This window comes from Cupressus sempervirens, chromosome 1 (genome assembly GCF_028749045.1).
Source record: "Cupressus sempervirens isolate cs-2001-9-10 chromosome 1, ASM2874904v1, whole genome shotgun sequence".
Lineage (NCBI taxonomy): Eukaryota > Viridiplantae > Streptophyta > Pinopsida > Cupressales > Cupressaceae > Cupressus > Cupressus sempervirens.
The window spans coordinates 382,375,813-382,447,901 of record NC_143118.1 but is presented as its reverse complement, the minus strand read 5'-3'; the positions used below and the strand labels follow the sequence as shown (position 1 = coordinate 382,447,901).

The 72,089-nt window shown below is 33.3% G+C and overlaps 3 protein-coding genes and 1 pseudogene across 4 annotated transcripts; 2 read left to right on the top strand and 2 right to left on the bottom strand.

Moving 5' to 3' along the window:
- Positions 1 to 8,641: 8,641 nt before the first annotated feature.
- On the bottom strand, positions 8,642 to 29,213 carry LOC149577871 (uncharacterized). Its single transcript, XM_089798488.1, has 4 exons — positions 29,108 to 29,213; positions 11,040 to 11,161; positions 10,746 to 10,953; positions 8,642 to 8,757 (listed from the first exon to the last, which is right to left on the bottom strand). Exons 1-4 carry the CDS (start codon positions 29,211 to 29,213, stop codon positions 8,642 to 8,644), a joined length of 552 nt encoding a protein of 183 aa, XP_089654614.1.
- A 4,514-nt stretch (positions 29,214 to 33,727) lies between these two features.
- Positions 33,728 to 35,334, bottom strand: LOC149577870 (chalcone synthase 7-like). The gene is made up of 2 exons (XM_089826147.1): positions 35,085 to 35,334; positions 33,728 to 34,996 (listed from the first exon to the last, which is right to left on the bottom strand). Exons 1-2 carry the CDS (start codon positions 35,260 to 35,262, stop codon positions 34,002 to 34,004), a joined length of 1,173 nt encoding a protein of 390 aa, XP_089682273.1. The 5' UTR covers positions 35,263 to 35,334; the 3' UTR covers positions 33,728 to 34,001.
- Positions 35,335 to 45,160: 9,826 nt separating this feature from the next.
- LOC149577869 (chalcone synthase-like) lies at positions 45,161 to 46,638 on the top strand (annotated as a pseudogene). The gene is made up of 2 exons (XR_016363975.1): positions 45,161 to 45,421; positions 45,510 to 46,638. The product of XR_016363975.1 is annotated as a chalcone synthase-like (transcript).
- Positions 46,639 to 58,095: 11,457 nt separating this feature from the next.
- Positions 58,096 to 59,639, top strand: LOC149577868 (chalcone synthase). The gene is made up of 2 exons (XM_089826126.1): positions 58,096 to 58,370; positions 58,459 to 59,639. Exons 1-2 carry the CDS (start codon positions 58,178 to 58,180, stop codon positions 59,451 to 59,453), a joined length of 1,188 nt encoding a protein of 395 aa, XP_089682252.1. The 5' UTR covers positions 58,096 to 58,177; the 3' UTR covers positions 59,454 to 59,639.
- Positions 59,640 to 72,089: the final 12,450 nt, after the last annotated feature.

The window sequence follows — 72,089 nt, the reverse complement described above, 5'->3', positions numbered from 1 at the left end:
TTTGCAAAGTCATTTGTAACAACTTTACTTTAGAATTGATTGTAGAAAACGCAAAAATCAATTGTCGTTCCATGTTGCAAAAACATAGTGCTAAATGGTATATCATATGTTTTAAAAATTGCAAGGTTCTTTGAAATTTGTTTAAATTGTAAAATAATAATTTGAAAGAGAACATAGTGAAAGTTCTTAGTTAATTTTGATGACACATCAATCCATAGTACATTCTCCTCTACTAGAAAAGATGACTAGAGACAAACATATATCCCAAGCGAGACATAAAACTAGATCTTACATCTTCCTTAATGTGGGAAAGTTGGCTTTGAAGAATTGAGAAAATGAAAAAATTCAACCTAATAGTCTGACTTGTGCATAATTGATAAATAAACATAGATGAATGTAATCCATTTTTCTTTGTAAAATGAAGGTACATGAAAAACTTTTGTTCAAGAGCTTCGACCCACAAATTTGTTGATCATTAAAAATAAATAGTTGTGAAAACACTCCATAGAATTTGAGCATTAGATTTTTCATATTCATTTTCTTCAAAAGCATTTTCTTCATGATCTCTCTAGTTATGATGAAGATCTTCTTTACTATTCATATTTTCAATAACCACACAAACTAATCATAACTTCACCAACACTATAAAAATAGAGACATAAATTAAATATTGTATGAAAGTTAAGTATTATACATCAATTTATAGATAAAGATCAACTTTTATTACATAATTTCAATTAGATGTCCTATTCTGTTTTTGGTAAAACATCAACTTCAATGCTTGAACTTCTAAAACAAGATATTCAAGTTCTCCTGATCTATTTTAATAACTAAATTTAAGTAATATTATAACAAAATGTAATCTTAAATTACATTAAATCTTTATGTTCTTAACAATGAACTAATATTTGCATAATAAATAAACTATTTATAAAAGAAATTTCTTTTATGAAGCATTTAATAATAAAAAATTAGTACATCAAATAAAATATCATTAGTCATTGGATGAGAAGGAATAATCAATTTATGCTAATTCTTAAAAATAATTATATTAAGCTTGAAGTTATAAAAATTTTGATAAAAGATTTGTATAAGATATTTTTTGTTTGTATTATGATACTTTTGTACTTTTAATCCCACACTTTTTACATTTTTTCACATTATTGAAGCATAGATTATATGTAGCTTCAGTGTTTAGCTTTTTTGGTGGCTATGTCAATATCAGATTTAGGATAGAAGGGATATAAAAGTTGACCAACTTTAATATATGTAAGATACATATGATGTAATATTTCCTTATTATATTAATATATATAGACTTATATTTTCTTTTGTTTAAATAATAATAATGATAAAATAATTAATACAAATATAATATATATATATATTTTTTTGATAAATTACTTTGTTTAAAAACCAAACATACTAGACCCCTGAGTTAAATTCAAACTAATATCAGTAACATAAGAAATATGTCCATAAATAAGCCTAAGCCGAGAGGTAGATGCCATGCAACAATATAATACGAACATGGAAAATCTGCGCAACGCTATGCAACGCCAGCTACAACAAAAAATCAGAAGCTACAACGACATCACAAATTTTAACGATTCAAAATCCGGTCCTTGCCAACATAAGCGAATGCGCAGTTTACGTCAAGGACAGTGAAAGAAATCAAATACTGCGCCGCATTGTTTCTGGTGATAATCTATCGGAGACCCATTATTTGGAAGATAATCCGATGGACACTCTTGAGAAATTCAAGGATCGTGTGGTTGAAAAATGCGAAGATGCAAATGGTGAGGGTTTATATATTACTAATTCGTTTAATCAATGGAGATAAAATGAAATTTTAAAATTATAAAAACATCAAATTATAAATTTTATTTTTTTTAATAGATTTAGTTAATTCAATAATGAATAATAGTAAAATATTTTGATTGGTAGACATTCATAAATTAATAGAGTAAAGTCAATACAATAAAAATAGTTTTTCCCTCACCACAAGTACTAATAGAAATCTGTGTTTCATTATTATTTGGAATAAAGTGGAAAAAAAGACAGGTTTCAATTTCTTATTTTTAGAATAGTTCATTAATTTTAAATAAACAATAAAACAAATTGCAACAAAACTCAAGAATTTAAGTTTCCAACAAAACTTAAAACATTTAGAAAAGCTTGAAATTTTTTTTTGTAAGTTTCTATTTTTCTTTATCGAAAAAAAAAATTATATATAAAGTTTTTTTATCAGTAGAGTAAAATGCAATTACATATTTAAAAAGTATTTTTTGGTGAAGCTTTGACATTTATAAGTTAGATTTATAGGGGCATGCAAAGTTATTTAAGATTTAATACTATATTTTTAAATATGGCACTTTTCTAAACATAGATAAATAATAAAATTCAATGGGAGGTGATCATTGAAGATTTCTTCCTCATTTCTTCTATGAGTAATAAAAACTAAACAGTGGAAGAACTCTCTAATAGTTATTATTGAAGGATTGGTACAAGTTTGTTCAATGAAGTGTGGCAAGTTGAAAGTCATTTGATAATATATGATTTTGTCATTAATATTAAGAGCACATACACACACATGCATATGCGGGCATGCACGCACATAGAGGAAAAATTAAAAGTTGAACAAACCCCACTGTTGACAGTTCTCTAATAGTGGAAGGATATGGGTTGAATTTTCCTCCAAGATATTAATTTACTTTGAATATTGATTTTAAGAAAATTAATCAATGATAAATATCGTTTTGGTCCTCTAGTACAATTCATTTTTGTTTTGATCTATCAAAATAGTATCTATTTTATTAAAATTGAGTTTTGTGTTCACCACATACCAAGTAAGCCTATAGATAATAAGCCACCTCCAATGATAAATAAATAATCGCTAAATAAAAATCCACTAGTAGGTTATATTAAATCAACAAAATATCTTTGATACCTCTTCCTTGTAACAATCTCCCAATTTTCCTATTATGACTAAACAATCTAAAGCTCCTTGCACCTTCTTTATGAAAGTTCCTTTTTCCCCAATCCAAATTGATAGTGAGAGATGACCTATAAATTGCTTCTATTATGACTAGATATTTAGTATAAAAACTACCATGTTTCAAACTCTAAACCCTATCTATCGACTTTGGAGTTTGTTGATATAATCTATTACTATCTCCTTTTTTGTTTGATGCTTTTGAGGTGCTATCTTTGCACTCTTGTTTCTCCACCAAATAATGAAGGGCAAGGAGCTATTTCCACCAAGTAGTTCTTTAATAGCTCTTTTGTCCAAATTATTTCCGGCATAAAGAGAAAAAATATGCACTAATTGGAAATAACCTTGGCACCTAAAAGGAATCCCTTCATAAGCCAATGGTTGCAACCAACATCTGTCAATAGATTTTAGAGAAGCACCCTCTAGGAGGTCTCTTTCATGCTCATATCCACTAAAAATGAGAATAAGTAGTAGAAAATAATTTAAAGAACCCCCATATTCTACCAAATACCTCCCTAACATCTTTCCTAGAACCTAACATAGCCATTGGATTTTACTTTTGCATGTCCAAACTATCTTCCTCGGATTTTGCAATAATATTTTTTTCAACTTCTCCACAAAATTCTCATTTTGATAACTTACCTACTAGTCCTTTTCACCCTTCCATCATTTTCTCATGAAATTTGGAGATAATACTAAGACAAGTTATAGAGAAAATACAATTGATAAATATAATATGTGTGATAATTCTAGACCCAATAACAAAAGATTGCAAAAAATAACAAAAAAGTAGAAAAAATAGAAGACGAGCCCATCAAAGAGGGTGCTAGTGAAAAAAAGTTAGAGCATGCCAAAGAGGGATGTTGCTAATTTTTACCACAAGGGATGTTGCTAAGAAAGAAGAAGAACATATCAAAGGGCCCATAAATAAACAAGGAAATGCATATTATTTGGAGGAGAAAGATATAAAAAATTGTTTCACGAGGTTTAACCTAAAAAGTTAAAAGATATTATATGTTAATATTAAAATTAAAGTAACTCATATCTTGAAAAATTCATTTATATTCCCTTGGATTTATTAGGGAGAATAAATAAATATAGGGAAAGTAAGAAATATTCACAAGAAAATTGTCACAACATCAAGGATCCAACACTTTTAGCCTTAAATATGAAAATGTGCATGGAACTAAAATTATCTATGTTTATACCAATTCCTCGATGAGAGATATGCGAAACTCTCAAAATACCCAAATAGTTTACAACCCTTTAGATTTTATGTGGACTATATAGACTATGTATTTAATAAAAGTACAATTTTTTTAATAAAGAAAACAAGGGTCAAGATAGTGCCCAAAGACAACAAAAAAAAAAGTTTATTTAGGGTGCCTTAAGGGGACCTAATTAAGATGTCTTAAGGAAATCTAAGATTGAGATGGCTTAAGCAGATGTAACAAGGATGTCTTAAGGACTCAATATAAACATAGAAAGATGAACCAAGTTGTAGAAACATGATTATAGTGTCGATAACAATTCATGGGGCTCATAAATGATAGTATTTTGGAAATCAACTATCAATAAAAGATACACAATGATTGATAAAGGTAAAAATATCATGAAATAATTTGTGCCAATGAACTTCACACTCCTTTGTATGCTTTATACCACTACAAGCTCGTTCTCTTTTTTAGGCTTTATTATATTCAATATTTATACCAATTTTATAATTTCAAGTTATTTGAGATCTAAATTCTTTCAAAGATATATTAATTAATGTCATTTATCTCTTTTTAATTTTTTCTTAAAATTTACTCATATATATTAGCTAAGTAATAGTTTCTTGTGCTAATTTTAAATTAATTTTAGATAAAATAAGCTTCAAATTTATGATTTTATATGTCAAGAGTATGCATAGAATCATTATATAAAAAAAAACACACATATGTATACATACACATAAATATCAAAGCTAACATATAGTAAACACAAAAAGTGCATAATTAAGAAATTGATAAGCCATAAAAATTCATCATCAATATGTTGGACATTAGAATCATACAAATATCCAAATTCTTTTTGATACTAATATAAAACAAAAAATAATGAACCATAGATCTTTGATGAAAGATTTCTAGACTCAACTTCAATTGTACAATTATACCAAAGATTTAGAATAGTGATTTCCAATACTTGTAAAAAAATTGTATTCTTACCAACAACTAAGGTCTTTTATCAAATTCAATTTCATTTACAAAAATTTGAAAGAGTACAAATGAAATTTACAACAATGAAACTACACAATCCATGCAAAAGCATTTTATATTGCACATACTTGTTTGCTTGGAACTTGGAGGCAAGCTACAATTCACCTTGTTCTCAAATAATTGATAACATAATTTCTTCATAACTATTGAAAAGACAAAAAGTTAAATACTATTTTAACTAATAAAAAATAAGATATTAGTTTCGTTTTAACCAACAATTCTACGTAAAATTTGTAAAATGAATCCTATAAGTTAGGAAGTTAGGAATGAAGCTTACAATTCACTTGTTATGTGACCTTCAAAATATTAAATTTGTCTCATTTAATAAGATTCATCTAGGTCTAATTTTACTATCATAAAATGTATTCAAAGATGTCACATCTAATAAGATAGATTCTACATTTACTTTTAAGACCTTCAAATGAAACAAGTCCCATCCTACCTAATAAGATCCATTATATATTCAATTTTAGATCTTTTAAAAGTATTCAAACACGTTTAATTTTAATACCTAAAATATATTAAACACGTTGTCATTTACAAGAATCCATTTCAGTTTGTTTATATAAATCTTCTATGAAATCTCTTTAGCTACCCAATACAAAAACATTACAAGTATTAATATTAACTGATTTGTTGGCATGTCATAGTCATTGTTCCTTTTCATTAAACACTATTTGATCTCTCAATGCCAATGTTGCAATACCAATAAATTGACTCGGAGTGCCAAAAGAGAAGGGGAGATAGAGACACAATGAAAGATTATTCCTTGGATGGTAGATGGTTTTGGAACTCATCTTCCTTGAACAACGTATTTCACTGACCAAACCACTGTAACTCATAGCTTCTACTCTTCTTCCATCTCAACTATTTAAATCCTTCGGCTATCTAGATTTCTTCCTCTCCTCCTACTACTTATGGAAGTTGCTCTATTGATTGGATATGGGCGTTCTATTTGGCTTTGGGCAGGGTCTGACCGGGGAGACTCATGTAGTTCTAAAGAGTGTTCTTGTTTTTTTGAATTATTATACTAAATTCTATATTGTAAATTGAGCTCTTAACAAATTATTTGATTAAATTCTAATAGTTCTGGAAAAGATGTCTTATTTACTCCTCTATTTGAGCCTTTTGACAACTTGACTCTTAAATGCACATATTTGACAAAACTTTTTCATGCATATAACTCGCATACATTTTAGCTTGACTTTCTTTTGTGTAGGTTCTTCTTGGCAGCACTGAGAATAGTCTTGGTAGTGCACTTGTATTTATAAATCTTTATTTTATTTTAACTAGGATGTCTTATCATTATAAGTTTTAAAACTACGTTAAAATTTTCTTTTAGAGGTATGATTTTTGATAGATTTTTACATAAAAATCAAAACTTAATGAAGAGCGTCTTATTTTTGCAAAGATATAGTAGGAACTTTAAGGTGCATTCAAAATAGGTTAGCAAGTGTGCAATTCATATGGTTTTTTCTTGTGTATAAAGATCCAGGTCTTTAGATCTTTGGTTAAATGTAAATGTTTAGATAGAAGTAGAAATATGATCAAAGGTTTGGTGATGACTATAATAATAGAAATGAGTGTTCTCAACAATGGTCTTTAGTCACTTATATAATTATCTTTAAGTGCATTGTGAATTTTTAATCTTTTTTTAAATGGTTGTGAATGAACACTCACTACTATAGACAAATTAGACTTCATGATCGAATATTTTGAGGCAATGTTGGGTCATGTGTGACCAAGCATGGATCGTTCATCCAAAGTATAAGTTTTGGAATTTAGTGGATTGCAAAGATAATCAACTGTCCAACCTTAGATGACATATAAAAGCAATGGTAGATGGCAAAGAATCTTTAGGCATGACAATGATTATGCATGCAGCAATGACAATTTATGTGTATTAAGTTCAATTAACATTGAACTATGAATGTAAGACTCTTTTTTTCCTATTGAATTCAATATTGATACTTGTATTTTATGTTTACTTTTTATCTTGTGTATGGAGCTTCATACTACCTTATGATCACATATACATATTAAGATCTATTGTTAATTTGGCTTTTATATAATTTTATTTAATTTAAACTTTAAAAGATCATGACTATAATTTTCAATAATCTATTAAGATTAAAAAATTAGATATAGTTATGAGTTATTGGTTTATTTATTTTATGGTACATTACAATTATATATATTTCAATATAGGAGAAATCTAATGGTGACAACATATTTTGATCCATTTTTTATTTAATTTCTCATACTTAACCTTTTGGCTATGTTTACGCATTCCTAATCTCTAAGTTTCTTTATATGATTTTTATCATTAAATATATCATAATATAAAATAATCCAATAAAATGGTTTGAGCTAAATCATATTTGTAATTATGAAATTGTCCTTATAGCTATGCTCTCAATCTAAATTTCAAATGAAAATATAACATTTTAGCTGGTCGTTTCCCTTTTATAATGTAGAACAAAGTCAAGGTTATAAACAAATCTCAAAGAAATTAAAAAACAATCATTTGAATTTTCATGCTTGACCTTTCAATCGAGTGAAATATGGTATCATTGTGCAATAATCTATTATCTAAGGTCCATTTGGTTCGTGGAATTGTAGAAATAGAGTTTTCTACAAATCTCAATTTAATCAAATCAAGGTTTTGCAAATCTTAATTCCTATTTTTGGGATTTTACTTGTACCATTTGTTTCACTCGGAAGATGAGTGAAAATATACATTTTTATGCATAAGCTTGGAGATGAAGACAAACTCCAAAAAACAGTCCAATCTAATTTTTTTACACTTCTCAAAAATCATAATCAGGTTTTGATTTTCAATTCCTAGTTGCCAGTGGGAAGTCAAATAACCAAGTTTTGAAACAAAATTAGAAGTCTGGAATTCTAATTCCATTTTGCTAATTTTGAAACAAACACAAAAATTTTCAAATCCAGATTATGAAAAAGCCAAATCCCGTAAAGAATGTCAAAGATTGATTCCATGTAAATAAATTGATTCCAGAACCATGTCTCTGATCCAAAGTCATGACATCACCCCACCGTATGATAAATAAGAACGTTTAATCTTTATCTATACGCACAATTATCTTTTTTAAGTGCATATCTCTTTTTCAATAATTGAAAAACACTATATTCCAATATAGAAAAGAACTGGTGTAATGGAGAGACTCAACCGGTATAATAATCATATAGAGTTGCCACCTACAACATTTCTAACGCATGGTATTTATGTAGAAAATGATACTAAAACAGTATAGGAGACATGTCATAAATCAAAAGTTCCCACCAATAAATTCAGGAATTAATAGATGAATACTGCAGCTGGATTGTAGGTGAGTTTTGGTAAGAAGTTCCTTTATTTCTCTTAATGTGCCGGTGACGAGTTCTCAATTGAGTTGTCAGGCGTCGCCGCAGGTGCTTCTGCAACCACTTCTCTGGTAGACAGTCTTGTCGACTTGCAAAGACGCTGCAGATCAGTTCCTGTATACGGAGATAAAAACTGAGAATAAGAAAAACAAAAAGCGGTGAAAATGTGTTAAACTAAAGCTCTAAATTAAAGTGTATTTTTTAATGAATATATGATTTCCTTGCAACAAATGGGTATGAAGTCAGGTTCCAATAGCTTATAGGAAAGGGAGGCAATCGCCAATATGAGTTCTAGACAATATGAATTTGGCCCAAGTTTGAATTCATGCATTGTAAAATGATTCAAGATAGGAAACATAGATTTCAATATTAGAGGAAGATTAGGCTTCGAAGAATGACTCTGTTGAAATGAATGTACATTAAAATAAGAGAAAAATAAAATATAATGATATTTGAATATCTATGTTTTCTTATTTTGAATTTATATCAATTCGAATATATCTAGACAATAAAGAAATTACAAATTATACATTTAATTAATGAAATTGACTCATGATATATGCTTATATCAATTTCTTTATAACTCACTCCAAATAATCAATGTTTGTTGATTATGTCTTATATTGTTGTATTTAGATATACACACTTTCATTTAAAATAATGTTAGAATCATCAAATAAAAATAATAATAATTAATGAGCATTGGCGTGTAATACTTATAGAATACATTACTCTCTAGACCTACTACACAATAGTTTCTTGTTTTTATCATTTCTTAAAAACTAATAAATTTTTACATGGTATCCAAGCAAGGCTGTTTTTGTTTACAGGTACGACAGATCAAACCTTGAAAGAATGGAGTTTTCAATATTTTCTATTCTTATGTCATGCAATTATTTTGAATGGAAGCACCAATTCTGCTTAAGCCCACAAGTAGAGGCTTGTATCAAAAAGTCATGGCAACAGAGGTTGAACCAATTCGACATCAAATATAGGCCAAGATCATGTTCTCTTTGAATGGATCTTGCCTTCTTTTCCTTTTTAGTGATGCATGTTTCAGTGGGTCTGTCATGCCTCTTGTGCAAATGCTTCCTTTGCTTCCATAGTTGATCAGATTTAATGATAATTTGTATTTTCAATCAACAATTTATTCTTGCATGGTTGAGTAATGTTGTTAGGTTCACTCGTACAGACTCCGTGTCATCTACATCCTTGAATGGTAGATGTTTTACCTTTGTTTATCGTCTATTCTTTGTTTGAGGGAGTTATGCAGATTACTGTCTACTATATCTTCGACTTGATTGACAAATGTTTTGCCTTTTTTTTCCATCTACTCATTGTTCGAGTAGTGTCATCGGGGGCACTTATGCAGATTGATCTTGATCATCATCTCGATTTCAAAGAAGGTTCTTCATTCATCACTATGTCGGTATTTTTTGATAGATGTTCAAAATTTTCTTGTCTCAAAGACTTTTCATTCTATCTATGTAGATTTTGAGGGGATCTTCTTTCCTTCTTTTTTCATTAGTTCTCTATTCTCCCTAGTTAGAATTTAGGGGGTAGGGGGTGTTAGAGTTAGAATTAATTTGCACAACTGATGGAGTCATCCTTAAATTACGATCAAAAGAGACTGAGAAGTTAGAATTAACTAACTCTAACATGACAAAGGAGAACTTGCAAAGCAATTCAATTGAATCCTAAAGCATGTTTTCTAAGATTGAAGTGAACAAATTATATTAGACCAATTTTGAACTGATAAATTCACAAATTAGAGAATTTGAGTCCACAATCTTAATACAATGACAAATTAACTTTTAAAAAATAAAATGTTAAAAAAAAAACAAATTATAAATTCAAGTTAAACATAACATCTTAACTCATTTAAATTTCATTAATAAAATCCAATATTGACTATCAAATCTCAAATCTTAATCGAAATTAATTAGTGATTTTTTAATTTTATTTTCAGCCTTCCACACAAACAATTACTTCAAAACTAAACGAAAATGTGCATATGATCCAAACAACAATACTTCGTTGATGATACCAAAACATTATCAAGGCAAATTCAATAGTTGGGGTTGATATGAAACTAAAACTACCTTCTTCATCTGCAAGGTGTGTGAAGAGATGGAAGATATTAGTGCACGTCTGTTGACAGAATGAGGAACAGAGTTTCTTGAGACTTTCCGTCTCATCAAGAGCATCAGTAGATAAACCCAGAGTCATCTTGTGCAATCCGCAAGCTTTTATACACTCATCAGATTCTATCCACGGTTTCGTGTCCGTGTCTGCAATGATTTTCGAAGTCTGCGACCCCAGAAAAGTTCCAGTTCATTTGGAGAATTCGAAATTGATATAGATGGCCAAAAATATGAAAATAAGTTTCGACTTACTTGACATGTAAGATCGATCGTTCCATCTTCATAGGCGTATTTTTCTAGAACACATCGATTTCCAGTGGAGGAAACTGCGAAAGCACAGTTAGAAATGGCAAGTTCTTCACACAGCAAATTCCCTGCAAACAAAGAAACGATGGACGGAATTAGATAAGTGGTAAGATGAGAATACATTAGATGTATTATGTTTCAAAGCCATTTACCATAGACAGAATAAAAGGGCAACAGCATGAAGACCAGCAAATAGTGAGAGAAAAAGATGCAGAGATCCATCGTGTGAAGAAAAAAAATGCTGTTGTCAATTTAGAACGTCTCTCATCTACATGATTTAAGGACGTCATAAATCGGTTATTCTGGAAAATTTTCAGTTGGCCCCGACGGTTATTTCTTTTTCTAGATTATTGAGTGAATGGAGGAGGAATTTGATACAAATTTATTTAAAGTTTTGTAAATGACAAACTAGATAGTTGGTCGACACCTGTTAATCGTTATTTTTAGTGAAGGCGTAGCTTTTGGTCTCTTCATATCGCTTCGTCGTTGTTTCAATTTATGTTTTGGTGATCCAATTTTAGAATATTGAGGATTTTGTACTTCCCAGGACAAAAGCTTAAAATGATTTTATCATGGTTTTGTTACTGTTTTTTGATTTTCATCTTAAAATTTAAGATTGATCATGTCAATCTGTATCTTTTGGTAATTTAATTTGATTAGATTTTGAAGGGAGAAATATTTTTAGTTGTATTTTGTTATAAATCAATATATGGTATGTTGTTAAATTCTTATAACTATTTCTATTTATTATAATATCTATGATATTTTTTTGTAGCAAATTGATAGATCATATTTGCGAATAACTTACAACTTCAAATAATTTGATAGAGAGATGGAGGTAAGGAAGAGATTAGTAGACCACATTTGATAGTAACTCAAAATTATTTTATTAGATTAGTTTGTGATATTGAAGCGGCTGAAAAAAATGGACAGTTAAACCTTAATTACAACATCTAGCAGCAACAAAAGTCATTAACATCCATTAACAACATTACAGACAAAATGGTTTATAGAAATCCTTAAGAGTACTTTTACAATAGATAGTCATCACATACTGCATAGTATGAAAAACACAACCTAGGGGTTGAGTGAACTAAGACAAATATACCTAAAATCAGCCCATTAATGACCCTTATAAACACACTGAAAAGTTTAAAGAAACTCTTAAACAACATGAAGGTAACATTATCTACCAAAGTCTTTAAACCATCAAAATAACTAGTAATTGTCCAATAGATGGAAGTTTCTCTACCTCTGGAGTCTTCTCTCATGTGAGGGTGAAGGCGCATTAGGCATATATATAGGAATTTTTGTAGTACCTTGATCTCGCTCATAAGCACAAGTTTATGTTTCTCGAGCTTTCTCAAGTACAAAAGGTGGTGTATCAACCATTATATGATCTGCAAATAATCTCAATGTAGACTTCATTTTCTTCTTCTTCTTCTTCTTAATATTTTATTATTATGGCAACAACTACGATTGTTCCTATATAACTGCTACTAATAGAGGAATGACTACTTGAGGTTGTTCAGGTCATGCATAAGTTATGTTTCATTTCCATTAGGCTCTTCAAGGACCTTATCCTTTTATATTTCACCTTTCTCCAAAGGCTCACTCTAGTCTTGTGCCACATTGGTAGTTGCAACATACACAAGCTCTTGATGTACTTCAATAGCCATGTCCTGCAAAAGATGCATTGGTACTTGCACCTCTTTAGTCTCTTTATGTGTTTCCTCAACACTAACTCTATCCTTACGATGTTCATATATTGGGGCCTAGAGAAAAGGGACTTAAACTTGAATCTGTACTTGCAATGACAATGGGAAATATACAAGAATTTGAGCTATATGAGGATTTTGAGTTGATGAATTAACTAGGAGAATCTCATGTATTGTAGTTTGGGTTAAAAATTTGGGCATACTCCTCTACCTCATCACCATTCTAAGACACATCAAGAAAATCTCATATACCTTAGCTAACATGCTTATGAAAATTTGTCAAAAGCTTCTAGGTTTCTGATTCTCTCAAAGAGAGAAGACCATAATCCCCTCAATTTCAAAAAGATCACCCATTATCAAGCCCCAGGTTCCTCTAGGAAGGCCTCTCTCCTAACTTGGTCTAGGTTTTTTATTCTCCTAAGAAGGAGAAGAGCATACTTCCCTACAAGTCATGAAGATAGGAAAAGAGCACAATGCTAATTACTAGATTCATACTAAATTGCTAAGAAGGCACAATATTTCAAATTTACTTCAAAGGAAACCTACAAGCCAAGCATTAGTTGTCATGAAGTTTGATTATAGGATTTTTTGACAATTGTTCTCTGTCAAGCATCCTGTAAACACATGTTAGGCTATATCAATCAATCAAACAACATCAAATCACACATTAGTCACTAAGAAAGCTTCAATTATGCAAATCAAGTTACTAGAAATGACTAAAGAAGCATTCCCATAAACTACCCTTCCAAAAATGACTTAAGAAACCTTAAAGACAATCATTTAGCACTCAAGGCAACCCATAAATCCCTTGAAATGATCCTTCATAGAAAATTCTCAAGAATCACCATAAAAGACCCTTTAAAGACAAGAAGCACAAGTTCTCCCATAAATGACACTTTAGGTTCCTAGAAATGACAATTTGACCCCAAAAATGACTATATATCTATAAAATTGAAGATTGGAACATGATAATTAGCTTTAAAAATGGTTAGAAAGATTTGAGGCTAGTCCCCATAGTGGGTGCCAGAAATGTGTGCAAAATAGTGCACTTGCACAAATAACACCACACTTAATTAAAACATGAGATTGTTAGTCCATAATGAGTAATTCATGAAAATACAGTTAAAGGAACAAACAAGTGTGTCCTATTTCTTTCTATCTATAAAAAGTGTGAAATGGACCTTTGGGCACCCTCAGATATTACAAATCCATGATCGGTGACATTATGTCGTAGAATGGGGGATTCAAACATTAAACAATGCAATCACCATGCATCTAAGATAAGATTTTTTTTGGCTAAATTAGTTGACTCCATTATGAAATTGAAGTTACCCAAATTCAAATTGTAAAATTAAACTAGATGAGCATGGAATTCTACAACATGTACTTAAGATGTGAGGGAGTGTGATCAAATGTGCTCAAAATTTATCCCTTTTATGTAAACTGCGATGAAATAAGTCTATTGTAGATTGATTCTTAAGGAATGATTACAATTTACACTTCAGTGATCTATGTGTGCAAACTTCTATTGGTCTATTAACAACCAATTCATCACTTTAAGATGAGTTGTCATTTAGGAGCTTTTATTAATTTCTAAGTTTAATTAATTACTTTATCCAAGGTAACTAATTGGATTGATTTAATTAAATAAGCCATGGAAATAAATGAGCATTTTTAATTGATTAATGATTATTGAATACTTGATTAGGAGTTTTGATGATTTTGATAAATTATGCAAGTGATCATACAATTGTACTAGCATAACTAAGGATTAAGATATGATTTAGGGAAAATAGGGCTTCTAGTTAGACTAGCCCATTTTGTTGTGGTTACATGTACAAGATCTATTTAGTTTTTGTCTTTTTTAGAATGGAAGTAAATGAAATGTATGAATATAATTAATGAGATCTCATAAAAACCAAATCAAAGGTAAAACCTATGAAGAGAGGTTAGATATCCAAGATTCATATGATGTAGAAAATAAGTAAATTTGCATACAATTTTTTGTTGTGCCTTTTTATTATTTTCTCTCAATTGTATGCCTTAAAGTGTTTTGGAGTTGAGATATCCTCCTTTCTTTTCCTTTTATTGTTTTTTATGTCTTTTATTGTGACATCTTTCATGCTTGATTGGATCTCTCATGTCACATATGGATGTTGGTGTTGATACTGCATCCATGAATGTTGTTGAGATATGCTCCAATATGTACGTCTAAGTGAAACACACTTTTGCATTAAGGCCAATTGAGTTTATCATGCTCCTTGTGGATTTTTACTTGAGAGTCTATTCATTCATCCTTTCTTGTTGATGATCATGTTGTTTTTTGTCCTTGACATAAAATAGGATGATGATGCAATATTGATATCCTCATGTAGACAAGTAGAAAACCTTTGGTTACTGTCCTTGTTTAGATGAATAGAGGAATTCTCTATTACAATCCTTGGGTAATCAATTTGATGAAGACCTCATTATTTCCTCATGTAGATCAAGTTGACAATGATATTGTTAGTGTCCATCTTGGGATGTTAAGCCCTAGATTAGGTACATTAAGTAGTCATAAGGAGTAGAGCTCCCTTAGTTGAACTTGGTCTAGAAGTGGCTACATTGGAGGCATTTAGGAGTTTAGCAAAAAGTGTATCATAATGAAATAATTGAATTAAAATATTAAACAATATTAATTAGTATTCCTTGGATGTTAGGGTTGACAGTTGTATAGGGAATAGAAATCATTCCATCTAGAATGCCAAGATTGACCCTTGAGCACGTGAGGCTGCTCCTCTCACGCACTTAAAAAAATCTTAACCTTTCAATACATGTCTTCCTATAGGATATTAGAATGGATTAGAAGAGTGAGATAGGGTGTTTAATTGGGTACATTTTATAGTTCTTTTCTATATTTAATAAAAATTGTACTCACACATGTATCTTCCTCCTTATATTAATACATTTTAAATATGCTTTTGAGGTTTCTTATATTTCATGGTAGAATTTTATATTCTTTCTGGGTTGTGTGTGAATTCGTATTCCAAATTGTTATAGCATTTCAATGACTTTTTATAATAGACCTCATAGTGGATAGCTTATGTCAATACATTATGGGGTAAAAGCACAGATCTGTGTCACCATTTAGGATACCAAAACTTGTTTTGGTTAAATCTTAGTTCTTTATCAAAATTGTTTTTTTTGCAAAAACTAAAAATAACCTTTTATAGATTTCAAATTTAATATCATTATTATATTGAGTTTTTTTATTAATCATAATATGTTATAATTTCAAAATATTATAAGTCGATATTTTAACATTTCAAAAGATACTCCCTCAAAAAAGAAAAAAAATAGTAAATCATATTAAAATAATTTAAAAAATATATTTATCTCTAGAGGAAAGAGTCCCCTTCATGAATATGTAATATTTTTTCAAGAAGGTGTAGATTTGGTAAGGAAGTTTTTACAGGAAGGAAAAACTATTGGATTTTGATAAGGTCACACTTAAGTACTTATAACAAAGAAAATATACATCAAAAATAATTATTTCTTTTTTTGTTCCCTAGCTATACATGTCATTTATAAAATATTTTCAAATTAGAACCAAAAAAGATGATTTTCATATACTTGTTTGATGGGAACTACACCCTATATTTTTTACAGTTAAAAAAGAGACTTCAAGATAAAAGAAAATGAATAAATTATAGTCAAAACAATTACAAAAATTTAGGCATAAAATTCATCCATTTCTACACGTTTCATCAGTTTACATCATCTTCAAATTCTAAACACAAATACCATTTTTTTGGTCATTAATGTTGAACTGTCACATTCTAATATCATGTTTCTTTATAAAAGGTGACATAGGTTTGTGCTTTTACCCTATATGAAAGTTATTTTTTGTTGACAATAACTTGGTATTATTGGCTATATTGATTATTGAACCAATGTTGATGTCATCGTGATGCCTCATCCTTAGTCTATGTATAATTAATTTTAAATGTTATTATGGTATTATAAGTTGGTAATTACCTTCATGGAAATTAGGGATGGAATCCTATGGATACTTAATTAGTAGCTATTAAATGTGAATTATGGTACAAGCAGTTCAAGAAGGGTATTGTGTTGAAATATGTTAATTTTTATATTATGGTAAGCATTGATCAACTATGTGGGAATGTTAATTGGAAGATAAATGTTTGATTTAGGTTACTTTCATGTACTCTACATTCTTGATATATTTAGATAGTTATCTGATGAGAAAAATTGAATTAGAGCTTAATTCTAGAATCAATAGGTGAATTATGTGTTAAAATGATGTTAGTTAGATAATATATGATGATTGGATTCTTACATACACTTTGTTAGCATGAATGTTGATGGTATTCCTTTTGGGGAGTATCGAAAGCATTGGAGAGTATTGACATGTTGCATTCATGACTGTGTTTGTCATTGATGTCAACATAGCGATAAGTTTGTGAAGATTGGTAAAATAACAGACATAGATCGTACTTGTATAGAGATAGTTTTGATGTACAAGTGAAGTGCATTTAAGGACATGTTGTACCTTGTATCATGATGACAAGGTTAAATGCACAGAGCCTAAGTCAAAGATGTACAAAAGCTATAAGTGATTTACAAAGAGCAATGCAAAAACAAAGTGCATGGAAAGTGGTTTGGGAGAAGAAACAAAAATCAAATAAATGAAGAAGTATGTGAATTATGTTTATTTTCTCAAGTTGAACCAAAGAGTGCAGATGAAACCTGTAAAGATGATCATTGGATTCAAGAAATGAAGGAAGAATTAGATCAGATTGTAAAGAATGAAACATGGGAATTAGTTCCAAGGCCTAAAGATAAAAATGTTATTGGAACCAAATGGGTATTCAAAAACAAGATGAATGAGCAAGGAAAAGTTGTAAGAAATAAGGCTAGACTTGTGTGCAAAGGATATTCACAGCAAGAAGCAATAGACAATGAGGAGACATATGCCCCTATAGCCATAATGGAAGTAGTAAGAATGTTCTTGGCATATGCAACAAACAAGGAATTCAAATTGTATCAGATGGATGTAAAATTAACCTTCCTAAATGGAGAACTTGAAGAAGATACATTGAGAAGCCTAAAGGGTTCCCTTTGAAAGAAGAAAAAGACTTGGTATGCAGACTGAAGAAAACTCTACATGGTCTAAAACAAGCACCTTGAACTTGGTGTGTAAGGTTGAACAACTATTTGGCATAGTTTGGATTTGCTAAAGGTACAACAGATAGTAACTTATATTTGAAAGAAATAGAGAATGGTTTGTTGATAATAGTATTTTTTGTTGCTGACATAATATTTGGAGGTGATGATGAAGCAAGTGATAAGTTTGCTGAAGAAATGAAGAATAATTTTGAGATGAGTATGATAGGAGAAATGAAGTTATTCCTAGGTTTGCAGATTGTGCAAAATAGTGATGACATTTTTATTTCACAAGCTAAGTATTTGAAAGAGTTGTTGAAGAGATTTGGCTTGGCAAGTTGTAAGCCTATTGGTACACCAATGAGAGTTGGTCAAAAGTTATCTAGCAAAGATGAGACACCTACAGTTGAGCAGAAGAAGTACATATCCATGATTAGAGGTTTGCAGTATCTGACTCACACCAGGCCAAATATAGATAATGTTGTTGGGATTGTAGCTAGATTTTAAGTTGATCCTAAGGAGTATCACTATGCAATAGTAAAAAGAATATTTAGATATTTGAAGGGGACATCTGATTATGAAATATGGTATGATAGATCGAGTGATTTCACTCTATGTGCATATACTGATGCCGATTAGGCAGGTAGTATGGATGACAAAAAAAACACTAGTTTTGGAGCATTCTTTCTTGAAGGGAAATTGGTTTCTTGGCTAAGCAAGAAACAAGATTGTATCTCACATAGTAAAGCCAAGGCAGAGCATGTAGGAGAAAAAAAAATTGTAATCAAGTGATGTGGATGAAGCAAATGCTGAAAGATATTAAGATATAATTTTTAGAACTTGTTATCATATATTGTGATAACACAAATGCAATAAGTATGTCTAAGAATCTTGTATTGCATTCTAAGACTAAGCATATATCTATTAAGTATCATTTTTTGAGAGAGAAGGTAACAGAAAAGGAGATTAGATTAGAGTATGTGAGTACTAAAGATCATATTGCATATATCTTTACGAAGCCCTTGCCTAAAGATACAACTGAGTGCTTAAGAGGTATGCTTGGGGTTATGCCCCTACCTACTTCAAAATAAATGATGTAGAGATTGCATTAGTCCAATGGTATAGAGCACTATTGTTTGATTGGATTGAGTGTTGATGCTTCCTATATGGGGGATTATTTGTGATGAATAGTCATTAAGGACTCTTGATATTTAGTATTGAACAATGTCTTTGGACACTTGAGCTAGTTAAAGTCTTTGAGCACCACTTGACATAATGAGGTCTTTGTCATTGATGTCAATGGGGGAGAAGAGTGCATGAAAAATATCTCCTTAGCATGTATGGGGGAGAAGAGTGTCCCAAGCATGTATAGGGGAGAAGAGTGTCCTAAGTGTGTATGTGGGAGAATAGTGCACAAAAATATCTACTTTATTAGGGAGATTTAGAAAGATTTGTGAATATCTCTATGGGGGAGATATATAGTATGAAGATACAGAACAAGAAGTGTTCCAAAGGATTTTTAGATTTGATTGATGAAGAGGATTTGAAAAGATGAGAACAACAACAATAGCAGCAATAGAGTATCATTTGATATTCTTGGAACTTAGATGTTTTTCATCTATGTTTCCATCAATACCAAATGGGGAGATTGCTAGCATGAATGTTTATGATATTCCTTTGGGGGAGTATCCTAAGCATTGGATATTATTGACATGTTGCATTCATGAGTGTGTTTGTCATTGATGTCAACATAGTAGTAAGTTTGTGAAGACTAGTAGAATAATAGGCAAATATCATACTTGTGCGAACATGGTTTGATGTACAAGTGAAGAGCATTTAAGGACATGTTGTACCATGTGAGCTAATGATGAGGTTAAATGCCCAGAGTCTAAGTCAAAGATGTACATAAACTATAAGTGATTTATAGAGAGCAGTGCAAAGACAGAGTGCATGGAAAGCAATTTCTGATGATCCTATTATATCATCTAGTCGAGATATAATCTGGTCATGCACAGTGAGCCAATGATCAAGGATAGTCTAATGGTGATGTTAGTGAATGTGCAGGTCCTAAAGTCACACGTGTGAAGTTTTGTATAAATTGTGAGCTGACAGTACTATTGTAATTGTGAATTAATTAATTATCTTATTATAATTAATTGGGAAAGCCTCAAGGCTAACTCAAGGAATTATTTTGAAGATAGGGTATAAGGGAAAGATGTTGTCCTTGTTAGTGAAGGAGTGTGATCAATAATGAATGCGAAGTAATCAAGGAAATGCGAAAAGGAGCAAAGCATTTGGTGAATGCAAGTAAGAAATCCAATGGATTATTAGATGCAGAGTTTGTGATCTGGTATCAAGATCAGAAGGAGTAGAGGTTTGGTTGACATGATAGAGAAATAGGAAGGAAGTACAATACAAATCTATTATTCTATAAGGAATAATACATAGATCATTTTGATAGTGGGTTCAAGGGTCTTGCCCTTGAAGTTGTTTGGACAATGGGTCCATATGCCTTCTACAACTCCTAACAGGGTTGGAATCTCCTAACAGAGATTCAAAGTCTCCTAATAGGGACTAATATGTACTAAATGTTGTTATAGACTCCTAACAGGGTCCATCCTCTAACAAGGACTATTTATATTAGTACATCATCTTGTGGGTACCATCCCCACCTAAATTTTCCCTTTGATCAAGGGTTTCCCTAGTTAACATATCTGGTGTTATTGTGCATGAGTATCTTTTTGTGGTTTCTGATTATATTGTTCACATGGTTAAGTTTGATTAAGGTTGATAATTGTGATAATAGTTGGATAATTGATTCAACCACCCTCCCCCCCCTTCTCAGTTATATTGGTGGACTATATGTTCTAACACACTTTAAGTTGAATTATGGTTGGATTGGAACTGGCATATGAGTTGTGTTTTATTATTTAAATTTATGTTTCAAGATGAACTATCACATGATTTTTTTAGATTTTGCAAGTACCTTATATGAGAATTGGGTTACGAATATTTATTCAAAAGTAAAAGATTATTTGAATATGGATTATACATGTTAATGTCTATTTAAACTATGTAGTATTGATTTTATATACATACAATTCTCTTGGACTACTAATGTTCACATTTAATGTCTATGAAACCATGAAATTTAAATTAGAGAACCAAGGTTAAACCTATGTGAAACAGTGAAACTAATGTTTAATCTAATGAAGAGATTAAAACCTCGTTGTATTGTATTTTATTTATAAAGGAATGTGAATTGTTGTTATTGGAATAAATTGCATTGTGTGAGTGGACATGCCATGTATGTGATGTATATTTTGTAGTGTCACTTGACCCTTGTCCTATGTTTATGTGGAAAAAACACATCCACTTAGGATTTGACAAAGAGAAACCTATCCTAGGGTACGATCTAATAGGATACCTAAGAAACCCACTTGATTAGAGAGCCTTGTGTGAGGTCCCTTCCTGTTGAACCTATAGGTTAACTTCAAGTGAACTTTAGAGGGGCTAAAAGTGACCCTACATAGTTATTTAGGTCAAAATTAACTAACCCAATGGATGTACTATCAATTGGGGGTCAAATTTTGACCATTAAAGTTTCTAGATCACATATCTAACCCTCTAAAAGTACCATTTTTCAAAAGTGGCGAAAATGGGAAGAGGTCAAATCCACTCCCTTTCTCCAAACTTTTGGTTTACCTCACATTTGTGAGGGGGGACAATTGTGTAAAAGAAAATGACTTGAAGTCATTTCCCATTAGGTGAAGTTTGTAGGTAATGGGTTTGAGGCCTTTTTAGAGGTACTTGATAAGACTTAGAGGTTGTTCACCCAGTTTTCATTCTTGGGGACACTTTTTTTTTTGGAGAAGTTTTGGAGAAGCTTAGGAAGAAAGTCTCTTCTACAACCCTCTTGCCTTATTTATTTAGGTTCATGGTTGGTTCTCTTTCCATGGAAAGGAAGTTTATTTAATTCATATCATAGTATAGAATTCTTGTATGTCAATTATTTCTTTTGTATGTTGTATGCAATTACTTTTATAAATTGGATTAGTTTTCTTGTTTTGTTCAATATATGTTCATGAAAGTTTAAGGTATCACTCACCCTTAGGAGGAAGTAGTGGCCTTGTGTGAATATTTCATAGAAAGTAGACAAGAGGTTCCATTAGTAATTGGTCATTTTGATTCAAGGGTAAAGGTGTTAGTTGGGCATTCCCTTGTAGTGTATAGCCTTTTCTCTTAGACAAGATGAACTTGGCATGGAGTATGTGCTCCATGTTGCCATTTTATTTGATATTACACTTTGGGGCTATAAGGGGAGATTCATGTGTGGGACGAGTATAATTTTATTTTAAGTCTTGTGAAGGAATGTATTCTTGGTTTTTTTATGAATAAAATATTCTCTTGGGCTTGGTCCACCTTCACACCATTAATGGGTCCTTTGGTGACCTATTTGTAAAAACTTCGAAAAAGGGTGTTTATTGCTATGTTATTTGTTATTAATACTTTTTGTCAATAATATATGGTTGTAACCCATTTAGCCTTGGTTCTCCAAGCCCAAGAGTGGTCTCATAGAGGCCTAGGATGGGATGTGAGATCTCTATGGTTAACATGTCATTTTGTATATTTATTGATTAAAGCTCAAAGTTGGAAATAAGAAAGAAAATGTGGTCTACTCCATGTTTCAAGTAGTTTATACTAGGATAAGTTGGCCAAAGCTTAAACATCACACACTAAGCATTGACCATGCTTAGGCGGATGGTGTGGGCCCCTCTAACCTCATCTTGCTCATCGTTTGATATTGTTGTTTCCATTTTCTTTAATTTGACCCAAAATTAAATATTTTCAAACTTATGTCTATGTTTTTATCCCACCCATCAGATCTCCAACTCAAACAAAAAAATTTCCTAAACCAACAATCTTCATTTATAGTGGCCAGTATCGAAATGGGATCTTCCAAATAGAGTGCATGGACATTTGTCATTTTTGTTGGAAATGCATTGGAAGACATGTGTGCAAAATGTGGAAGTGTGGGAAAGGCATGAGAAATGTTTGACATGGTGTTGTCTTTACTTCTACGATTGTAGGATATGCCCAAAATGTGTTTCTTGACAAGGATTCAAATTTTTTCTCTCTAACATAACTGACAGGTGTAAATCCAAAGGTCACAATCATAGCTAGGATCCTCTTTTCGTATACCAAAATGGAAGCTTTTGAATGTGGCATGGACTTCTACCACACGATAAAAGAAGGGATTTTCCTAGATGCTACAAACATGTAGAAAAACTATAGAAGCATAGACAAGACACTTGATCTAAATAATATAATGCCTTAAATAATTGTTTACATAATACCATTACTATAGGATATGCAAAAAATGAGCACATGAACTATTTGGCACACTATCAAAGTGGAACATTTGTTTGTAGGATATTAGCAAAAAATTGGTCTATTGAAAGGGATTAAAAATTTTACTTAGGAAAGACACATTGGGAAGCAAAGACACTTCTAGGGGTGATTATAGATGCATTTTATTAAGAAACAAATATTTATACTTTCCCTCATTTAGAAGGGATGCACACAAGAAGTTTTAGCTTTTCATTGATGTATTACATTATGGCTTGGACTTATAAATCTCCCCCAATCAAGAAAATCATCCCCATACCCTCTGCAAGTGGCAACAAAGGAAGGAAAAGCCTTTACCTCATGTGAAAAAATCCCAAAAAAAATCAGCAATAAATATTTACCTCTTGGATATGCACAAAAACACACAACAATTTTGGCCTGTACACCATCACACTCAATATTTTCTTCTTTCCAAAATATGTGTGTCATCATACTAAAAGGTCAAAAATACACAATAGTTTCAATCTGAGTGTGCATCAAATGAAAAAAACATGTTGAATGAACATAAAAGGCTTCATATGACGCCTGAACTCATTCACTGCAAACTCCTATGACACAGGAAAATGCACAATTTTTTTGACCTACTAATGTCAAATGAGCAAAAAGAACTTCCTACGACATGCCAAAATGATTTGACCAACTCCTATGATGCTCAAAAATGCACAGTAACAATTAAGTGCGGCTGGAAAGGCTTTTGCACCATCACGACAAGATTTCCCTTCCTTCACATAGGCTTGCAATCATGGGAAAAAGTCATTGTTTTAACTTTTGCATCATCGCACTAAACTATTCATCTCTTTAGATTGACCTTGCAATGTCGTGTAAGCACAAAAATATGCTGGCACAACTTCACATCAAGAAAGCTCTTCCCACACAAAAGACTTGCAATGTTATTCAGAGTGCATAAATACACTTTCATATTGCACCATCACAACAATATTTCTCTTCCTTCTCACAGGCTTGCAATCATGCAAAAAGTCATAGTTTTGATTTTCACATTGTCACATTAATTAAAATTTTCATCTCTTTAAATTGACCTTGCGATGTCGGGAAAGCACAAAAATACACTGGCATAACATTACATCATGATTTTCCATCATTTACAGTTCATTTGTTATCCCGTGAAGACACAAAAATACACTAGCAAAACTTTGCAACAAGAAAGCTCTTCCTGCATAAAAGACTTGCCATATCATGTAGAGCACAAAAACACACTTTAGTTTTAACTTGCATGCTCTTAGAATGAGTAAAACATGTCAAATGAGTAGAGAAGGCTTCCTACAATGCCCAAACTCATTCGATATCTGGTCCTACAACACCCTAAATTACACAATATTTTTGGCCTTCGTAACATCGCACCAAGATTTTCTATCTCATTGATTTGACTTGCGATGTCATGCAAGAATGAAAATACAATGGTGTTTTAGTCTGTACACATCAAATGTGCAAAAAAGGATTCCTATGAAAATCAAACTCATTCACACTAGCCCCTACAATGCGCGTAGGTCGAAAGTGCAGTGTATTTTTGTAAAAACATTCTAGACTTAGTAACAATATGCCTATCTTATCTGATTTGAAGGAGGGTTAAATTTTTCTAATTTGAGGCATTTTTCATTACAATTGCTCAGAAATCTAGTGATATCGATTACACAACTTAAACATTTCTTATTGTGTTGCCTCATATAAGAAAATACTATGTAGATAGTGGTTGTTTAACTTTTATAGTAACAATTAAATGTTGTTGGAAAGGGGAATATAACAACTAACAAAAAAGTGCACAAAACTAAAAGAGAGTGCAAGGGTAAGTAGAATTAGTCCCACTTCCACCTAAGAAGTCAAAGCTTAGTGTGTGATGTTTAAGGGTGGCCAATCAAGTGACCCTTGTAAACCAAGAAGAATATTATTGTATTTTTATCTTTTTATAGTGTATTTTGTGGAAGAAAAAGAAGATTTTCTTAAGTTATTAGTTGTTTAAAAATGTACTATGAAGGAGCTATGTGAAAGATGCATTATCTATTTTGAAACATCTTAATTTGATGTACATGTTATTGAAAGATAAAGAATAAAATAGATGTATATTTAATTATTTCAAAATTGAAATTATGTTAGATTGTATATCCATGTCAAAGATTGTTATTTCAAAGTAAAAGAGATGAGTTGTTTCATTATATGTGTTTTATTATTCTGATCCTTAAAGTGGTTAAACCTATTTGGAAAGTAAATATGTATTAAGAAATGAAACAAAACATAGATTTCATTTAAGTTCTTATGTTTACATTCTTTAGAACAACATATTCATTTTTTTTTACAAAGGTGTTTGTTTACCCTTAACTTTTGGACATAATAGTGTACATAGTAGATAGTACTTGAGCCCTATATTTTAGGATCTACCATCATGGAGGCAACCCCAGATGTCAAGATTAACCCTTGTGTAATAAGGATTCTCCCTATAGTTAGTAATCTTATGTCTATGACTAGTAGAACTGTGGACGACCTTGATGAGCTGAGATATCCATTTTTTGTGATTGAGACTAGATGTTGGTACAAATGTTGAGTGATCTCCATGTTTGTATTATTTCTCATTATGTGTATGCATTGGATAATTTTACCTCTCAAGACTTGTATCTTCTTGGTATGTGTTGGATGCTCCTTGCTTGTATGTTTGGATTATTTTTGTGGTCAAGTTGCTATTTCCATAAGCATGGTGTGATGGACTTAGTATAAAAGTGTGGACTATATCACACTTTAAGATAATAAAAAATAAATGAATTTGGCCAAAAGTGTTCCAACCAAAACCATGTGGCAACTACATGTCATCCTTGTGGCATGGGGTTTTCAACTAAAATAGTTCTGACCAAAACAATTCCCGCTAAAATCCCTAGAGTATATATAAGCCAAATATGTTTGATGAATTAAAGATTGCTAAAAATTTACTAATGGGATTTCGACCAAAACATATTCAGTTGAAACCCTCTAGGTGGAAACCACATCACAAAATTCCTTAGAAACCCTAAACTCCCAACTTTTATAGCTAATTTCTTCATAAAAAAATCAAACTTATTAAAAAATTATGAATATACTTCTGTAGAGCTTGGAATCAAGAATATGCTCATATATTTTTATAATGCTTGGATTAGATATAATATATATTATAATTGTAAAATATTTCAAAGGTATTTTAACATTCAAGAAGATGTTGATTAAAAAATAAAATAAAAGTAGATCCTTTACTGTATTTTCTGAGCAAATTGTGTTACAATTTTTTTGCATCAAAGAATTCTAATAGATTATGGAAAGTTACTATCTACAAAAGTAGATCCTATTAGATTTTTCTTTAAAGCACATGGTTCACTAGAAGAGAGACGTCTCCAATTACATGTGTAATGTTTTTTTTTATTGGGATAGATTTGATAGATGAAATATCATGGGAGATCAAAAATGTTGATTTCAAGTAATTTGGACTTTGGATTGGTATATTTGATGTATTGTTTGTCCCTAGTTTACATTTTGTTGTTATTGTCAAACTCTTTTAGGCTAGTTTTATGCTTGATTACTAGTAGTATTGTTTTGAGATTATTAGACATTGTTTTACATTCAGTTGATTTATGATGAGATTACTTGGTACTCTATATTTCATGTATGCATGATGATTATTTAGCGATTTCAGTTATTAATGATGATTAGTTAGATGGATTATCATATGTGATTTCTTATGGATACTTACCCCTTACTACATGTGTATGGTGTGTGTTTGTTTTCTTTATGTATGGCATTTCTGATGTGGTTAAGGAAGGGAGTCATAGTCACCTATTAGTCGGGATTTACACGATGCACCACTTTCTGCCATTGCCTGTTTAGCTTAGAATATTACATTTGTACATGCATGAATTTTATGCAGATTGCAGGTATTGGGTATCGACTTCTCTGAATTGCCAAGATGAGCGTACCCTATTGAATTATCTCAATGGTAAGAGAGGGGACATAAATTCTTAAGTCCAAATCCTAAACCTTTAAGCCATTTGTCCTAATTGAAAATTAGGACAAGTATTTGAGTTGAGTACCCTCCAAATGAGTTGAATGATGTTAATTCATGATTATAACCCTTTAGTTTGATTTTGTATGTGTTTTTCTATGATGGGTTTTTGTATGTTGTTTTATAAGTCTTTGGTGAATTTTTTATTAAATTAATGATTTAATTTAATGGAAAATTATTATGATATTTTTATATTTAACTATATTTAATTAATTGAGAAATTAATTAAATAAAAATAATTAAATTTAAAAATAAAAGTTATAAGTTTAAATTTTAGAATGTGATAATATTTATTTAATTTAATAATAATATATTTAGAGTTCATTTTTAAATAAATGCTAAATATCATTTTTAAATAAATGCTAAATATTATTATTATTTAAGTTAATAAGTATTTTATCAATTAAGTTTTGAAAATGGGCAAGAGCCTACAACGCATTGGTAAATTGCGAGCCTCTCATTGGGGAGGTCTTGGGTTCGAATCCACTTGTGATTAACATACAATAATAATTAATCTTAATAATAATAATAAATAAGCTAGGCTTCGGCTGTTTACCTATCCAAAAAAAAACGTTTCAAAAATAATTTAAAAAGTGAAAATATATTAATTTATTAAAAGTCGTTAGATTGCATGATGTATGCATGAGATTAAAATATAAGAAATTAATTAAAAAGATAAAACAAGTGGATTTAATAAAGATATTTTATTTGCATAAAGTGCGCATGAGATTGAAAATTAATAAATTAATTAAAAAGAAGTCAAGTAAAAATTAAATAAAGTTATTTAATAAATTTATAAACGTGCATGGTAAAGATAAAGAAAAGATTAATAAAAGTTAATAAAGAGTTAAAGTCTTGTGAGCAAGGAGTTCTCCTGGGTAAACACACAATTAGTGCCCCAATTTAAGGAGAGAACTCTTTATCATAATTGGAGGGTTCATTTTTTAGGGATGCGAATTTGGAGAATGAATTTTTGAAGAGGAAGGAATTTTTGGAAAAGAGAAATTTCTGTGAGGAGGGATTTCTCTTCGATCTTCTTGGGTGTAGCAATTACCATCAGTGTCCAGGTAGACGCTTGTGATTATTCGCATAATTTAATTACACAATTTCCTTTTCTGTCTTCTTCGTGCTTGTGGATTGTGAATTTGAATTTCTTTATGATGTATCCTTGAACATTTCAATATTGTAATTATTGTATGCATGTCGATACCTTCTGTATACATGGAGATTAGAAAATTAATCCTAAAACCCTCGCTTTTGTAGATTAAAGAATTTAGTATTTTAATCAGGGAGGGTTTGAAATGAAATTAAAATTTTGGTCTATAGGGTTAATATTAACCTTCTCCAATAGATTTAAAAGTGGAAATTATTTAGGGAAGGGTTTTGTTTTGAATTCAAAAAATTCATTTGAAAATTTTGACCAGTTAGTCGTATTTCCTCTATTAGATTAAAGCTAGAACATATTGTAATATATATATATATATAATTCGTAAAAAAGAGATTTTGTTTATTTTAAATTTTATTAAAAAAAAATTGAACAAAATTATTATTGTCATGAGGGATTCTTTTTTTTAAAAATATTATTAATATATATATATATATATATATATATATATATATATATATATATATATATATAAAATTTGGGAGGAGGCGAGTTTCACCCCACCCCCCGCCCCCCCACTTACCTTTTGGCAGCACTAAGTGCTGCACTGACCGCAGTACAGACTGTGGTAGCAACAACTGGCCTACGGTCGATAGCCTCCTTGATAGCCGTATGGGCTTAAAATGCATTTTTAATTTTTTTTTAAATATTATTTTATTTCTAATTTAATTTTAATTTAAGTTTTAAATATTAGTTATGATTAACATTTTAATATTATTTTAATAAAATTTATTAAATGTTAAATAATTAATTAAGATATAATTATTTTACGTATATATATAAGAATTAATTAATTAATTAAATTTAGTTTTATTTTATTAATTAATTTAATACTAGAAGTCATTTAATAGAAAATTAAGATTTATTTAATAATCTTGATTTTAACAAAACTGCAAATGATTTTATGAAAATTAGTTTAATAATTTAAATAAATAAGTAATTTTTCTAGGAATATTTTAGAAATTGATCGAATTGGGATAATCGTGCAAAACATTTAAAAATAAGATGGGTTAATGGTAAGGGTTACCTATGAAACTTATCGCTCGAAAATATATAGGAAAACTGGAAAACTTAAACCTTACATTTAACTCAACTTCACGTTTTCAAATCAAACCAAAACTTTGATACCTACACTCTATTTTATGTGTGTTGTTTGTGTTGGGTTTGGGTTGATCTAGCTTTGACTAGTCTTAGGTTGTTACCAGAGGCCTGAGTGCTATGTGTTTGTGATGTCATGTTGATGTTTTCATATCAATCTTTTATACCCAACCATGGTAATGTGTTTGGTATGCTCTATGAGATGTTTTGATGCATTGATTTTTTTTGCTTTCCAGTGTTCTCTTGTGAAACTGAGGTGAAATATATATGTCCTACTTGACTTAACCATTTTTGGAGTCCTCAATCAGTTATATTTGAATTTCTTTTTAGTCACTTGATAGGACTGAAGTGTTTTGCTTTGTTCTTGATGATGTCATGTTGTGGCATGTTTGACTTAACCATGTTGAGTCATTGATCAGTACTATTGGGACACTTTCTGGTTGCTCATTAAGAATTGATGGGTATTGTGATTTATCTTGTGATGCTTGCCAGTTGCTTGTAGAGAACTGATGTGAATATTGTGGATTACATTTTTTATGCTTTCTAGTCACTTGTATATGACTGAGGTGATTTTTATATGATTTTTTATTTTTAATTTTATGAGCCTAGGGTAGGTTATCTATTTGTAGTGTTGGGAAGTGGCTTGCAATGGGGGCTAGGGGCTCTAAGTGGTTCCAAGGGTAACCCATTGTAAGTTGTTTAATAAGTGAAAACATGACACTAAATGGGATTAAAATGAACCTAATAAGAGTTTTTGTATGTTCTTACCCATGCCTTGAGTGCTAGTACAGACTAGGATGGGAGTAGAGAGAATGCTTGTTTGTGACCTTGCATTCCGTAGTATGCTTTGTCAGTACGAGAGGATACTAGTGGCCACATACGGATCACTAGGGACCCTGGGGTCCTAAGGGACTGTTAGGGTAATTCCAACATGATTTGTGCGATGACACTTGCCCACTTACGTAGTAGGTTTCTTACGTGTCTTGTGTGCCTCTGGGAATTATATGACGATCTTGTTGGAACCTTTGAGTTAGAATGCTTTTAGGATTTCTTGGACTTAGAGAGTATCTTTTGATATGTGGTTTGATATCCTGTTTGGGACTTGAGACTATCTCCTTAGCACGGTGGGAGTGGGACATTTAGGTTCCATGCGGTTGGGTGGTAGTGCTTTTTCACTCTTACCATTGAGATTCGTTTGTAGTCATCGTGGTTGGAGCTTCCTTGTTTGCATATCCTTTCATTCTATCTTTGTATCATTATGATGGATAATTATATCTTATGATGGATGGTTTCATTTATGGTATTGTACTTGTATCATGGATCTGAGGAGGATGATGTATTTCTAGTTTTACACATGTATATTCTTTTAGCCTTTCATACCCTATGACATGTACAATGGATGATTGAGCACTCTGAATTTCATTTGCCAGGAGGAATTCAGAACAAATGTATAGTATGGACTTTGGACTTTTTAATTATTCTTTCATATGGCTGTGGTAGTTGTTAAACTTAGTATTAACTAAATATAAATGTGACTCAACGTCATGGGATCCTTAAGGAATGTAATCTGTTATGTATGCTTATAAATGATTGTATGTTATTGCTTCTACCACTATGTGTTTGATGTGTATGTTTTATCTTTCTTGTACAAAAAAAAAAGTTTGGCAAACTTAGTAAAACTTTAGGTTAATTCTTTTGGATCCCTTGGTAAGGCGTTACATTTGAGAAAATATATACTCAAAATAATTTTTTATGCGAAAAGATATGCGTCATCTATAACATATTTTAAAATCAGAGTAAAATTTTTAAAAAATTTTTAAAAATGGAAACTAGACCTCGTGATTTTCAACATTTATTAGCAATTAAAAATTTATCTTTAAAAAAAATTAAAATATCAATTTATGATCACAAAAAACATTAAAAATAACAAGTAGAAACTTCATCTATTTCTATACTTGTCATTAATTTTATATCATCTTCAGATTTCAAATTGGAATTTCACTTTTATAATATTGAAGTTGAATATATTTTGTGTTATTAACCTTTATTAAATAATTGTGTTGCATAGTTTTGTAGTTTTACTCCCTAAGGGTTTTGCATGGTAGGGCGGTGTTGCACTATACCATTGCTAGGGTGATGTATAGGTGGTGGGCTTCCTCCAAATCCAAATATTTGAATTATTGAGTATTCCATGATATGTTTTAGTTGTCTCATGATGTATGTACATTATGCTCTTTCAATTATGTACTTATGAGTAGTTTTGAATTGATCATGCATATATATTTGATCTATATGTCACATGTATGCATTTGACTCTTAGAGTAGTTTATGGTTTATGTTCTTGATTGCAATCAATTAGGTAATGCATTAGTTTGCATGTATTTGATACTCCTTGGTGTGAAGTAGGCCTTCATTTTAGTCATATGTTGTTGTTGGAAAGCCTACTTGATCATCAAGCTGAGATACCCCATTTATATCATGTGGGTTTGGTCTTTCTTCATGTCTAAAATTAGTATTGCAATTTTAATTCGTAGATCACATTTCTGGCCTATAGATCAAAAAAATTTACCTATAGAATAAGGTTTTTTGCTCCAAAAATGACTATTTATAGATTAGAGTTTTTAGCATGTGGACTTTGCGATTAGAACAACTACTTTTCTAGGTTTTCTAGCACTTCTCAATATTCCAATGCATATGGACTAGCACAATAAAAAGATTGAGCACTTCCTAAGGTACTGTCAAAAAAATAATTACCTTTTAAAATGGATACCCCTTATTCTCAAAAGGCTTTCTTCATCAAAATAGTAAGGTTTTGAATATGATTGGTTAATTTTAGCCCCTATGTGTTCTTGTAGGCTTCTTGCATCGATTTGTTCCAAGGGTGTAGTGGTCTCCTTGATGTACAATCATGGATGGAAATCTAGTCATGTTTCATAAGGTTCATGGAACATAGTTCCAGACTATTATGTGATGACTTGAAACTACCTATAATGTTCACAATTTAGTTTTAAGTTGATGATAAGTTTTTTGCTGGTGTGAAAACATGTAACTTGAGTGTTATGGGTATCTCTTGCATGATTATAACATGTTTATGTTTACAATTATCTAATGCACTTGATATGTTATATTCACTTTTATCAAAAATATAAAAATTGTTCAATGTATATTCAACCCTTATTTATGAAGGTTTCTTGTAGGGGCATTATAGTTGTTACAAGGAATATGGACTAGAGAAATTAAAGATTGAAGGGACTTTCAATATGCATTTATGCTCTCACATCAAAAGAGATAATAAGAAGCACTACATTGAGTTGTTATAACAAATAATGAGGGTTCTTATATTGATATTTTATTTATAATGGGTGGTGACTCCTTCTGTATAGGCCTACTTCATATGGGTCATGTGTAGAATTTAATTATAAGAAAATAAATATATTTCACAAATAGAACATGAAAGTAAAATGTAGGACTAACAAAATATTTAGTGTGCGTCGATATTTTAAAGTTTAAACACAAAATAAGTTAATATATTGGAGGGAAACCTTACCTCGAATGAGATTTGTTCAATGTTTACATATCCTATAAGATTAATTACTTAATGAAAAATAATATATTATCGGATGTCATTCAACATATCAAATTTTATCTAGGAAATATTTACTCCACTGAATTCAATTCTTCAATAATCACTATAGATTTTTACTCCGCTATTTAATTTTAATACCCACATAAAAACATTAAGAATTCTTAATGCTCGATTTTACTTACATTTTAATATTTACGTATTTATAGAAAATATATTTAAGAAAATGACAATGTTAAAATTTGAATAATTCTTCCTCCCCCTATAGATTTACATTCACTATTATAGAGTTTATTTTAATAATATATTTTTCTTTTATTATATTATAAAAAATAAATTATTCTTTATACAGACATTTATATTAATATATAGTAATTACAACCATATATTTAGAATGAATTTGATTTTCTTTTGAACTTTTCTTAAGCTACAATCCCAAACCAAGGAAATAAATACTCCAGCTTTTCCATTCCATGTCTTACATTTCATTTTATTTAAACAAAATCTTCCCCAATATATATCCATAGCGCATAGTCCTTCTCATGCAGCTATGGAGACGAGATATTCCACACCACACCAACCATATAACAGTTTCCGATTTGCTAGGAAACGTAATTATATCCCACTCACTAATCTACTATTCAGTTTGGACCCAAAAAAATCATCCAACGTATCACTCTAACACCTTACACTCAAACAATTTTTCAAACATTCCACGCCCCCATTCAAGCTGCGATTACTGAAGAGGAACGCTCTTCAAAACAACCGTCTCCACCGTCAGACCCGGCCCGAACCCAAACAGAACGCCCATGTCCAGTCCTTCTCCCGAGGTCGCACATCCGCTTTCCTTTGACGATTTTCTCATCTCGTCCAAGATAAACAGCACGCACGCGCTCGACATGTTTCCGTACTCGCTCAAAATGTGCCTGGTGGCCTTCATCTTCTTCGGGTCCAGCTCCAATTTCGATTCCACCTGATCCAGAATTGCCGGACCTCCCGGGTGGGCGATCCAGAAGAGATCGTTCCAGTTGGAGATGTTGAACTGCTGAAATGCCTCCACCAGAGCCTTTTCAATGTTCTTCGAGATCAGCCCGGGAACGTCCTTCAACAAATGGAATGTCAAACCGACCTCTCTCAGATGCCCATCGATGGCGCCCTCGCTGTCGGGGAGAATAGTCTGGGCGGTCCAGAGGAGCTGGAAGCAGGGCTTCTCTATTTCAGGGACAGGGTCTGCTCCCACGATCACCGCCGCCGCGCCGTCGCCGAAAAGAGCCTGCCCGACCAGACTGTCGAGATGGGTGTCCGACGGGCCGCGGAAAGTGACGGCGGTGATTTCACTACAAACGACCAGTACTCGGGCTCCGCGGTTATTTTCAGCGAGATCCTTGGCCACTCTGAGGACCGTGCCGCCGGCAAAGCAGCCCTGCTGGTACATCATCACTCTCTTCACGGAAGGGCGGAGGCCGAGGAGTTTGGTCAGCTGATAATCAGCGCCGGGCATGTCGACGCCGCTGGTTGTGCAGAAGAGGAGGTGAGTAATCTTAGATTTGGGCTGACCCCATTCCTTTATCGCCTTCGCCGCCGCCTCTTTTCCCAAGCGGGGAACTTCGACAACCACCATATCCTGTCGAGCGTCGAGCGAGGGGGCCATGTAGGCGCACAAATTGGAATTCTCCTTCAGTATCTCCTCCGTGAGATACATGTACCTCTTCCTAATCATCGACTTCTCGCCTGCGACATCAAATTCATTGTAACTATCAAGACACAGAAATGCAAATCAATGAGTATTAAACTATGTAAATGTGGTAATTGGGCTTACACATTCGCTTGAATTTCTCCTTGAGCTCGACCTTGTGCTCGCTGTTGGTGATGCGGAAGTAATAATCCGGGTACTCGCTCTGCTCGATTGCGTTAGGAGGAGTGGCAGTGCCGATGGCCAAAACGCAGGCAGGACCGTCGGCCCTCTGTGCCTTCCTGAGTGCCTCTACATCCACCATTTTTTCTCTGACAGGAAGACTCACAGTATGGATGAGACTAATCTTCAAGCTCAAGAAGGCCCCGAATCAGATGTAGAGGTCAGAAGCCAAAAGGGTTGAAATAGGCTGGATTTGGGAAGAGTAGATGTAAGATGCGGTTAGATTGGGAGGCACGTGGGTTGGCAGTGGGTTTTGCGAGAGGCATACGTTGTTCTCTCACCGCCATGGAACTGCAGTGCAGTTGTTGGGGCAAAGTTGTCGGAATTCCTTTCAAAATAAATGTTTTCAACTACCTTCGCTTCTACCAAATTATTATGCGGACCTTATGTTCCTCTTTGTAAGAACTCAGCGCGCTAGAGTCTAATAAGATGAACGGTTGAAATTGTTTGAAAGATAAAGAAGATGGTCTTAGCCAATCCTCATTGAAATGTTGAGTTGGTGACATTAATATTTTGGTCATCTGCGTTGACAGGCAGTTTTAACATCTTTTCCGACTTCGCTTCTCGGTCGCATACAACCCAGATCCGTCTCGGTTAAAACACATCATGACATAACTAAACTAAGGGGACAAGATTTAGTAGCGGTCTAGGCTAATTTTGTGTAGGTTAACTTTGCATACCTACCTATAGTTCTAACTTCGTACATTGAAATTTGCCAATTTTCCTGTGAGTCTTCACAGGTGAGTGAAGAGCTTAAATATAATCTTTTAACTTTCTCACATTTGCAAAGCTCTCTGTAGAACTCGTAGAGTGAGAAGTGATCGATAAGTGTCATATTAAAATGTTTGCTTGAAACCCGCCACTTAGACCCCCCAATAGCTCCTCACCTAAAAACTAGTACTTTTTGCACAAATGGACCAATCATCAACCAAGAAAACTAAAAAATGATCAACTAGTAGCATATGTGTAATTGACTATTAATACATGTGCGATAAGTTTTTGGGGCTTTTAATGAACGATAATTGGGGGGAAAGGTGGCGATAGATACGACAATAATACAAACATGGGCAGCAGCTGGCTCGTTTCCCCTAGCTATCACACCTTAGAGTGCATTGGGTATGTCTAATAAAGTTTCGGTAATGTTAAATTTGGGGGAGAATTATATATTTTATTTAAAGTATAAATACAATGATCCATAATAGATATTGTAATGGGTATTGAGTAGGGAAAATGACCCAATAATTATTAGGGGGTCTAATAATCATGACCTTTTTCTCATGTCAATCTCCTGTTTACTGCTTTTAAAGGAGCCTAAAAAATGATAACCCGTGTACGAATAGCAAGTCGCACATGTACTAACGGTCAATCATTTTTTAGCTTATATAGTTGGTGATTGGAGCATTTGTGCACCAATACTAGGACATTTCATTAAGATTGCCAAGGTATTTCAGCACAAGTTGTTCATTTTTTTAGTGAACAACTATTGGAGAAAGAACATCGTGGATATCAAGTGATACTTTGAAAATGTCATTTTTTGTCCACTTGGTGGTTGCCAATCTCTATACAGGGATCCATGAATATCCAAAAGCTAAAACCTTAGCTTCATGTAATTCACTCATATGCATAGTAGAATTGAAAAAGTCATCAAACTATGACTTGTGTTTTAGAATATGTAGGTGCACAAAGTTAGCTTGTTTGACTATTGGGTTGCTTCCCCTAGCTTGGAATATTTGATACATATTTGATTTATATATAAATTTATTTACATAGTCCTGGCATATAGAATCATTTTGTGTTGATGATGAATATATAGAATTATATAATATTAATGGAGATCATATAAAATCATATTATGTTGATAAAGGTCATTTAAGAAAATGGGTTATTTTTACTATGTTCGTCATCAACATGTAATGTTAATTAGTAGTAGATAAATAATGTACTTATGGTATAGGCACGTAAATGCAAAGTGACATTTTCACCTATGTCTATGGTTGTGGAATTAATAATTATGAAAATGTGTTTGAGAGGTATTAATAACCCAAATTTTTTTATTGGTCCACTTAATAAATTGTTCTAATATAAACATGATCTTAAACCATATACAAGTCATCTGACTAACTACTCAATAAGATTTTTCAATTTCTCAATATAATCTTGTATTGGGCATAATAAGCACGTGTATATTTTTCTTTTCCTATATACATTAGTATTTTCTATTTGAATATTTTGATGATGAAATTCAATAGGCTTTATAAAGTCTTTGTTTTATTAGCATAAGCTAACATAGAAGTTGTTTCACAAAAAATGATTGATACATAAGAATTCAGTTGAATATTAAACTTATAAATCCACGATAAGCTTGTTAGAGTTTCTTCATGTTCAAGATATCCTAAGATCTTCTAATTTTTTACAGATTAGACACCATGAGTTTCTCATAATTCTGAAGCCCAGAGCTTCCTTCAAATAGAAGATACTTTTTACATAACAAATAAACATTTCTCCCAATTTAACAAACCACTAGTTGATGCTAAAGCCAACTAGAATGTACCAAAAATCAAGATAACAATACCGACAACTTGTGGTGGTCAATGGTAAGTTTACAACCTATGGAAAAAAATGGCAACAAAAAAAAGACAAATATGTTTTAATTTATGTGTAACAATGTTCATAGATGAACTAAACCATAAGCATATTTAAAACATGGCTTTCAAAAGCATAGGAATGGTTTGACTACATATGTGACCCCTTAGTTTGAGGAGTTAATTGGTATCCATGTTTGGCCTTGAGTGCCTATAGTGTTGCTCCTTGTGGAGTTGGGTGCATTGTATTCTTACGCTTATTTCATGATGGGGAAGTAAAAGAAATAGATAATGTTTGGTATATCTTGAAATCTCATTTTAATATTGAAATGCTTCCTTTTGTAGAGAAATAATTATGTATTACATGGTAATTATTGAAAAGAGATAGTTATTTGGGTAACGAGGAATGAAATTAACTATTATAGTAGATTATTTGGGTTAATGACTTATGCCCTCAATTTGCTTATTTCTTAACCTTTTAAGAAAAGCTATGTGGTTGTGAGGCATTGTTGGAACCATTTTTTAAAATGACATTACATGAACCTAGAATTTTTTACTTTGTGACCCCACATAATAGAAAATATTGTGCATAATGGGAAGGAATATAGAAATTATAAGTAGCTAATAATATTGTTGCATTCATAAAAATAATATAGATGTGCATATGTTTGAGATCATTGAAGTTACATTGTTTGATGTGTGTGGGCATGTTCTCTAATGCTACTAGAAAGATGTATTCCCCGGTACAAAGTGGTGATTACTCCCACTTGTGTAACCAATATCACTTAGAATGTTTTGTATTAAAAGGTTGAAATAGGTTTTAAATGGACTTGAAACCCCATTAAGTTTTACAAAAGATATTGCAATAAATCTCCAAAAAGGTTCAGAGTTGGACAAAACCAACTAACTCATTGACAAAACCCAAAAAAATAAGTCGAAAACCACATAAACCTAACTAGAAACAGAACATTAAAACTTAAACAAACAAAAAAGACCAATGCTACCAAGACACCAGGAGTTAGGCCAACTCCTTAATAGTTGCTACTAGCTCCCCCTTGAGCTCATTCATGTTGTTTTGAGTTGCACACTCAATTTCACTCACAATGTTACGTGAATGTAATTTTTTATTAGTGCTTTATTGTATTGTCTTGGTGGATTTTCCATGTATTGTGTGGGCTAACATCATTTTGGTATTTTATCCTTGCTTGCAATAGTCACATAAACTCCTCTATCTTTCTCTTTGTGACATTGTAACATTTGATTCATTGTTAAAGTGTACACATTTTGGGATTTATTATTGGAATTACTAATTTTCCCATTTGGGTTTTCCCATTCTTGTTTCATGGTGACTTTATTAAATGTTTTCTATGGTTTCTCAGTTTGTCTTTAACTCTACCATGTTCAATGTAGACCTCTGATAGTATGTGCAAGCGATAACATTGCATATTAAACATACTATAGTGTGTTTGTGAGTGTAAAGATGTTAATGTGAATGATTTTTATTTAAATTTTGAGAAAATAGTGTGTTGTATATGAAAAGAAAAGAAATTTGATAATAATGTATGTTCTTGTTAAGCATTAATTGGAGTTAAAAAAACTAGGATGATTTTTTAAAAATGTCCATAACTAGGCCAACTTTTTTGATAGTATCCTTTGCATTTAAGATTTTCAATGACTAAAATTACAAACCATAGAGTTCTAGACCTATAATCTTATGTGATTCTAATAGTTGTACAACAATCAATATCATATCTAAAGGTCAATCTCCTTCCTCTTATTTTCAAGGTGATCTTATTCTAAAATGTCCCTTTTCTGATTTTATATGATATTTCAAGCCTCTAATCAGATCTTTAAGATCAAACAACCAATACTTCAAAGATCCACCAACTTCTCAATAAACCCCAAATCGGGTATGCCGAAAATAGTGCCAAAAACTTAACCGCTTCACATATTATTAATAAATCTGAAAATGGACATCTTTTATAGAAATTTCAGCAGCATAATAGCCTACAAAATGACATTTCCAGATCTGTATAACATTTACACAATAGCTCCCAAACAGAGGACCAAAAAAATGCTCATCGAGCTCCAGAAAACAACACAAAATAGCCGAAAACACCACAAAAGCACTGATAATATATCATAGAAGTATAATAATAACCAAGTACATATATTCAGCTCTATTTTAACATCTAAAAGTTTGAAATACAGCAGCAACCCAAACTGATATGAAATACTCAACCGGAAACACCAAACTCTTACAAAAAACACTTGAAAATCCACAAATCTGCACTATTCAGCACAACCAGCCTCTGAAGAACAACAAAGCAATGCGCAAAAATCAAGTTCTGGAATGAGCCCAAAATGCCTCCAAACCCCTTAAAAGAGGGCATAACCCTAACTCACATCCAAGAGGGGTTAATAAAACATATTTTAATAATAATTTTCATTTATTAGTCCATTAGCTTCCAAAGATTATCCCCTTTTTCTAAAACTTCACCTTTTTGGGCCTGCCTGCCTTAGCAAAGATTATTATTTTTAATTATTTGAAAAGAGGACATGACATATTCATTAGGTATTTTCCTCTTTTAATTAATTCCACATAACAAACATTGAATTCATAATTTACATATACTTATATCACTAAATCACATTTTATCAAATAAAGAATAGCTAAATCCCCCTTTTAACCCAAATCTTGCATATGCACCCCTTTAACTTTTTGGATTGAAAATTAATCAAACTTGTTTAAGGGTCAGTTTGTATTCTAATGCATAATAGGAACTTTGGCGACTGATCTACATCTTAGCATTGCTCACCATTTTCCATTATTGAAACTCCTACATTTTGGAGCACCCAAAATGTAGGAGTTTCAATCGCATGTGAGTTACACCATGCCTTGACATAATAATGCAATCCAAGGTTGGTGCACCACATGATTTCATAGTGGAAGGGACTGTAATCATTAGAAACATATTACGATAAAATATTGTTCAGGTTAGAGCAAAAGGAAGGAACTAATTCATATATCCTAATTGGCAAAGAAAAGTAAGTTTTGTAGTCTCACCTAAATGAGGTCCACAACTATCCTATGGTTAGAGAAAGTAAACTTTTGTCTAGTGAGGTCAATGTCAAAAAAACTCATTTTGTTTTAATGGAATTAGAAAAATTAACGATGTGATCTATATAGTCTTCAATGACACTCATATTTTCTATTAGGCTAGGCGAACTATTGTAGTAGGGACGTAATCTCATTTCATACCTCCTTCATTCCATTGTGATACTTAAGTGCATAAAGACTCACCATAAATCAAGTCACAACTTTGGAATTAAACCTAGTGATTAAGTATTCTAATTAGAAGAGGTCAAATTCCCACAAACATTTAATGGGTTCCACATAGTGACAATATTACTAGAGGCTCCATGTGATTCCACAATAAAATATTGTAAATCTAGCCACAAAACTCTCACAAGGGTGTTGGAGGAGGATTCATTCATCTTTACTTCCCAAAGAGAAGAATATCAATACCATTTTTTAGGATAAATTTTTTTCACATAAAACACATCTTGATGGACCCTCAAAACCTAATTTTGTAAATCTATTATCTATTTCAATTTTGCTCTGTAGTACAACCCATAGGAAAATGCCAGCTTTGGGAAGACATGCTTTATCCCAACATAAATTTAGGGAGATTTCCATTTTTCCCATCCTTGGAGATGCACTATTGTATCATTATCATGTTTAACACTATTTCCCATTCTTCGCTACTCCCCATATGAGCCTATTTCTCCTTCCTTTATGATTTACTTGTTAGTTTCTCAATAATTATTCAAATTTTTTTTTTTCCTCCCTTGAAAAGTTTGTTTCCCTTAAAGGTTTCCAACACTAGCCTCTAAATCTATCCTCTATCATTTCCTCTATATAGTCTTTAACATATGGAGCCCACTGATGTATTAGAGGATTATTTATGTTGTTAGGTAAATTGAAACTATTTGGAGCTAGAAATCCATCCCATGAATCTTCCCAAAAGAGGGCCTCCTACTCATTTCCAATATCCCATGTATGATTGTTGGTTATTAAATACCTATGGGTAAGTGCAAGAAGTTGGGTCTCACTTTTGGGCAAAAAGTGGAAGTATTTTTCCTATTTTTGAAATTTCTTGTCAATTGATGTCAAAATTTGAGGTATTTGGAGATTGAATATTAAAAAAATTCAGAAATAAAATTTTTAGTGTTCAAAATCTAGTTTCTAAATATGTAATTTATTTGTGTACCCATATGATAGATTTTGTTTTTAGTATGGATGGATCTTTAAAAACCACTTTTTCAAAATGCTTGTTTCAGGACCACACCACACTCATTCTACAGACACCATAATTTGACACAAATAAATGAATTTTCATAAATCTTTTTAAATGGAGTTGCCTAATACACCTAAGATTGATGAAAATATTTTTCCTTAATTTTTTATTGAATATTTTTTATATTATTAATTATTAATTTGCTATAAAGATAAATTTTAAAACCTCTCATGCACAGCCACCATAATTTGATTAAAATTTCACTTTTTTCAAAAATTCTTTTTTTAAAAAAACTCAAAAGAATTGTATGTAGATTGATGACATATAAATTAATTTTTAAAAAATTTATAAAATAAAATAAGTTATTAAAGTTTTAGTGAACTTCACTATTTTACATTTAGGTACCACTTTTCATTAAAAAATAATGCAAAAATAGTAAATAAATTTATAGCACTATAAAATGTATATTTATGAAATTAGGACAGTGAGAGCTTTAATGAGTTTTTGTTTCATAAAAAAAAATTGATTGGGAAGACCCTCTAAAAATTATGGCAAGGCATGAATTTGTTAGTTCAATGCCTTAGCCAAATCTTGAAAGATCAAAATATAGGCTTGGTCTCACCAAACCTATCCCGAACAAAAATCTGAGGTAGCAGGAAAAAATCATGCCCAATGTTGTAAGAAATAGACACCCGTTATTTGAAATTCGAAAAATGGGTACCCATTTTGAAAAAGTCAAATTGGCATATAAAATCCCCCCCAAAAAAAAAAAAATCTTTTATGTTTTCAAAAACGGGTACCCTTTTTTTGAAAACAAAAAATAGGTACTCGACTTTTAAAAAAATGGGTGCTCATTTTTTAAATTTCAGATCAAGTGCTCGAGCCTAAATTGGGTACCCATTTCTGAAAGAGCACGATCTCAATATGCAGAGTTCCACGGAATTGAGACCCAACTCCTTGCTTCTACCCCTGCACTGCATCATTTAGTTCCATAATTTAGAACATTTCAAGGGATTTCTAGTTTGAATTAAAGATATAGGTTATAGATTGTTTATGTATTTATGATAAAGGATGTTTTCCCATTTGCTGTCATGTTCTAGATACCTTCTCTATACTAGTTTGGCCTGTAGTGCTTCATTTTGCCAACTCGATTCTTTTATACCAAGACCACCATATTCCTTGGGCCTACATATTTTATAACACTTCATCAGGGCAAGTTACTTTTTGTCATATGTACCTTGCCAAAATTATGCAATTCAACAATTATTCATACAATACTTTAAGAAATATTTAATAAATAGGTTCACTATTTATTTGAGTTTTCATCGTAGTAGTTCATCTTACAACTCAACATTTTCTTGTAGGTTTATTCATCAACAGATGGGATGACTCAATTGTTAGAGAATATCACATCAATGATTGATTTTGTGTAGCTAAGGATAATTTTGTTGAATTGGGGTCAATTTCACAACTCATGTTCAATCTCAATTGATTTTGCAATCTACTTGAGTATCAATTCCCAAATTAAATAATTGTGGTGTAAAATATTCTAAGTTCTTGAACATTGGCAGATTTCTTTATAAAATCTTCATAGTTAAATCAGTATCAAAGTTGGAGCTAATGTCCAGTTTTCTTGTATTTAAATTATGTGTATTTATTTATTAGTATGTACTTTATATTTTAAGTTTATCTTACTCATTTATTCTATTTTATAATTTAATTGGTATAGATATCTAAAATATATTTAAATCTAAAAAATATTATGAGTTATCAATTTTTTTTCCCTTTAGATATTATCTATGTACAAATTACTTCAAAAAAATCAATGTCGAATTATTTTATTTACTTTAAAATTATTCTATTAGAATCTAAAATGATATAAAATTTACTTTATTATATTAATGTGCTTTGCTTTATTTGTATTTTAAAAAAAAAATCTAATGAGAAAATAGTTGTTTTATATAAAAAAAAAAATTAAAAAAAAATTATATAAGCTAGTCTTTTGAATTAGAGAAGATGATCAAGTAGTTAAGTATGTTCTAATAGTTGGTATAATCATTCCTTATAAAATACTCTATATAATAATAGTTTTTACTTTAAATTTATTTATGCTAATAATTCATCAATTGGAATAGGGAATAGGAATACATATATCCATTTTGCTTCGAAAATGAGCTTATATCCATTCCAAAAAACTAGCTGTTATTGGAATAGTCATTCCTATTTCTAATATACATTCCTATTCTCCATTCCTATGCCTGCAACCAAACAGACTTTGAATGTAAAATTGAATGAAATATATTTTTTAAATCTAAAAACTTATGAGCTCCCTTATTATGTAGTAGTACTATAGTTATATGGTTTCCGTAAGCCAGCCCACCCACCTACTACCGGGCCGTAACTGAATGGTTCACTCTACTATTCTCAGGGTGCAGCTGAAGTTGGAAATTCTAATTTTTTTTTCTAATAAAGTGTTCCATAAATTTAACAACAAATCAGTTATATCAATTTCTTTACACATGAGACCAATTAGACATAAACATGAGGGTGACATGTCACTTTCTATTTCAACTTTGGAACACCTCTATGAAAGAGCCGGGATATGGAGCCAACTAAACCGTATGCGTTGAAGTTTGAAAAACAAATACTCGTTAAAATGCGTTTAAGTTTGCTGTGTAGACGTTTACCTCGGGAAAGACATACTGACATGAGTTCGACGTGAAGCGTAACAGTTTTACATTCTAATTCCTAACTTGGATTTATTTTTGTCAGCAGCTATCTATTTGATGTGACGATCCCGATCAAACGTATTTTCTTATTTCAAACAAATTTGTCCTTTGAAAGTTACCCAAAAAATGCCTGCTTTTGGTGAGTGTATCCGCAGCCACATGAACAACCACATTCCACCATGTCTTTTGAACACTCATCGACCATTCCACGGCATCATTTCCTCTCTTCACGCTTTACCAACTCAGAAGATGGACGACTCTATGCCACGTGAACTGCGTGGAGCCACAATTCTTAGCTACTACGAGAACGTACTCATTTCTCCCGCCTTCATATACATCGCTCCCCTCCCCTCTCAATTGCACTGCTCAATCCCAGTTTACGCAACCATCTTTCCTCACTAATTTAGCCCGAGAGTTTAACAGATTGATCAGCATCATGTCAGCAGGGAAGATGCTTGATCTGGAGGCACTTAGGAAAGCCCAGAGAGCTGATGGTCCTGCAACAGTCTTGGCCATCGGCACTGCCACTCCCCCAAGTGCAATTGACCAGAGCGAGTACCCCGACAACTACTTCCGCATCACCAACAGTGAGCACAAGGTCGAGCTCAAGGAGAAATTCAAGCGAATGTGTAAGCCCACGTACCACATTCACATAGTTTAATTTTCATTGATTTACATTTCTATGACTTAATGGTTATGGGGAATTTTATCTTGCAGGCGAGAAGTCGATGATAAGGAAGAGGTACATGTATCTGACGGAAGAGATATTGAAGGAGAATCCCAATGTCTGCGCCTACATGGCCCCCTCTCTCGACGCTCGCCAGGACATGGTCGTCATCGAGGTTCCCCGCTTGGGAAAAGAGGCGGCGGCAAAGGCGATTAAGGAATGGGGTCAGCCCAAATCGAAGATTACGTACCCACCTCATCTTCTGCACAACCAGCGGCGTCGACATGCCCGGCGCAGATTATCAGCTCACCAAACTCCTCGGCCTCCGCCCATCCGTGAAGAGAGTGATGATGTACCAGCAGGGCTGCTTCGCCGGCGGAACGGTTCTCAGAGTGGCAAAGGATCTCGCTGAAAATAACCGCGGAGCCCGAGTTCTGGTCGTTTGCAGTGAAATCACCGCCGTAACTTTCCGCGGCCCGACAGACACCCATCTCGACAGTCTGGTTGGGCAGGCTCTTTTCGGCGACGGCGCGGCGGCTGTGATCGTGGGAGCAGACCCTGTTCCTGAAATAGAGAAGCCCTGCTTCGAGCTCCTCTGGACCGCACAGACCATTCTCCCCGACAGCGAGGGCGCCATCGATGGGCATCCGAGAGAGGTCGGTTTGACATTCCATTTGTTGAAGGACGTTCCCCGGTTGATCTCGAAGAACATTGAAAAGGCTCTGGTGGAGGCATTTCAGCAGTTCAACATCTCCAACTGGAACGACCTCTTCTGGATCGCCCACCCGGGTGGTCGGGCCATTCTGGATCAGGTGGAGTCGAAATTGGAGCTGGACCCGAAGAAGATGAGGGCCACCAGGCACATTTTGAGCGAGTATGGAAACATGTCGAGCGCGTGCGTGCTGTTTATCTTGGACGAGATGAGAAAATCGTCAAAGGAAAGCGGATGTGCGACCTCGGGAGAAGGACTGGACATGGGCGTTCTGTTTGGGTTCGGGCCGGGTCTCACCGTGGAGCCAGTTGTTCTAAAGAGCGTTCCACTCCAGTAATCGAATGTTCGAAAATTTGACTTTTTAGTTGTTTGACTGCTAGGTATTACAGTCACACGTGGGATAACTATTTTCTTTTATGAAGTTCGTAATAGATTTTGTATCCAATAAAATCAGAAACTGATTCCTAGTTGGCGTGGTGGGATATTATCTCCAGAACTGCAGGAGAAATATCATGCGGTTTGGATTCGTATCGGGGAAAGATTTTCTCGATAAAAAACTGAAGTCTAAATTTTTGGACGGAAAATGAGGAGTATTCTTGGTGGTTAGAGTTTGATAAAACTCTCAAAGCGATGTTATATACATTCTAGTTATGTATGGTTAAAAAATTTAAATACATATGTTCAAAATTACCAAAATAAATATGAAAGTTTTTTTTTATCAGTAAAGTAATAGACAATCGTATATTGAAAGGAAATTTTGGAATCTTTAATAAAAACAAGATATATAATTTATATCTATAGGGGCATGCAATTTTATTCAAGATTTAACTATTATTTTCTTAAATGTGGTATCTAGATGCTTGGACAAATAATAAACTTTAATGGTCAATGATTATTGAAGGTCTCTCAATCATTTCTTCCAAGTTATAAAAAACTAAATATTGGATGAACATTCTGCTAGTTATCATTCAAGGATTGAACAAAGATGAAGAGCACGATTTTGTTATATGAAGTGTGGATAATTGAAAGTCATTTAATAATATATTCTTTTCTCATTATAATTAGAACACAAGTAAATAATTAATTTTTTTAGGGAATTTAAAAGCTGAACAAACCCCACTCTTGACAATTCTTGAAGAGCAAAGGATATGGGTTGAGGCTTCCTCCAAGATGTTGATTTACTTTGATTTTTTATTTTAAAAAACAAATCACTTCTAAATATTGTTTTAGTCCTCTAGTACAATTTTTATATTTTTTAAATCCAAATAGTTACTATTTTATTAAAAATTGAATTTTGTGATGGGCACATGCCAAGTATACCTATAGACAAGTAGCCAACTCCTATGCTAAACAAATTACCACTCTAAAAAAACTCACTAACAGGTTACAATGAATCAACAAATACCCTAATACCTCTTCCTTGTATCAATTTTCCAGTTGTCCTATTATGACTAAGCAATTTGAAGCTCCTTGTACCTTCATTATGTGAGTTCCTTTTCCCCCATCCGAACTGTTAGTGACAGATGACCTATAGATTGATTCAATATTTCTATATTTAGAATTAAAACTACCCTCTTTCAAACCCAAAACCCTATCCAAGTATTTTGGAGTTTGTTGATCTAATGTATACAATCTTCTTTTTCCTTTGATACTTTTGAGTTGTTATCTTTGCACTCTTATTTCTCTGCCAAATAATGAAGGGCAAGGACTTATTTCCACCTTGTTGCTCTTTTTGTCCAATTCATGTTTGGCACAATGAGCAAAAGTATGTACTATTTAGAAATAACCTTAGCACCTAAAAGGAGTCCCTTCATAAGCCAAAAGTTGTAACCAACATCTATCAATAGATTTTATAGAAACATCCTTTGGGAGGTCTCTTTCATGTCTATATCCACTAAAATTGAGAATAAGTAGTTGAAATAGTTTAAAGAACCTTCATCTTCTGCCAAATACCTCATTGACAACTTGCCTAAAACCTCAAAGCAATATTCAAACAATTAAGAAAAATGAATGTTTGGAAGCATACCTTAATTGGAGTCTTATCAAATATTTCATTGGCTAGGTTGAAGCCTAAGAGTACCAAGGTTTAACCATTAGTAAGTGCACTTATCCTTCCAAGTCTACTAATTATCACAAAGAATTATTAGAAACTACCACAAAAAAGCCTCTAGCACTAGGGTTGATTTTAGCATTGCCTTTCAAAATGGGACCCAAATTTATGTAATCCACATGCATGTAGTTTATCAAGTGATGAGAGCTAATTACATCCCATTTTATACCATCTTTTACCTATTTTCTTATATCTTTGCACTTGTTTACATAGGTCATTCATTACCAATATTATAGCATTTTTCTCTTCCACGTTACATGTGATTAAATATTAATAATGGATATTTAATATAGTTTTAAAGTAGAATATGAAAATAGTTATTGATTGTCTTTACTAATTTACATGATATTTTAAGGCTTGGAATGACATCTTCTAGCATGTTAATGGAAAGAGAGAAATTTGAATTCTTGTCAATATTCAAACTTCTTGTGACCTATAAGGTAGGATATGTAACTTGTTAGATCTACTATTTCCTAATAGACTTCTTGTCACTTATAAACATGACTCGTATCTCCTTGGCAAATCTTCCTATTGTAGTTTGGAGAGAATTTTCTCTACTATTATAAAAGACACCTTTTTCGTATGAGTGTCTATATAAAGAGATATAACAAAGCCAATTTTCATATGTAGTTCATGGATGCACGTGTTTGAGATAAGGTTTAAGGGCACTCATGAATAATCTTTACCACCTCAATATGGGAATTTCGTATGGATCTATAACAGTATATTTGTCATGTAAAAGGAACCAAAACATGTTATTTTAGGTAGTTATTGTAACAAATACGTTTCCATTGAGTGGTCATAGTTTAAGGCATTTTGCAAGCCATTGATTTATTGCATATGAAACAAAATAGGCAGAGTCTATTCTTGTATGTGGTTGTTATAGACTTCATGTGTGCGTGTGTGCATAGAAGTATGTAAGCTATATAAAGTAGAAAAATACTAAATACATAGACCTTTGAGGAAAGACTTTCTATAGAAAAATATTGGATACAATCTCTGTAATGATTTGGGATGAATAAAGGATAGATATTTAGATTACAAAAATGAGAAAAAGAAGAAAAAAAGAGCATCAAAAGATCTATCAATGAAAGTCTTTAGGCATTGGTGGCTAGTTATTATCTAAAAACTAGTTTCCGACAGATATTGAGTGGAAACAAAATTTTTAGTGGTGAAAACTATTTTTACAGCACCATTAAGAGGTAAGTGATAAAAAATAGCTTGCCAATGGTCACTTGTTGTTACAAAAAAGTGAAAAAAAAGGGAAAAAAATAACACAATAATTGGGTTAAGCTAAATGTTAGAGTAATTAGATATTTTCTAATTTACTTTATTTCACTTAAGCTAAACTTTAGGCATCTAATAATTAATATTGTTATTACTTATTATAGTGCAACCTAGGTTTTACCTTTTAGGGTTTTGATCTTCTTTATAAGGTTTGATCTCCTTGTAATAATTAACTCATTTACTTTTGATTATAGCAATGTTTCTTTTTTTTCATCGAAAATCTCTCATCTATGGATTTGGAAATTCCAGCCTCCATAGGTTTTGCTTCTCTCTTTATATGATAGGTGTTTGCATATAGGTGATTCTTAGGAGCTATGGGGTTGAGCTTTTATCAACTTCCACATGGTATCAAAGAATCAGATCTTCATGCCCTTGTTATGTTTGTAAGAGGTTTGGCTTGGTTTTTCAGATCTGTAATATTTTTTAGAGGCTTTCAGTTTTCAGAAATGTTTTGTATTGGATCTGGGGGGACAACTATTTTTTAAAGACCTTTGAGCTCAAACATACATCATCATTGAACTATGAGTACTTAAAAACCCCTATTTTTGTATAAAATACATCCAATTTAGATGCTGTTGAAATCTGACACAAAATTGTTTTGCACCTAGGTCATATTGACCTAGGCACACAAATTGAGCTGATGATCTTTGGAATTTTTAGTAAAAAATTAAGGTTTTTACTTTTAATGATGGGCATTATTTAAAAAGAAAAAATCTAAGGTGGTTTGTGATGGTTGTCTGCAAATCGCACCCACTTGGTGAGTTTTTTAGTGTCTTGGCATTTCTTTTGGTGCACGTGATCTGTCATTGGCAGACTTGTAACTGCGATTTGTAGGTGTGACAAACAGCGACGCTGGTTATTGTTGACAACTTCCTTATTTCTCTCACATCCTTCATTCTTTGGATTTTGTATTTTTTGGCACCCCTCTCCCACGCTTCATTCAAGATCAGTTCGTTCAAAACTAACGTGCCCCCATGCACGCATGCTACGAAGCACTTAGGCTTCTGGTCAATCACCAATGGAGGCACAATTTTCAATTAGTCCCCCTTTGCTTAGTTCGTGTGACCCATTTAAGGCTTGTGATTTGTGGGAAGAAGTTTTTGTCTTTGGAGATGACAAATTTGGGGTTGATTTAGTCGTCCACAGGTGTGTGGGATACTTTATTATAATTTTTTTTGGGCCCGGTCAAATAGTCACTTAAGTGACTCTCACCCCTCCATCCTTGACACCATTATTTGGTACGTGCACATTTTTTATGCACCCTGCTACTTGTGACTATTGGACAGTGTGACACCAACCTTGAGCTTCATCATCCATGTCTTTCTTGACACTAAGTGTAATTTTTGGGAGTCTACACCGCATGGGCTATATTTTGTTGGGAGAAGGTGATTGATTTGGGGTTGATCTTGGCGCGATTTTTTATTAGGGACCAGAAGCCTTCAATTGTAACGCCGCCCCAGTGCATGTTTTCTTTGGTGAAGCAAAATTTTGGAGGAAACACCTTTTTATTAGGTGTGCTTTCTATTGGCCGCACTCCAAGCCTTCCTACCAACGTGGCCTGCTTGTAATCTTCTACATGGGTAGTTTTCTAAGAGTAGTCTGTGTCTTCTTATTACGGCCATTCTTAAACATTACAAACTAAGGAGAAAATTAAGCTTGGAAAAAATAAGTCAGCTTTGACTATTTAACACTTTTAGTGTTGGAATGAAGCTTAGTGTGTGATGTTTAAGCCGTCCATCTTATTACTAGTTGGGATTTCATGTACCTGCAACCTTTTTATGTCAGGCAATTTTTTATGGAAATTGGTGGTGTTTAGTTTTGTGGAAATATTTAGAGTTTTTGGCAAACTCAATGACCAGATCATCAATTACATCAATGAGCATTCTTCAGCCATTCCATTTTGCGTTGGTAAGTTCTTCAATTTTATTCTTGGCCTGGCATCATACAGTTTTCACTCTGTCAAGGGTAGGGTAACAAGTAACTTGATGGATGATTGATTTAGTAATCTTTACTGGCCCATTTTCCAACTACAATTCCATATCTACAATCTTCTTAGAATGATCTTAATCCAACTGACCTTGAAAACTTTAGGAAAATCTAGTGCATGAGTTACCCCTTTCTTGGCCACAACTCTATTTTCTTCTTTCAATACTCCATTCTCACATAGCTTATTATATGTATTCCTCAACTCAAAATCACCAATTTCTTCAATCTTACACATGTAGCATGATCACACATTATGCACCATAATGACTCGTGGACAAATAGATGACAACACTCCAAATGCACTCTAGTCATCGCGATCTTTGGATATTCTTTGAACTTTGGAGGAGGGCACACATCATTTCATACAATATCATGTGCATTTTTGTCCTTCAATGCCTCCTTTCATCTTCCACACATAAATGAAGCCATTGTAAACTAGGGTTTGTGAACTTCAAACAATTTCACAAAATAATCAAACTTGGCTCAAATAGACTTTACAAACTTACTCAATTTCACCAACAATGTGCAATAGATCCCTGCAAACTTTACATAAATTGCTCTGGAATTGCCTTGATATTACTCTACAAAATCTCAAAGCACTAGGTGAATGAAGAAATGAACTCAAAATTGACTAAATATCTTCAAATGATCGAAATAGCCTTGTATTTAATATTCCATATATATTATAAGTATAGTGCATGGCAATTATCTCAACATTTATTAGACAACTCGACATTCATACTTCCATTCACTTGCTCAGTCATGACACAAACTTGGTCGCGACAATATTTATGTTCTCAATCACAACTCAATCAAGCATAACAACTCAATCCACACAAGAGCTCGGTTTGCACTATGACTTGGTCACAACTAACATTGATACTGGTGCTTGGCATCAACTATGCTCAAACTTGGTATGGGTGCTCTTTGCTCGGTTCACACTTTAAAACTATCCTTATGTATCTCATCTTATGCAGATATGGAATTCACTACATCACTTTTAGTCACATGACTAAACTTTTTAGTCTCGTGACTAAAATTTTTAGTCACGTAGTCATTTATTTGTCAAAATTCTACTAGTGCTATGATTCCAAAGTTGATGTAAATATTGAAAAATATTAATAGAAGTTATCACTAAGAGAATGATAAAAGAGGCCTAGAAATGCATTCAATTTTTTTAATCAACCATATACACAAAAAAATAGATAGAAGATTAGCAATCTATAACACATGTATTTCTATTATTTCTACATAGGTCAATACATTGTACCAATATTAGTTATTTATGTGTTTCAAGAGAAGAAAACTATATTTCTACAACTTGGATGATGATTTCTACCAAAAAAAGAGGGCATTAGTTGGCCTTTAAATAAGATAAAAGCAGAAACCCACAACTTTCTCCACTTAAAGCAATGAAATAATGGTGAAAATGAAAAGCCCTAAAATATAAGATGAAAATGAAAGGCCCTAAAATATAAGACTTAAAAGAAACAAAAGGATGTTCATGATTTGTAGGAAGTTGCTATCATTTCCATATTAGTTATGAGAAGATTCTATTAGGTCAAACATATATATTACAATAATTAGTCAAAGTCTGAATATATAATTTATTACTATATTTGATACTTATTCTAGTGTTGTATCTCATTTAATAAAATAAAAAATAAATATGAACTTTTATAAAGATTATATATATGTAGACACAAACAAATACTTATGAATAAGAAATGAAGGAAACACAAGCCATAACAAAGATTTAATAATATAGTATGAAACAATACTATTGTAGATAGAAAACTCCCAATAATATAGTTGTTTGATGTTTGCGTGAACAATATACTTAAGAAAATAATGTATTTGTAGATGTGTCACACAAAGTGTTGTGGAACTCTAAAGTTTCATTTAGAAATATATTATGTTAGGATTTAAACATGCAAGATCTATGAATCAATGAATGCATCTCATAGAATTCAAAATACTTTAATTATGATCATATATTTAATTATTTCATTGCTTGTTTGGTCAAAACTATTTTCACTAAAGTTATTTGTTTTTAACCTTACAATGTAGATGTATTTCTTGTAGGTATTCTTGGTTAAAATAATTGATTGTTGATTAAAGATGTTATCTTTATAAGAAGATATATGGTATTAATGTTCTTTGATGCAATGCTTGATAATTGATTTTATTATTAAATAATTTATAAATTTGATTTATCGTCTTTTACAAGTAACTTCATTTGCATTTGGAATAACTATTATGTATCTCTTTTACTTTATATTAGGATATAATATTTTCAATCTACTATAAACATTGTGTTTAGTTTTTGTCCATTTAGAATATTTTCAATTAGATCTATATGTCTCATTTCTCTACTATATATCTTGATAAAATACAAGTTATTTAATATATATCTTAAATGCATTGATTGCATCATTAGCTTGGAAAGATGATCCCTACGTCTTTTATGTTGAGTAAAATTAGACTTTAGAAATGGATAAACACATTAATAATTATTAGATTACTCATTTATGAAAATAATTCAAATTGATGCTTTAACAATATTCAATAATTAAGACAATGAATTGAATGCCTTAAAACTATCTAATAACAGAATAAAATATTGAAGTTGACAAGTATACTCTAAATATATTTGTGCTTTAAAATAAACATTTGAAAAATAATCAAATTACTATATTAAACTAGAGACGCAAATGTCAAAGTTCTTTCCTATAGTATAATGATTTTTGGGAAAGAAATGGTAAAATGAGAATTTGATTAAGAAACATAAATTTTATGAAGAAGTCTTTTAGTAGAATTAAAATAACTGACCACAATTTCATTAGAGATGAGCTATAGTACTCTTTGTGGACAATGATAAGGAAAAATTAGACAACCACAATTATAGCACTCCAAAATAGTGTCTAAAAACAATTTCACAATATTACCAGCCACCTCTATGCATAAAGTTTGATAAAAGATTATAGTTTTAAAGTAAAAATGCCTTACAAAAATGAAGAGACATGAAATATGCATTAATCACTCTCAAATACTTCAAATTCCTAAATTCTCTTTCATTCTTCGTTTTAAGACCTATACAGTTATATAAAATGTTCCCCTTTCATTTTTAGTTGCAAGCCCTCAAAACTTATAAGAAATTATACTTGATGTGTGTAAAGTGATTGTCTCAAAGATGCTCTTTTGGCAACCTATTGATTTGTGCTAAAATAAGCCACAACAAACTTAAGTAGAAGAATGTCTCTAGAATACATGGGAAGTCTGATTGTCCTGAAATGATATAAATATTTCTGCAATGATTATTTTTGTGATTGAAAATCTTGGGTAGACCATCAACATGTGGAACCTTACTTGGTAGTGGGTAACAAAAAGGAGGAGTGGAGATGAGGAAGCTTGTATAATAAGCCATCTTCTAAACAATAATCATTTAAATGCATTTAACTACCAACTATGGGCTGCTGGAAAGATTGAATGTTGGCAGGAAGTAAGTTCCAAGAGAAATTTCAGTTTGAATTTTTATTATAAATAAATAAAATAATTAGTATCTATAAAATAATTAGTATCTATTGAAGTGGCCAAAATTTCTAGTGAACACCAATATGAAAATCTTAATAGCTCAAGCTTTAATAAGATTGCATTAGGTAAGCACATGAAATACATATTTCAATGAAATTTAACTATATTATCTTATGAATTTTAAAATTATTGTTGAAAAAGTGCTTACATAAATTGTGAAAACTTGAGTATGTGCATAATACAATTATGTAAGGCTTGCAACTAATAGAAGGAAATATAAATATATCTAATTGTAGATTTTATATTTTTTTCCAATTAAAAACATTATTGGTTGTTCAGTTGGATATTTTTCTAGGTGATATTATTCTACCAAGTTAATGGATACAATCATCTAGGACTTATTTTTTGCAAATTCATGATGTTGTAGTTTTGAATATAGCAATTGATTTTGAAATATTAAATAGAAACCTTTAAGAAATCATTTTAAGCATACCTTTCAAAGGATTAAGGAATAATGCACTAGACTACTTTATTCTTGGGTAATAAGATGTTGGAAACATATATTTCCTTAAAATTCTACAAGTACTATAACAAAATCTATCTATCTTTTATTCTTAAAGAAAGTATATTCCATATTATATATTCCATTTTGGTAAAAATAGGGAGGATGCTAGTAAAGGTTACAAAATTTACTTTATACTGCATAATCAATTTTTTTCTTTTAAAATCCATTTTGTGTATATACTGAATCATTGGTGTGGTTGAGGACACATATCTTTGAGGCATTCTGTTTCGGCATACAATGGCTGGTTTGGCCTTATAAATCAAAGTAGGAAGTTGTTCGTCTCTTCTTGAAGCAATATCTACTAGCAAATTAAGAGGACCAGATGGAGCCAAAACAACTACCAAATTATAAATTACTAAAGCTACTAAGAGCACCCAGGTAGTTCATTCAGTAAGCACACTGAAAAATAAGCCACAGGCATGCTCAACATCACCATATAACTCTGTAATAACAATAGGAATCTGCCCACCCAAAATTGCAAGCACGCCCACTACACTGAAATTGAATAGAAAGCTAGAAAATGAGATGATATAATATTTTTAATTTAATAAAAAATGATTCAAAAAATGGAGAGAAGCACATATAATCCTTAAGAAACCTTAGACATTTGTAGTAATAAAGAAAAAAAAGAGAGCAATGACACCAATTATAAGGACAACAAATATTGCAACATTTAGTACAGCCCCTTCAAATTTCTCTGTCGGTAGACAAGATTGCTACAAGACTTTATGTACACGTATTTTTAATTAATGTGTGTAGCTAGAGGATATTATATTTCTTCAAGATTGTGTAGGATTAGTAGAATTGAGTTTTTGAAAATGTAAATATCCCCAAAAGCTATGTCAATGCATAGGAATCTCAAAAAAAAGAAAAAAGAAAGAAAAAAACCATAATTTTAAATTTTTTAAAATATAGCTAGAAACATAAGTCTGAGACACAAGAAGAATTAGAGTTGTTTTTACCATTGAAAAAATTTTTGATTTCTGTAAATTTCAATATACAAATAAAAATGAAACAATTGTGTGGCTAACTTCAATCTAACATTTTTTTTGGTGTGAGGGATTAAGGCAAGGTCAACATGTTCAATTTATCACTTAGATATTGCCTTTCCTATCTCATACACCATATATTCTAATTTTTCAAGTTTAAAAAAAAAATTAAACCAGGCTTGTCAACATTTAAAATCCCACCAAATTAGTACAAAATCAAAACAAAGAAAATCCTCTCTTCCAAACTTGTTAAACTACTTACCAAAATCCCCCAAAATCAAAAAAAGAAATTCCTTGAAGCCAATTTCTTTCTTTCCATGCCATTGCAAATAGTAGAGAAATCATAAATTCTTCTACCCACAAAATGAAAATGACAGCAATTGCAGAGCTGAAGATTATTAAGGTGAAATATTAACAATGCACAAAACCTATTTGTTGTTTCTAATTTTTTGTTCAAAAATGAGAGGCCAATATGTGCAATATGTTTGAAAGATACCACATATCATGAGAAGATTATGGAACACAGTTGTCACATTTATTAACATTTAATGAAATAAATATATTGGTGACTTTAATAAATGTATAAAGTGACAAATTTCCTAATTGAGTTGTAGATTTTTTTTCTTTTCATTGCCATTTTCTATAAGGACCAATAGAATTACAATTAAATAGTATTTTCCAATTCTTTTTAATATATTAAAATTATTAAACTATAGACATGCTCAATAATTCTGAGATTGATTGTACAATAATAAATAATCTTGGCATCAAATGAATCCTCGGGAGGCATGAACTTAAAAAATGACATTTAAATTTAAAATTAATAATTAGATTAAATAAATAATTAACAATTTAAAAAATATTTTTGTTGATATGTTTAATGGTCTTCCCATTTGACCAAGTACTATACCGAGCAGGAGACCTGCACCAAGATCGACCTTTTTCCCTCAAGGTTTTCCCCTCTTAGAAAGTACTATACCGAGCAGAGACCTGCACCAAGATCGACCTCTTTCCCTCAAGGTTTTCCCCTCTTAGATTCCTGACACATGTTACTGTAAATGGCACTAGTCGAAATAAAGATCTAGTTTACGTCCATAATACAATCCAGCATGCAGACTGCGATTATCTATTGATGTGACGCAAATACAATCTACTTAGTGCGTGATTGCTCTTCCGACAAAATAAAATGTTAAACTTCTATTTCCATCGGCGGCAATCTGGCCAAGAAAGGGCCCTACCTTTCTTAAAATGCGTGCGCACATGAACTAACACAGCCCACGATGGCCACCTACCCCTCCTCCCCTTCCGCATCCTCTTCATTCATTCACGGTCTACCAACTTGGAAGATGGTGAACTCCGCACCACGTGACGTGCCTCTAACCACATTTCTTAGCTACTTCTTTATTCCCCGCTATCCTCCCTTATAAATACAGTTCTCCCCTTCAATTTAAGTACCCACTCTCTTCTCCTCTCTGCTCGGGAAACCATCTTTCCCCTCTTAACATATCTTTGAGTTTAATAGTTTAATCAGCATCATGTCAGCAGGGAAGATGCTGGATCTCGAGGCACTACGGAAAGCCCAGAGGGCCGACGGTCCTGCAACAGTCTTGGCCATCGGCACTGCCACTCCCCCCAATGCAATTGAGCAGAGCGAGTACCCCGACTACTACTTCCGCATCACCAACAGCGAACACAAGGTCGAGCTCAAGGAGAAATTCAAGCGAATGTGTAAGTCCACATACCACATTTACATAGTTTAATATTCATTGCTTTACATTTCTATGGCCTGATGGTTACAATGAATTTGATGTCGCAGGCGAGAAGTCGATGATTAGGAAGAGGTACATGTATCTGACGGAGGAGATATTGAAGGAGAATCCCAATGTCTGCGCTTACATGGCCCCCTCTCTCGACGCTCGACAGGACATGGTCGTCGTCGAGGTTCCCCGCTTGGGAAAAGAGGCGGCCGCGAAGGCGATAAAGGAATGGGGTCAGCCCAAATCCAAGATTACCCACCTCATCTTCTGCACAACCAGCGGCGTCGACATGCCGGGCGCAGACTACCAGCTCACCAAACTCCTCGGCCTCCGCCCTTCCGTGAAGAGAGTGATGATGTACCAGCAGGGCTGCTTCGCCGGCGGAACGGTTCTCAGAGTGGCAAAGGATCTCGCTGAAAATAACCGCGGAGCCCGAGTTCTGGTCGTTTGCAGTGAAATCACCGCCGTAACTTTCCGCGGCCCGACAGACACCCATCTCGACAGTCTGGTCGGGCAGGCTCTTTTCGGCGATGGCGCGGCGGCAGTGATAGTTGGAGCAGACCCTGTTCCTGAAATAGAGAAGCCCTGTTTCGAGCTCCTCTGGACTGCTCAGACCATTCTGCCCGACAGCGAGGGCGCCATTGATGGGCATCTGAGAGAGGTCGGTTTGACATTCCATTTGTTGAAGGACGTTCCCGGGTTGATCTCGAAGAACATTGAAAAGGCTCTGGTGGAAGCATTTCAGCAATTCGACATCTCTAACTGGAACGACCTCTTCTGGATCGCCCACCCAGGAGGTCCTGCAATTCTGGATCAGGTGGAGTCGAAATTGGAACTGGACCCAAAGAAGATGCGAGCAACGAGACACGTGTTGAGTGAGTACGGGAACATGTCGAGCGCGTGCGTGCTGTTTATCTTGGATGAGATGAGGAGATCGTCAAGGGAAAATGGATGTGCGACCACGGGAGAGGGTCTCGACATGGGAGTGTTGTTTGGTTTCGGACCCGGACTGACAGTGGAGACCGTGGTTCTGAAGAGCGTTCCAGTCGTATGATAAACAAATCTCTGTCAAAGACATGATTGACAAATGCATTCGGTCGTTGGTCTAAAACCAATTCATTTCGATTGTAATTTGAGTGAGTAATCGTATGCCGTGTGAGTCTCATGAGTCACACACACAATAAGGTAATGGTCGAGTGTAGATTTCATTTTCCAGAAATTTAACTAAACATTGCGAAAAGTTAAGTCTCATCACCGGGCTTTTCAAAAGTGCTGGCGTCAGCAATTTCATTACAAACCCATACCACAATTTAAAATAAAATAAAATAAGCAATTTCTTTGATAGCAAGATAGTTTTGCGTAATGCAGTGGAGAATTAATTATAATAATTAAATAAAGTACAAATAACAGTAAAACATATTTTTAAAATAATTTTATTAAATAGAATCTAACTCATAATTTTCAGATGAATGTGGTAAATATATATATATATATATAACACTACCAATTGCACCTAAAGGAGGTGCAAGTGATATCCAATAGTTTTTTGATTTGAAAGCACAATTAAAGCTTTACATAATAAAAAAAAGTTTCACTAATAACTCTTCTTATGGAATATACATGCTCCTACAATAATTAAAATGAGAGAACACTTAGCCTTCGGTGTAGTATCTATCAAACTTATTTCAATTCTAGTTTTATGATTATTAAAGAGAATTTGTAAACCTATTCTTCACAAAATTGAAGCATGCACTTCAAGCAAACTTGAGTCAGAGTTGAGGCATTTGTGAGAGCTCTACATAAGTTGCTACTATGTTCATTATTATGTTAACAAGGGGGTTTCTATGTTAGTGCAAAATTTGAGTTACTATTTAGTCTTTTTTCTTTTGTGCACAATCTAAGTGTGATGGCTCTATGAATTTTGAGGGAATTAACAAAATTTTCAATGCCTTTCTATCTTTGGAGGTTTTATTTGTTGATTCTCGTCTGCATTTTAGAGTGCTCATTTCCCAGATTTTTGGATATGTTAATACATAGTTTTAGACAAAAAAACATTATTTGGGAGATTCTATTTTTTGTCTATGAATTTGGAAAAGGGTATGGGCATCCATAAGCATAATAATAGATAGAGGAGTTTTTAAAATGTAGCTACAACTGCCCTTCTAGACATGAACCTAAAATGTATAAGCATAAATAATGTACATGAATTGTTTCACAAAATGCCTCAAAGAAATATGATCTAGAATGTGTCCTCTATCAATATCCGTACCACTCTTAACTAACAAGTTCTTCATTTTATAAGTTATAATAATTTTTTTTCTCTTTGGTTTTAAAATCAATTGTGCATTTTTAAAAAATGGAATGTTCAGAATCCAAATCATATCCAAACTAATTTGATTTTTTGTGCATTTTCTCCTGCAAGTAGACATTTTCATATTGTTGATCTCCTTGAGAAATTATTGAGAATGTTGGCTATTAACAAAGGTCAATGCCTTGACAACACAAATCGGAGTATCTCAAAGCATCTTCTAAATAAGAAATGTTATGCTTTATCCAATAATTATTTGCAATGATCAAATCAACATTCTGTACGATGTGCAAAACATCTATTTATTTACATTTTTGGCATTGTGGTTGCTTGTGCCAAAATAAGCTTTAATTATCTCCATCACTATTGAAAACAAATGGAAAAACAATTGTTAGAATAATAAAGTTTTTTCTTATTAATTAAATCATATTGATTTAATTATTAAGTCACTTATTATCTCTAGTTTACTTAAGCTAAACTTTGGGCATATGATAATTAATTCTTTTATTAATTATTATCATGCAACCTAGGTTAGTTACTTGTTAGGGGTTTCATCTCCTTTTATAAGCGTTGATCTCTTTGTAATTGATTAATTCACTTTTGATAATATCAATTTCTATTTTTGCTCATCGACAATGTCTCATCTGTGGATTAAGGAATTCCAGCCTCTGTAGCTTTTCCTCCTCTCTTTCTGTGACAGGTGTTTGCATGTAGGTGATTCTTGGGAGCTATGGGGTTGATCTTTCATCAACTTCAACATGGTATCAGAGCTCCAGATCTTCATGCTCATGTTCTGTCTGTGAGAGATTTGACATCTATTTTCACATTTGTGGCTTTTAGAGGATTCTATATTGGATCTCAGGGGACCTATTTTTGGAGCACTTTGAATAGAAATAGACATCACCATTGAGATCAAAGTGCTCGAAAACCCCCATTTCCATATAAAATACATCCAATTTGGATGTTGTTGAAATCTGAGGCAATTTTTTTTGCAACCAGGCTATTTTCACCTGGACACGATTATCGAGTGTCAGCACCTTGAGAAGTGGAGATACACATGTGAGTTGATTAGAGGTTGACATTTTTCATTTGGGTGTACCCTATGATTTTTGGTGGTCCAAACTTCGTCTCAACCTTTGCTTCATCCTTCTTAGATTGCACTTGTACCTGTTGGTGATATTATTTTTTGGCATGCCTTTTGCATGCTTGTCCCCATGCATACTCAAGATCTCAAGGAGCCTACACTAGCTTGTACACTTGGGCGATGTGTTTTTTTCATACCCTGTGTTCACGTGCTCCATCTTGGGGCTTCTTGACTTTGCTCTGAGATCCTCCATCTATGTTTGAAGGGAAATATATTTTTTTTGTAAAGGGAATCTCCTCCTCAGGCCATCACATGTCAGCAACTCCACCTAAATCTGACACCTTCCAACCTTTGTGCATCCATTGTTTAGGCATTATTTTTTACTAAAGAGAATTCATTGGCTTGCTTAAACTCTTGGGTATTCAGCACTTACTACGCTCCAAGGTACATGCAATGTGGAGATGAATCTTTGCTAACTGGCCCCATGCACTATTCTATGTCCCGTTAGCTTTCTTGGGCCCTTCCATGCATTTTGTTTCCTTGGGTCTCGGGAAGTAATTGGTGTAGTGCCTCTCCCATTTGACTTTTGTAAGTCGTCTTGATGGATGCAACCTTGTTGATCTTTTGTTGTGATGGATCATGACGGTAACCCTGAGTGGTCTACACCATTGAGGTGTTTGGATTTATGTTTCTGTATCAGTTGCTTTGATTATGCTTTTGACTGATCTTTGAGATTATGATGTGATTTTTGTTTCACTGAGGTTTGTGCCAGTGGTTACCAGGATCGATGTGGTATCATGAGGTTGTTCCGTGATTACCTTGAGATGTGTGCAGAGATTGCACTGTGTACTTTTTACCATGCTACACTGGACTAGGTTCCTGTAGCAGTGGTTAGTCATGTTTATGACTGTTTTTGCTTATGTGTTTTAAATGCCTTTTTAATGCAGAGTAATCAATCATTATTAAATGCTTAAGTAATTAGAATGGATTGTTCATGTTGATTTATTTGGTTATGTGTTGCAGGCATTTACCTTGTTATATTTTTGATTAGAGAGATATTTGTTACTCATGTGATGTTTTACATTTGAGATGACCTGAGGGTTGAATGTTACTCTTTGATTCCAGTATCATAGATAATAGGCTACTATGTTGTTCAGTTAATCATATTGCATGATGATGTCATTTTGAGATGACAGTGTGTTTTATGATGTTATCTAGTTATTTGGTATTTGGACATACCTCTGATTTTGTTATGTGATGGATTTAATGCTATGGTTATTTACTTCATTCCTGCGTTGCTATGCCTTTTTGCGAACATGAGTGATGTAAATAGATTATTTTAATATAATTAAATAAATGGTTAAATTAGGTGATTTAATACATTTATTGCTTCGGCTATGTTATTAAATGCAATTGCACTTGATCGTGTTGTTTAGTGTGTAGGATTTATATCCCTGGTAGTGGCACATGGAGTTAGTGATTCAGCCGTTCATATTTTACCAATGTCACCCTTGTATGGTCGACGTATCCTTAATTAAATGTTTAATGTAAACCTTTCGGTGATTATTAAATCCGAACTCATTTGCATTATGTGATTAGACCAGTAAGCGTGTCTGTGCATTTAGAGGTTCGCATTGTCGCGAAAAGTTATTAAGGAGGTTTATGTGTTTTTGGATTTTCGGGCTTTTTAAATTGATTTATTTTAATTTCTGGCAGCTTTGCCATAGATGAATTCTTATTTATAGGAATAGCCTGTTTTCGTTTGGGTCGATTTGGGGTTTAACTGGATTGGCTGGTTAAATGCCTAATCGATTATTCACCCAAAAAGTGAATAAGTATCCAAAAAGGAATTTAATTCCTCACTTCTCACTTTTGAATTGGAAAGTTGGAGAGTAAAACCCAAAATCCTCTTCATGAGGATTTACTGTTTTGTTCGTTGTGGGAGCTACAGGCATGGGATCGTCGCGAGGTTGGGCTCGTTGGATCCAGCTCGGAGAAACTTTGGATTGCCGCAATTTTCAGCTACTTCTGTGAGATATTTATTTTATGGTTCAGATTCCCGTTTTGCCCTTTTGGCTGTGAGGCAGGGCTTTCCTGTTTTATTGGTTCTGCTTTGTTTCTGCTTCTGTTTTTGGTAGCCGTTTGTTTGGAGGCTGAGAACTAGTGTTCCCCTCTGTTTCTGTATGCTAGTTCTACCCGGTTGGGCGGGTATGAACGTTTCTCTATTTTTTGAGATGAGGGTTTGAGATTTTGCACCGTTATGCTGGCTGTTTTTGCATACGGTGTCCGTTTTCATTTATTTTTGAATTTTTGGGGGTTTTGAACCCAAAGGCCAAATGGGTTTTAATTTTGTAGTTTTCCTAATTTTTGAAGTTTTTACCTCGTTTTGCGTGCTGCCCTGTTTTCTCGAGTTTTTTTGGCACAATGTGGGTCGTGGACCTTGATGATCCGTTTGGATATCAGTCAGACCACTTTAGCACTTTTATGTTGCATTGGGATGCGTGTTGCATCCGTACTCCCGACGTTGTGTTCGATTGAGTGATTTTATATTTGTTATGTTTTTGTTGGACCTTTGCTTTCGTTTTGTGAACGCTAGGATTCGTGTAGAATCCATACTCTCGGATTGAGGCCAGTTGAGTGATTTTATGATGTACGATTTTATTGGCTTTGGGATTCGTGTAGAATCCATCCTTCCCGTGTTGCTTTTGGTTGGGTGTTTTCTTTGCATTGTGTTCTCATTCCTGTCCTTGTGTTATGATCTTCGTGATGGTGGTGCGCCACACACGAGTACGTACGCGTACATTTGTTGGGTGACTTGCGAGGCCCGATCTTCCGTGGATTTGCCGGAAGTTATGATCATTGGGGTTGGGATGGGAGTATGCATGCCCATGGGCACTTGTCGTAGGATGAGCATGGGTAGGGTAGGGTAGCATATGGAGGGGGCTTCTATCTCGCAGCCTGGTGACCTTAGTCCCATAGGGTTGGCAGAGGAAGTTTTAAATAAGTGATAATTAAAGACAATGTGTGACTGATAATAAAACTTAAGATAATAAAATGTGTGTGCGGGGCCCTCCGTTGAGGAGTTGAAACGCATGATCCGAGCTTGGGCTTGTCGATGCCAAGCGACTCTCCATGATGTCAGCCCCTACATAGTAGCCTATTGAGTGTTTGACCAGGACCTGTACTCCTTGCATTGTCTTAGGTTCTTGGTTGCAGCCATCATATTGTCTAGCGTGAGTGTTAGCCTTGGATGTTGTGCTTTTTGTGTGTTTGTGGTTGGATCATTATCTCCATCAGCACGGTGGGTGTGGACCTACGGGTGCCACGTGGTTGGGAGGCGTAGCGATCTTCACCACTACTAGGGATTGGTGTACAGAGATGATCTTTTGTCCTAGTGCGACCATTGTTGGATGTCTTCACTTGGTACTTCGGGTTCTGGAGTATGCTTTCTTGTGATTTATGCTTTCAGTGGGATGCTTGTATATCATGTTTAGATGATGTTATTTTATTTGGCGCATTCCCTTATTATGATGTTTAGCATATGATTAGATGCTGTGAGTTATTGTATTAGCATATCTGTTGCTTATTGCTGTTTAGCATGTGATAGGTGATGTTATCTACTGTAGGATTATCTTATGCTTTACTACTAGCATGTTAGATTTCCTTATGCTTATATTGTTGCATATTTTTAGTAGTGACGTCCCTATTACGACAGTACTGATGATTTGGTCGGTGGCTTGGGATGTTACGCGCGGGGGATGGCTAGGACCCACGATGGTCTTATGATGTTATTGACAGTTGGGAGGAACCGCGTACTTAGTTTGGTTGTTTTGTTCCTGAGATGTATTTATGTACATTGCGATGTTGCTTTTGTTCTCTGCGATGTTTATATTCAGTGTGTTCTATGCTGTTGTAGTTTAGATGGTTGATGTTCTCCATTTTGTGTTGTTCTTGCACTCGAGTGTTCATTCCTCGAGCCTTTGTGGAGGTTCTTTGCTCTATTTTGGTCCTTTTTTCTTCTGGGAGCGTTTTTGTGTTTCTATGGGCGACATTTGTTCAGCATGGTGCGACACTTTAAAAAGTATCGCAAGCCCATGCAAACTATGTCGTACGACACTGTAAAGTATCGCACGGCTTCTTGAGAAATGTCGTACGACATTGGAAGAGTGTTGCACGCCTTCTTGAGAAATGTTGTACGATGCTGAAAAGTGTCACATGCCTTCTTGAGAAATGTCGTACGACATTGGAAGAGTGTCGAACACCTTAAGGAGAAGTATCGCCCTCCCATAGTAAAAAGTGTTGCACGATTTTTGTGAAAAACCTGCGCGTGCCATCAGCGGGCACTTTTCTTCGTGATCTGATCTTTTTGAGAGTGGTTTTGGATACCCTTTTGGGCATTCTTCGACCCTATGCTGTTGCATTTTGAATTCTGTCGATTTCTCTTGAAATCGAGTTTTTGTGTTTCTGTTTTAGTCTCTTGGGGTTTAAAATATATCGTTTAAGTATATTTAATTCCTTATAGTTAAGATATATTTTAATATATGCGACAAATCGTTTGAGATAGGTTTCAGACCTCTCAGAGATAAGTTATGGATTCTAGGAAATTTCAGGGCTTCAGAAATCCAGACTTAGCCAATTTTCAGGGCTTCAGGATTTCTGGCTTAGCCAAATTTCCGGATTCTGCATATTACCCCAGCTTGGTGTTTTGTTGATGAGTGGTTGTTTCTTGTGCCCTCATCATGTGTGTTGTCCTTGTTGGCTTTGGTTGTGTGTGTCAGTTTGGTAGTGGCGTTGGGAGATTCGTTGGTTGCCGGGATTGTGTTGAAGTCTTCCGTTGTGATCTTTGTGATCCCTGTATGATGTTGTCTTGTGCATTCATACTTGTAAAAAAAAATATCTTGGCTTGATTTAAATCCTTGATTCCAAGGATCTCCAGGCGGGGCATTACAATTGGTGCCTTTGATTTTGGCAAATAATTGGCTTTTACTTTTCATTAGCGCTCCATGGGCTTGGTTATTGGTGTCATTGTACAGGTTTGTTTTGTGTGTAGGTTGCTTGGAATCCACTTACCACTCGTGAATTCTTTTGTGGACATTCATTGACTTTGGCAGTGTGGGAGAGTTTTGTTTTGGCAATTCCATGACAATTTTTTCCAAGGTTTTGTGAACAATAGTTTTTTGGACTACTTGTCACCAATTTTGGTAGTTGCACTGCTATGTCTGATCCTTTCTACTCATTCTGCATGGTTTTGTTTATTACCATTGGTGGTTTCAACCTTTAAGCATGCATGTTGATCTCCTCTCCATGAGTGCCTCTTTTTTGACTTGACAAGTCAGGAGCCTTTTTAAACCCCAGACCTCTATTATTGGCCTCGACCATAGCCCTTGAAAGACCTTTGATTCTCACAGTTTTTGGGACTATGGCTAGTTTAAGTCCCTTTATTTTGGGCATTTTTGACAATTATAATGGTGGTCTTTGTGGGCCTTACTCACAGTTTTTTGAGCAAGTTTTATTCTTAGGCACCGACAATTTGTTTTCCATTTCTATCTATGTTATTTATCCATGAGTAGTGATGGTAGTTTATTGGATTGATAGTGGACTTTCAAACACACACACACACACGTGATGTTTCTCCACATGCTTAAACCTTGGCCACTAGATTTTTCTTCTAGCACTGACCCTTTGATCCAGTGACAATGACCTTTTTTGACATCCTTTTTTTTGGCGATCAGATATTTTTTCTAGTAGGGGTTATTTTTATGGCATTTTTTTCCTTGACAACCATTTAACCATCAAAATTATGCTCGTCACCTGCTAATGTTAGTATTTCATCAGCATTCCTGTTTGCCCTTCTGGCTTTGTTTGAACCTATCTTCACAATTTTTCTCATATCTCGAACATACAAACTCTATTTTTCATAAATGAGATATAATCAAAAAGCTCGTTTTGAGCCTATTATAATGGTGTAGGCAATTGTAAGTTTTTATGCTTTTTTGATGGTTGTCAAAGTTAGGGGTATGATTTTGCACTCTGGGAGACATATCTTGAGCATCTAATCTCTGATTCGAGAATTCTTTATATCATTGGAAAATTCTTTTAGAGTTCTTTCCAATGGTGCTGGTTATTTTCCCTGATTTTAGTCAAAGCACATTCTATTTAGTCTTTTTCTTTTTTGCATTCTGGTGGATATCTTGGTTATTTAAGGTCCAAGATCGATTTTGTTTCTTCATATGATTCGTCATGGTTTGTACTATCTATTGTATTATCCCTAGGCATCATTTATATGCATTCTTGCAAACATACTGAGATAAAGTGCCATATTCCATCTGAATTTTTGTTTTAGTTATTTTGCCTTATTTCATGTTTTGATTCGAATAGTGTCATCTGAGGACACTCGTATAAATTATTGTATTCTTGGGATTCACCATATCTAGTGCCTTATTGTACATGCACGACTCTAATTAAATTGCCATGGGGGGTTGATATTTTGCCTTTGTTTGTAATCTTCCTTTGTCCAATGAGTTTCCCTTCTGTGACACTAGCCTCATGATGTGTCTGAGATTGATTACCTTAGTACACATATATGTACTCTTTTGTGCATATTAATCATGGTTCATTGACATACAGTTCTGTTGGCCCACTTTTCTAGTTGTCTACCACCTCAACCTTGTTTGCATTAGGGGATCTTCTTATGTTATTTCTCATGTTTCCTTGGTTTGATGGAGTGAGCTATGTATTTAGGATGTATTCTTATGTACTAGGTAGATGCAATGGCTGGGTACCTATGCATTTTGGTGAGATGGATCATTTATCATATAGACACTCTTCCTTTTGTTCCTATTTTGGTTGCATCCTTCCATGTTTGATTGATCAGCTCTTCAGGATTTGGTGTTTCATGCCATCTGTATCTTCAAGTTGAGTTGTTTGCCTTTGTGTGTCCCCCTAATTCGATGCAGATTATAGTCTTTTCTACCTAGTCAAGTTCTATTTTAGTGGAGGTTCTTTAGATCGACACTTACTTTTGATAGATCTTTGCAGCTTCAACATGCTTTAGTGGTGTTCTTCATGATCATCTTTTGTTCTTATCTTATAGGACATTCCCTAGTTTGGAGGCTTCTCCAATCATTCACTAGTTTCTTTCAACGTGTTTTCCATCTCTTTTTGGAGTAGGATTTTTCCCATGTGGTTTTCTCTATTTCTCCTCTTTTCAAAGATTTGGTTGTGCTTGGGTACTATTGACACAAAAGTTTGCACCCCTACTTGAGGTATGACCCTCAAATGACTTTGTGTAACATGGAAACAATCTCAAAATTATGGGAGTTTGCAATTAGAGATTGAATCTCCAAAGAAGATTGGCTTCCTCACAATTTGGGGTGCACCTAACTAAGGATTAGAAGGAAAAGGGAGAGAGACTGTAGAAAGTAAATTGTTGAAGGGAAAGGGGGTGATGCACCAAGATTGATTGTGGTTATAACTCTGCCTACAATGACACAAAACATGAATGCAAAGCCCAAATAAATAGATCTTAACTCTATCTATCTGTCAAAACTCACACATATGTTAGGATTGATGAATTGATACAAGGGAAATGATTTTCACAATGTAGCATTCATGAGAAAATTGACACAACATGTAAACTAGGAAGACAAAGGGAGAGCATTCAACATGAGGCAAGATATTTGCACATACAAATGAATATGAGAAGAGGTAAGTTGAAATTCTTATTCATGAAAGGAAAAAGAGATTACAAATAATAAATTCGAAGGCTATTGTCATGAACCAATGAAGACAGAGAGATAACCCCTTAGAAATATTTACAACTTGCCAAGTTATAGAGTTCAAGCATAAATTTGATGTTTACATTGAGTTTAAACCCCAACCAGGGTGGAGTCAAGTTGTAGAAGAAGAAATAACTAAAGAATAAAAAAAAAAATATGATCATGAAGTGCAATTATTGTTGGAAGTAATAAGAAGAGCCAAATCAATGCACCCAACCATAAGAGAGATCCAATCCAAAATATCTGATCATTACATGCATTAAAGATGCTTGGAGGGCATTAGCATCGTGTAAACAAAGCTTGAGAAGTTGCTCGACATTGAAGAACATGCCTTATTGGCATGTAATGACTGTAAGAAGTAAGAAGCTGATTCACCCGCAAAACACAGGGTTGACCATAGGAGAAATTTTATTTTTCCAAAATTGAGTGTTGGTCATCGATGAAGATCTTCCCCTTGAAAAGGATGGTCTAGATGTCACAGGAATCTCCCCAATGAGAGATTAAGTTGCATTTGTTGATGTAGATTCTCCTCTTGAAATAGACAACTGAGATGTAGAGAGGAGATCCTAGAGATGTGCCAAATCCAGTGGCTTCCATGCAATTTTGAGCTTTGGAGCCTCACAAGGACTCTGTAGCATGAAGAAATTCTAGAATGGTGACACTTGGCAACATCTCACACTTTCATGAGGTGAGAAGACAATCTCACAAAAACATGTGGGCCATTGATGAAGATTTTTCCCATGAGATGAGCAGGCCAGATGTGGCAAGAATTCCCTGAAGGAAGAGGATAGCACAAAAGATGGGACCCTCCTCCACGTGACAAAATTTTGGATCTCGGAGCCTCGTTGAGACACTACGGAGTGAGGAAATGTTGGAATGATGACACGTGGAAACATGATATGTATTATCATTTGAAAGATTAGACGATGATCTTTTAATCTTTTGTTGAATCTCCATTGTTGATTTGTGCATGTGCATATTGGGCTAGCTTAAGTGTTGGAGATGGGACCCTTCGTTGCATTGCACAATTTCAGACTTCAGAGGCTAAAAACTAAGAAAATACACAAATTTTGGAAAACACCAAAAAAATGAGAAGGATCCATTTGAAGCACGAAAAGACAAACATAATACATACAATAAAAAGACTCTCATCTTGTTGGAGGTTGAAAAATTGCTAAATAGAATTTGGACCAATGAAGACAAGATGACAGCCACCAAAAAGGATTTTTGGGAAGAGTTTGAAGTCATAGACTTATTGGAAAAAGCTCTAGAAGTAGGGGAAGAAATGAATGGAAACCATATAAGAGAGATGGAAGAAATACCTGATGGACAAGAAACCATTGATCTAAGTGAAAGAACCATGGATGAAATAACACAAGAAGAAGAGGAACAAGAGGACACAATGGAACCAGAAAGTACAAAAAGTCTAAAAAAACTATCTAGAAAATTTGCAAACAGCACAAAACCTAGAAGGTGTAGTAGTCCCAAGATATGGTAAACAAAAAGAAAAGAAAAGAGGGAGGACATCCTTAGCAGAGCTTCGAGAAGCTACAGGTAAAGAGAAAAATCAAAGGAAAATCCAAGATATTTTGAAAGTTGGGAAGGGGAAGTTCCTTCTAAAGGACCAATGAGTTTAATAACATGGAATGTTAGAAGTCTAAACACCCATAAAAAAAAAAGAATTCTCAAGTGCAACCTAACACTTTTTAAATCAGAAAAAATTCTAATCCAAGAAACAAAACTAAACAAAGAAGAGGAAGAAAAGTTAAGCAAGAAACTAGGACTCTGGAAAACAGCATTAATTGAGTCAAATGGGGTTTCAAGAGGAATTGGAATTATATGGTACCCCAAAAAGGTGGATTTTAATTGTCTTGCATCCTCCAAAAACTAGTAATAGCTTGCATTTGAACTGTGGTAAAGGAAAAACATAAATCAATGTAGTCTAGAAACATGTCTTTAAGGAAGGTATCTATTGCTAGGTATATGGTTTCATAAAAGGCTAAATCATTTTTCATGGCAAAGTAGCTTAACATTGGATTAGAGAGAAAATTATTGTTTTAGTTTTATTTCTTCTTTGGGAAGAGAAGGGTTGTTGATATGTTCCTCGTGTGATTTTACCCAAAGCATAAGTTGATACTCTATGTGATTTTTGGTTAATAATAATTCTTCAACTAGTTTTCTAAATGTAGACATGTTTCTTCTTATTTCCTCTATGGAAATTATTTTTATGCATTGAGTGCAGTATTGAAGGTGACCAATCTCCTATTAAAAATGCCATTGGGTGCATTTGTTTATGTCTTCTAACGCAGTGACCTCATGGCTTCATTCTTCCATTGTGTCTTTATTAGTCTTATTTGTTGCATATTCTTTTCTTCTTTCTTCCTATTGATCTTGGGTCCATTCCCTATTTTCTTCTTTCGATGATTCTATCCTGATCTCTCCTTCTTCTAGATCTTTTTCCTCATATTCGATTTTTTTGTTGATCTCGAGACTCTTCCTACTCTAGCTTAGGGCCCGATT

Excerpts from the sequence above, each read along its gene's own strand:
- LOC149577870 (XM_089826147.1), bottom strand. The coding sequence starts at position 35,262 with ATGGTGGATGTAGAGGCACTCAGGAAGGCACAGAGGGCCGACGGTCCT. Across the intron at positions 34,997-35,084 it reads GGAGAAATTCAAGCGAATGT|GCGAGAAGTCGATGATTAGG; the intron begins GTAAGCCCAATT and ends TTGATGTCGCAG.
- LOC149577871 (XM_089798488.1), bottom strand. The coding sequence starts at position 29,213 with ATGCATTTTAAGCCCATACGGCTATCAAGGAGGCTATCGACCGTAGGC. Across the intron at positions 10,954-11,039 it reads CGATCGATCTTACATGTCAA|ACTTCGAAAATCATTGCAGA; the intron begins GTAAGTCGAAAC and ends CTGGGGTCGCAG. Across the intron at positions 8,758-10,745 it reads ACACCTTGCAGATGAAGAAG|GAACTGATCTGCAGCGTCTT; the intron begins GTAGTTTTAGTT and ends CTCCGTATACAG.
- LOC149577868 (XM_089826126.1), top strand. The coding sequence starts at position 58,178 with ATGTCAGCAGGGAAGATGCTGGATCTCGAGGCACTACGGAAAGCCCAG. Across the intron at positions 58,371-58,458 it reads GGAGAAATTCAAGCGAATGT|GCGAGAAGTCGATGATTAGG; the intron begins GTAAGTCCACAT and ends TTGATGTCGCAG.